This window comes from Neolamprologus brichardi, chromosome 8, assembly GCF_056152115.1.
Source record: "Neolamprologus brichardi isolate AB-2024 chromosome 8, ASM5615211v1, whole genome shotgun sequence".
NCBI lineage: Eukaryota > Metazoa > Chordata > Actinopteri > Cichliformes > Cichlidae > Neolamprologus > Neolamprologus brichardi.
The window spans coordinates 27,039,677-27,106,200 of NC_142111.1; the positions used below are offsets into that span (position 1 = coordinate 27,039,677).

General features: G+C 48.6%; 8 protein-coding genes across 12 annotated transcripts in view; 4 read left to right on the forward strand and 4 right to left on the reverse strand.

The window, feature by feature from the left end:
* The first annotated feature begins 16,748 nt into the window (after window positions 1-16,748).
* acta2 (actin alpha 2, smooth muscle) lies at window positions 16,749-23,461 on the forward strand. The gene is made up of 9 exons (XM_006793281.3): window positions 16,749-16,835; window positions 18,802-18,981; window positions 19,127-19,255; window positions 19,346-19,456; window positions 21,358-21,442; window positions 21,775-21,936; window positions 22,020-22,211; window positions 22,479-22,660; window positions 22,734-23,461. The coding sequence occupies exons 2-9, from the start codon at window positions 18,853-18,855 to the stop codon at window positions 22,875-22,877; spliced, it is 1,134 nt and encodes a 377-aa protein (XP_006793344.1). The 5' UTR covers window positions 16,749-16,835; window positions 18,802-18,852; the 3' UTR covers window positions 22,878-23,461.
* A 723-nt stretch (window positions 23,462-24,184) lies between these two features.
* On the reverse strand, window positions 24,185-32,443 carry stambpl1 (STAM binding protein-like 1). 3 transcript variants are annotated; one of them, XM_087845010.1, is made up of 12 exons: window positions 32,118-32,443; window positions 30,642-30,783; window positions 29,101-29,318; window positions 28,945-29,023; window positions 27,251-27,346; window positions 26,843-27,061; window positions 26,247-26,397; window positions 26,023-26,147; window positions 25,800-25,937; window positions 25,274-25,386; window positions 25,085-25,179; window positions 24,185-24,989 (listed from the first exon to the last, which is right to left on the reverse strand). In XM_087845010.1, exons 2-12 carry the CDS (start codon window positions 30,669-30,671, stop codon window positions 24,952-24,954), a joined length of 1,302 nt encoding a protein of 433 aa, XP_087701136.1. In that variant the 5' UTR covers window positions 30,672-30,783; window positions 32,118-32,443; the 3' UTR covers window positions 24,185-24,951. The 3 variants fall into 3 exon arrangements, with proteins under 3 accessions (XP_087701136.1, XP_087701135.1, XP_087701134.1); XM_087845009.1 differs by having other exon boundaries at window positions 25,085-25,184; window positions 32,215-32,441; XM_087845008.1 differs by having other exon boundaries at window positions 25,085-25,184; window positions 32,118-32,441.
* An 804-nt stretch (window positions 32,444-33,247) lies between these two features.
* ankrd22 (ankyrin repeat domain 22) lies at window positions 33,248-35,249 on the forward strand. The gene is made up of 6 exons (XM_006793282.3): window positions 33,248-33,308; window positions 33,982-34,173; window positions 34,246-34,353; window positions 34,440-34,517; window positions 34,599-34,697; window positions 34,770-35,249. Exons 1-6 carry the CDS (start codon window positions 33,288-33,290, stop codon window positions 34,845-34,847), a joined length of 576 nt encoding a protein of 191 aa, XP_006793345.2. The 5' UTR covers window positions 33,248-33,287; the 3' UTR covers window positions 34,848-35,249.
* A 169-nt stretch (window positions 35,250-35,418) lies between these two features.
* lipf (lipase F, gastric type) lies at window positions 35,419-42,853 on the reverse strand. The gene is made up of 11 exons (XM_006793283.3): window positions 42,731-42,853; window positions 42,094-42,222; window positions 39,893-40,004; window positions 39,417-39,615; window positions 39,234-39,343; window positions 39,024-39,160; window positions 38,771-38,917; window positions 38,614-38,685; window positions 36,465-36,533; window positions 36,258-36,368; window positions 35,419-36,132 (listed from the first exon to the last, which is right to left on the reverse strand). The coding sequence occupies exons 1-11, from the start codon at window positions 42,818-42,820 to the stop codon at window positions 36,010-36,012; spliced, it is 1,299 nt and encodes a 432-aa protein (XP_006793346.2). The 5' UTR covers window positions 42,821-42,853; the 3' UTR covers window positions 35,419-36,009.
* A 404-nt stretch (window positions 42,854-43,257) lies between these two features.
* Window positions 43,258-47,244, forward strand: rnls (renalase, FAD-dependent amine oxidase). 2 transcript variants are annotated; one of them, XM_006793284.3, is made up of 7 exons: window positions 43,258-43,471; window positions 44,690-44,795; window positions 44,881-45,023; window positions 45,126-45,284; window positions 46,558-46,731; window positions 46,810-46,985; window positions 47,063-47,244. In XM_006793284.3, exons 1-7 carry the CDS (start codon window positions 43,354-43,356, stop codon window positions 47,216-47,218), a joined length of 1,032 nt encoding a protein of 343 aa, XP_006793347.3. In that variant the 5' UTR covers window positions 43,258-43,353; the 3' UTR covers window positions 47,219-47,244. The 2 variants fall into 2 exon arrangements, with proteins under 2 accessions (XP_006793347.3, XP_087701137.1); XM_087845011.1 differs by having other exon boundaries at window positions 43,313-44,428.
* Window positions 47,245-48,447: 1,203 nt separating this feature from the next.
* On the reverse strand, window positions 48,448-59,568 carry ptenb (phosphatase and tensin homolog B). The gene is made up of 9 exons (XM_087845012.1): window positions 58,895-59,568; window positions 57,538-57,622; window positions 56,656-56,700; window positions 56,248-56,291; window positions 55,915-56,153; window positions 55,412-55,553; window positions 55,169-55,335; window positions 54,641-54,883; window positions 48,448-53,815 (listed from the first exon to the last, which is right to left on the reverse strand). Exons 1-9 carry the CDS (start codon window positions 58,977-58,979, stop codon window positions 53,630-53,632), a joined length of 1,236 nt encoding a protein of 411 aa, XP_087701138.1. The 5' UTR covers window positions 58,980-59,568; the 3' UTR covers window positions 48,448-53,629.
* A 1,757-nt stretch (window positions 59,569-61,325) lies between these two features.
* Window positions 61,326-65,977, forward strand: atad1b (ATPase family AAA domain containing 1b). 2 transcript variants are annotated; one of them, XM_006793285.3, is made up of 10 exons: window positions 61,326-61,432; window positions 62,610-62,801; window positions 62,883-62,981; window positions 63,102-63,222; window positions 63,345-63,545; window positions 63,720-63,826; window positions 63,953-64,042; window positions 64,119-64,169; window positions 64,573-64,703; window positions 64,786-65,977. In XM_006793285.3, the coding sequence occupies exons 2-10, from the start codon at window positions 62,628-62,630 to the stop codon at window positions 64,904-64,906; spliced, it is 1,095 nt and encodes a 364-aa protein (XP_006793348.2). In that variant the 5' UTR covers window positions 61,326-61,432; window positions 62,610-62,627; the 3' UTR covers window positions 64,907-65,977. The 2 variants fall into 2 exon arrangements, with proteins under 2 accessions (XP_006793348.2, XP_087701139.1); XM_087845013.1 differs by lacking the exon at window positions 61,326-61,432 and having other exon boundaries at window positions 62,586-62,801.
* A 464-nt stretch (window positions 65,978-66,441) lies between these two features.
* Window positions 66,442-66,524, reverse strand: part of minpp1b (multiple inositol-polyphosphate phosphatase 1b) — a 3,928-nt gene continuing 3,845 nt past the window's right edge. Inside the window, exon 7 of the mRNA XM_087845014.1 lies at window positions 66,442-66,524. This exon is cut by the window's right edge and continues 1,079 nt beyond it. The gene's annotated coding sequence lies outside the window, so the exon portion shown is untranslated.

A 66,524-nucleotide genomic window follows, 5' to 3' on the forward strand; every position in this document is an offset into this window, starting at 1 on the left:
AAATAAAAATGTAAAAAATAAATAAAGATCAAACAAACTATGACAATCAGGTGGACCAGTATGGCAAAGCCGCAATGATGCACTTGGGAAGAAAATCTGCTGGGCGATTGCTCCAGTCCGGACAGATGGCAGTTCCTGTGATCATTTTCAGCTTCAGTGTGAAATATCTGAAGAATCGTTGAGGGTTCTGGGACCAGCCCCGGAGCAGGAACCAGTTCACATGCTGGCAAAAGGACGCACTGTCACTACCCGATCCGTACCGGCAACCCGATCGGTTCTACGCATGCACAAATCTTACGTCATTTCCTCTCTTTGCCAACATTGCGACAGTTAATGTATTTGAGTGACACAGTTAGCGCCCAGTTAGCTCCTAGCATTTCTCAACAGCTCTGCCTCCTTTTCGACTACCGGGACATTTAAACAATGGATAATCCGTATACAAACAGAGAGCGTTCCCCGAACAACAGCGCTGTAAAATAAGAAGAATGGCGCCTAATCACAGAGTTAATAATACAGACTTTGTAATATGTCACGTGAAGATTCAGCAGCCAGATTAAGTGTTTACTGACAACTGACAGTGATAGCGGACATCATCATCACTATTCCAGTCAATCCTCTCCACACAGACAAGCATAAACACACTCGACTATCACTAAATCAAATTTAACACACGTTTGTAATGACGCTAATTCAGTTTACAATAGGGTTCATTCACTCGGTCAGCAGGGGGCAGTATCCTCGTACACTGGGGAGTAAACTGCCATTAAACGAAACAGAAGAAGAAGAAAACACCTGCACATGCGCGGTACGGATCGGGGAGTCCTGATCCGTAACTATCTTTTTTTTTTCATTTTTGTCTACATTATATTAAATGTTTCATTATTGGAAACACTTTCAGAGATGCTTATTATTCTTAACATCTTAACTGATACTCTGACCTGTAACTATCGTAAAACGCTTCGAGCGGAAGTAGTGGCCTTTTGCACATGCGTGGTACCGATCGGGTTTCCGGTACGGATCGGGTAGTGACACGCACAATGAAGCCATTGACAGTTCAGAGTGCGCCTCCTTAAAACCTCCCCTGTGGAACCACAAAGCACGGATCCACACAGTTCCACCTTTGTTCCATCCCAGAGCTCTGGGATCTCGCTGCTCATTCTTTCAGGCGATTACGGCTGAGCTGCTCCGTCCAGAGTGCTGGAGTCCCGCCATGAAGGCCTCGCCTATAACATGACCTTTAAATGGTTTGTACTGACGGCTCACACTGTGGCTCAGTGACACGACCGTCGAGCTCCACAAACAAGAAGCTCCGAGCCTGCAGTTCCTCTACCATCCAGCAGAGGTGCTCACTTCTCCGTCGTAACAACTGTGAGCGCTTAAACTCTGTTGGAGTCTCTGACTGACAGGTGTGTGCATTCTACGTTGGGTGAGTGCTGAGTGTTTGTATATGTGTGCATGAGGGTGGGAATGCATGTCTGTGTCTGTGTGTGCCTGTTTGTCTGTGTCTATATGTCAGGTCGGGTCTTAGACTCCACCTCTCTGGGAACTCCCAGGCCCTCCAAGTGTGGAGGCCTATCTCCCCTCACCACACTCCCTGCCGGTGACTGATGCCCTCAGGGGTCGGTGCATTGTTGGTTCTTGGTGTCCGGGGCTGGGCGCTCAGGTCATGTGCCAGCTCACTCCTGGTGGCTACTTGGCGGGGCCTGGCGCCTGCTGCTCAGTCAGGCCTCTTCCGGGGCGCGGAGGGCCCTCGGGCCTCCGGCCTCTGTGCCTGCGGCTCGGTTCACTCTGGCACAGCTGGCTGCCGGCGGAGCCGACGAGCACGCCGGTGCAGCCCCCTCTGGTTTCTGCCCGGTGGCTACTGGGTGACCCCTCGCCTGGGTATCCTCAGCCCTTCCCATGAAGGTGGCACGGATGCCCCTCCGGTGGTCCTCCTTGGGCTCTTGCACTCTGGGGCCTCTGGATGTCTGGGGCCTGGATCTCCTCCATGCCTGCTTCATGCCCTGAGGGACGGAGCTATGGCTCTCTACATCCTCTTGCAGACCATTACATGGGGAAACCATTTGAATACAAGCGCGCCGATCCACACAGGTGTGCACACAGGTGTTCACTGTTTGTAGACTTAAATCACACCTTTCTTGGCTGCTACTTCAAAGCACATTGTGCGCTGTCTGTCCTGCGTGCTGCACAACAACATTCAATATTTAGTATTTACTGCTGTTTACACTTAGCTAGATTAATGCGATGGTGTTGTGTATAGTATGTTGCTTTGTTTTGTTTTGGTTTTTTTGCTTGTTTTCTATTCTTTTTCTCTCAACAGGTGATCCCGGAGATATTTTTTTTTTTTTTCCCCCCTTTCTCACTGTCCCTCTCCCCTTCTGTTTTTCTTTTCCTTCCTCTTTCTTTCTCCCTTTCCTATCCCTCACTCATGTCTGTCCCGTCTGTAACAACTGAAAATAAAATAAAATAAATAATAAAAACAAAGGTCGATCAAATGGACCAATACGGCAATGCCATGATGATCCATTTGGCAAAATAAATCCATTGGGTCTCCTTGTTGGTCTTCAGACAACAATTCTGACGACTAAAGAACCAAATGGGACAGGCAAAAAAAAAAAAAAAAAAAAAAAAAAAAAAAGGTGTGTGCATTTACCTGCACGCACACAGTGACAGGTGATGACGCCACATTAAACTGCAGCCAGCTGTCAGAGGACTCAGGTCACACCTGCACGCTGTTCACCCACAGGACGGGAAACCACGGCTCTGAGAGATGATGCTTTTATTCAAACAGCCACAGCTGGCTGCAGCTGCTTTCCTCGGCCAGGTAAACCCTGACAGCCCAGCAGGTTAAAGCCTTCAGTCCAGCTTCCTGTTTGTGAGTATGCTCAGAGTGACGCTGGTGTCTCAGATTCAGTGCTGCCTCTTACTTCCTGTGGAAATCCACAGGAGAAACACCAATTTTCTTCTCTGACCAGAACTGAGCGACTTCTTGGAAACCACCCATGGAAAGTCCACTTGTCCGTTACGACAGCGTGCCAGGCCATGAGGTCATCTTTCTTTCAAAACACAGTACAATGTGAGGCGTTTCGTCCACGCCCAGCCTTATCCCAGCGCCGGGACTAGAAGGAACTAGCTTCAGTGTTTCACGCAGCAAGCGTGGGAGTTCCTCAGGAAGCTCAGATAATCATCATAACCATAACATGTCCTTCCTCCAACAGCTCCTGCAGCAGCTCGTCCACTTCCTGTGTGGGAACTCCAAAACAAGCTTCTTTGCCGACACATGAGGCTAAATCCAGCCCAGCCCATCTTCATCATCGATCTTCATCCTGACTTCCTCTGTTATGATGTGATGACAATGATGATGATGAGGAGGAGGATCATGAGGATGAGGTTGATGAGGATGATGTGAAGATGATGATGATGGTGGTGATGAGGATGAGGATGATGATGGTGGTGGTGGTAGTGATGAGGATGAAGATGATGATGATGGTGGTGGTGGTGATGAGGATGATGATGGTGATAATGAGGATGAAGATGATGATGGTGGTGGTGTGATGAGGATGAGAATGATGAGGATGATGATGGTGGTGATGATGAGGATGATGATGGTGGTGATGAGGATGAAGATGATGATGATGGTGGTGGTAGTGATGAGGATGAAGATGATGATGATGGTGGTGGTAGTGATGAGGATGAAGATGATGATGATGGTGGTGATGAGGATGAGGATGATGATGGTGGTGGTGGTAGTGATGAGGATGAAGATGATGATGATGGTGGTGGTAGTGATGAGGATGAAGATGATGATGATGGTGGTGGTAGTGATGAGGATGAAGATGATGATGATGGTGGTGGTGGTGATGAGGATGATGATGGTGATAATGAGGATGAAGATGATGGTGGTGGTGGTGTGATGAGGATGAGAATGATGAGGATGATGATGGTGGTGATGATGAGGATGATGATGGTGGTGATGAGGATGAAGATGATGATGATGGTGGTGGTAGTGATGAGGATGAAGATGATGATGATGGTGGTGGTAGTGATGAGGATGAAGATGATGATGATGGTGGTAGTGATGAGGATGAAGATGATGATGATGGTGGTGGTGGTGATGAGGATGATGATGGTGATAATGAGGATGAAGATGATGGTGGTGGTGGTGTGATGAGGATGAGAATGATGAGGATGATGATGGTGGTGATGATGAGGATGATGATGGTGGTGATGAGGATGAAGATGATGATGATGGTGGTGGTGGTGTGATGAGGATAAGAATGATGAGGATGATGATGGTGGTGATGATGAGGATGATGATGGTGGTGGTGGTAGTGATGAGGATGAAGATGATGATGATGGTAGTGATGAGGATGATGTGAAGATAAAGATGATGATGATGATGATGATGATAAGGATGATGATGATGGTGGTGATGAGGATGAGGATGATGACGATGATGATGAAGATAAAGATGATGATGATGATGATGAAGATGATAAGGATGATGATGATGGTGGTGATGAGGATGAGGATGATGATGATGGTGGTGATGAGGATGAGAATGATGAGGATGATGTGAAGATAAAGATGATGAGGATGATGATGAAGATGATAAGGTTGATGATGGTGGTGGTGATGAGGATGATGATGTGAAGATAAAGATGATGAGGATGATGATGATGGTGGTGATGAGGATGAAGATGATGGTGGTGATGATGATGAGGATGATGTGAAGATAAAGATGATGAGGATGATGATGATGGTGGTGATGAGGATGAGGATGATGACGATGATGATGAAGATAAAGATGATGATGATGATGATGATAAGGATGATGATGATGGTGGTGATGAGGATGAGGATGATGAGGATGATGATGAAGATAAAGATGATGATGATGATGATGAAGATGATAAGGTTGATGATGGTGGTGGTGATGAGGATGATGATGTGAAGATAAAGATGATGAGGATGAAGATGATGGTGGTGATGATGAGGATGATGATGTGAAGATAAAGATGATGAGGATGATGATGATGGTGGTGATGAGGATGAGGATGATGACGATGATGATGAAGATAAAGATGATGATGATGATGATAAGGATGATGATGATGGTGGTGATGAGGATGATGAGGATGATGATGAAGATAAAGATGATGATGATGATGATGAAGATGATAAGGTTGATGATGGTGGTGGTGATGAGGATGATGATGTGAAGATAAAGATGATGAGGATGATGATGATGGTGGTGATGAGGATGAAGATGATGGTGGTGATGATGATGAGGATGATGTGAAGATAAAGATGATGAGGATGATGATGAAGATAAAGATGATGATGATGATGATAAGATGATAAGGTTGATGATGGTGGTGGTGATGAGGATGATGATGTGAAGATAAAGATGATGAGGATGATGATGATGGTGGTGATGAGGATGATGATGGTGGTGATGAGGATGATGATGATGATGGTGGTGATGAGGATGATGATGATGGTGGTGATGAGGATGATGATGGTGGTGATGAGGATGATGATGATGATGGTGGTGATGAGGATGATGATGATGATGGTGGTGATGAGGATGATGTATAAGTTGTTCAGTAAACTGAGCTCACATTTAAAATCTGAAGTTGTGTCACAGCACTCTCACAGCCAGCTGTTCCAGCTGTTTTCTATTCAGTTTCTATTGTTGGGCATCTGATGAAGGCGCCATCTCCAAACACTCAAGGTTTTCCAAGATTGCAGCTCTGTAGGGAATGTCTCGTTTGTGTGTGTGTGTGTGTGTGTGTGTGTGTGTGTGTGATTATGTAACTTCCTGTGTTGTGAAACTAGAGCAGATTTGCGGGAAATTCCTTCAGGATGTTTGATCACCGGTCACATGACCATCACATGACTCAATTAATAACTGAGTAACTCATTTCAGATAAGGCAGGAAATGAGTTACTGTTCTTTCGTATTTCCACATCTAAATGCCCCGCCCACCTCCACTGCACAATGACACTCCTCTGGCTGCCTCTGCTGGCTGAGTGCAGGCGGTGCAGTGAGGCATTAATGGTAATATTTATCAATTTACCAGTCAGCTGTTAGAGAGCGAGCCATGACAGTGGAAACTAAACGTGTTCACGGTACCTCAGGGGCATTAAAGCTGTGTGATGCTGGAGAACATTAGCGACGGAACGTGATGAAGAGCGGCGAAGACAGTGGACAGGTACAGCAATATCAGGTGATCTGTCCACAGATTCACTTCCTCAGCCTGGATTTCATTTCCTGCTCTATGCTCACACCTGCAGGCTTGGCTCTGTGACAGAGAGGGGGGCACTGGCTGTCCAGGGGGCAGGGCTAAGAGGACAAGTCAGAAAACTGCAATTCTCACCTGCCAGGTAAACTCACAAGGCTTTGGAGATCATTTTGAGTCCGATCAGATGTTTTTATGCTGTGGTCAGAGCTGTGTTAAGAAGGTTACTTTTAAACTGTGTTTCACTACAGATTACAGATTACATGGCCCAAAATGTATTTTGTAACGTATTCCGTTATGTTACTTAATGGGAGTAATGTATTCTGAATACTTTGGATTACTTGATATATTGTCATAGTTTTTACAACTACATGAATGTACTATTGCTGTGTTATTTATTTTGTATACAGATGTAAGCGTGTATGTGAAAATATGTGCGTGTATGTTTGCAGGTGTATGTATAACTTATATCTTTCTTGTGTAAATGTAAATTTGTCTGTTATTGTGTAAATACTTACACTATTGTGTACTTCACACACATGGAGAGATGCCAAACTGCCTTTCATTGTTCTTGTAACAGAGACAATAAAAAGCTTTTCTTTTCTATTCTATTCTATTCTACATTGTTAGCTTTAGCTGAGGTTAGTTGTCAGACCGCAGACTGTTAGAGTTGATGCAACTAGATGTTTAAATCTTAATATAAAATGAGTAACAACAGGGTGGAGATTAGGTAAGGCTGCACTTTTTACAGTGAGCTGGTATAGAAAACTATTTCTGTATCAGCAATAAGTTTTCTTTCTGTCTGCTTTCAGAACAGCACATTATATTAAAAAACAATAAAAAAGTTTCTATTCCTATCTACTAATGTTATTTTTATTATTACATTCATACAAATGTTGTATTTGTTTGTTTTTCTGTGTGATTTTGTTGAGTTTCATTCAGAGTTCAGGATGAAGGCGTTCTCCTTTCCTGAAGGAACACATGCAACCACAGGGTGGCGCTGCTCTTCCAAACAGCTCAAGTTACACCTTGGTTTCAAATCTCTTCCAGTTTATTAGGTATGCTAGTTTTCACTGCACAGCAAGGAGCTATTTGCTGCTGTCTCAGCTGCACTGCACTCATGGCCTATTAAAGTAGCTGCTCTTGTGCTTACGAGCCATCGTCCTTTGACGTTGTTAGCCAACCTGTATCAGATACAAGCTACAGACCATCCAGCAGGAGCAACAGTCCCTCCACAGTTACTCCAGAAGCTGCAGACTAGTTTGATTTGTCAAATCCTTCCTGTGTAAGAAATGCATGCTGGTGTACATGCATCAGGCGAAGGGTCCAGAGTAAGCATTATATTCTCTGCACCTATTTTCTGCAGAGTCATTGCATGAAGGCAGACATGAGGAGAGGTGAGGTGGAGCAGCTGATTGTAGCAGGCTGACAAAAGTAAACTGCTCACCCTGCAGTCGAGTTATTCACCCCACTGCTCACGGCTCACTGCCTTTTCGAATTCAAATGTAAAAAACTTTATTGACTGCAAATATGTGTGGACAGAATCTGGGTCTGCTACACTGAAGAAGAGCCACACATAGTATGGCAGATGTAACTTAATGAATTTCCTAAAAATTGGTGTGCTTTGTGAATAGTTGGAGACACCTACTGGTCAAATACCGCACCTGCATTGTTAGGGTTCCAAATCGCTACACAGTGCATGCCTCAGCAAAGGGAAATAATCCCTAGATGCATGTAGGTGCACGTGAGCGATGCTGTTGTCAATTCTAAATGTCTCTTAGTGAAAACATTCTCATAGTGGTAATTGTCAATATGTAGTATTATTGTAAGCAGTACTAGCATGTACCCTAAAATCTACAGGCATTTTGGTGCATCAAACCGGTCGTTAAGTCTGACGTCACTAGTCTGGGCCTAAACTCCGCTGCAGGTCCATATATCAAACGATCACTGTGGCATTACTGAGAGTTGAAAAACTGTCTAAAGTCTTTCATCTTTAATAAAATGATCAGCGTTCTGCTCTACCAGGTGTAACAATTGAGTTTAACATCCAGGCATCCATGAAAACGGAATTTATGACATTTAACGGAGTTAGAAGTTAGCAGGAAGTTAGCTCGCTAGCTTCTATCTAAATACAATATAGCATGTCCTGACTGCGGGGTTTTGGAAACAAATTCAAACGTACAGCTCTGTTATCACTTCCAACATAAATGAAGACACAAAACTAAACAGCAGTGACGTTTGTAGGGTTACTGAAGTTTGGCTAGCTGGTAGCTAATGATGTGCTACGTGACCGCTAGCGACACAGCTATGTTAGCATAACTTCAATAATTACTTCCTCCAAACCATCAACGTGTCTTTTAGACCCCATTCCTACAAAACTGCTCAAAGAAGTCCTGCCATTGATTAATTCTTCGATCTTATATATGATCAACCTATCTCTAATAATCGGCTATGTACCACAGGCCTTCAAGGTGGCTGCAGTTAAACCTTTACTCAAAAAGCCATCTCTAGACCCAGCAGTCTTAGCTAATTATAGGCCAATCTCCAACCTTCCTTTCATATCAAAAATCCTTGAAAGAGTAGTTGTCAAACAGCTAACAGATCATCTGCAGAGGAATGGTTTATTTGAAGAGTTTCAGTCAGGTTTCAGAGTTCATCACAGCACAGAAACAGCTTTAGTGAAGGTTACAAATGATCTTCTTATGGCCTCTGACAGTGGACTCATCTCTGTGCTTGTCCTTCTTGACCTTAGTGCAGCGTTCGATACTGTTGACCATAATATCCTGTTAGAGCGATTAGAACATGCTGTAGGTATTACAGGTATTGCACTGCAGTGGTTTGTATCATATCTATCTAATAGACTCCAATTTGTGCATGTAAATGGAGAGTCCTCTTCACACACTGAGGTTAATTATGGAGTTCCACAGGGTTCAGTGCTAGGATCAATTCTGTTTACATTATACATGCTTCCCCTAGGCAGCATCATTAGAAGACATAGCATACATTTTCACTGCTATGCAGATGACACCCAGCTCTATCTGTCCATGAAGCCAGATAACACACACCAATTAGTTAAACTGCAGGAATGTCTTAAAGACATAAAGACCTGGATGGCCACTAACTTTCTGCTTCTTAACTCAGATAAAACTGAGGTCATTGTACTCGGCGCTGAAAAGCTTAGAAATATGGTATCTAACCAGATTCTTACTCTGGATGGCATTACCTTGGCCTCCAGTAACACTGTGAGGAACCTTGGAGTCATTTTTGACCAGGACATGTCCTTCAACGCACATATTAAACAAATATGTAAGACTGCGTTCTTCCATTTGCGCAACATCTCTAAAATTAGAAATATCCTGTCTCAGAGTGACGCTGAAAAACTAGTTCATGCATTTATTACTTCCAGGCTGGACGACTGCAATTCATTATTATCAGGATGTCCAAAAAACTCACTGAAAAGCCTTCAGTTAATCCAAAATGCTGCAGCAAGAGTACTGACAGGGACTAGAAAGAGAGAGCAGATTTCTCCTGTTTTGGCTTCCCTTCATTGGCTTCCTGTTAAATCCAGAATTGAATTCAAAATCCTGCTCCTCACATACAAGGTCTTAAATAATCAGGCCCCATCTTATCTTAATGACCTTGTAGTACCATATCACCCTATTAGAGCACTTCGCTCTCGCTCTGCAGGCCTACTTGTTGTTCCTAGAGTATTTAAAAGTAGAATGGGAGGGAGAGCCTTCAGTTTTCAGGCCCCTCTTCTGTGGAACCAGCTTCCAGTTTGGATTCGGGAGACAGACACTATCTCTACTTTCAAGATTAGGCTTAAAACTTTCCTTTTTGCTAAAGCATATAGTTAGGGCTGGACCAGGTGACCCTGAATCCTCCCTTAGTTATGCTGCAATAGATGTAGGCTGCCGGGGGATTCCCATGATGCATTGAGTTTTTCCTTTCCAGTCACCTTTCTCACTCACTATGTGTTAATAGACCTCTCTGTATTGAATCATATCTGTTATTAATCTCTGTCTCTCTTCCACAGCATGTCTTTTATCCTGTCTTCCTTCTCTCACCCCAACCGGTCGCAGCAGATGGCCCCGCCCCTCCCTGAGCCTGGTTCTGCCGGAGGTTTCTTCCTGTTAAAAGGGAGTTTTTCCTTCCCACTGTCGCCAAAGTGCTTGCTCATAGGGGGTCATATGATTGTTGGGCTTTTCTCTGTATCTATGAAGCGCCTTGAGGCGACATTTGTTGTGATTTGGCGCTATATAAATAAAATTGAATTGAATTGAATTGAATAATATAAACAAGCTAACTTTTTTCCACTCGATAAAAGTTAACGTGAGTGTTCTCGGTGGTCAGGAACAAATGTAATCGCATGGCAGGATGCTGTAAAAGGACCAAACTTCAGCAGGAGAACAACTGAGATAATCCATCCACAATACGAGGTTAGTCATTCATATACTGCTGCATGGGCTGGGCTGTAGTTACATCCTAAGGTTTTAAAAACTGAGCTTAAATAAATGATTAGCGGTAATAAAAGCCGAGGGAGGTCAACAGTGATCACTGACTGTTTTAGGAGCTTTTTGAGATTAAATAGAAGAAAATACAAAACATTAAACATGTTAACAACACAAAAGCATATTAAACGCAGACTACTTTAGGCCCGGAAGTAGGATTCATCATGTCATCACTTAACGACCGGATAGTAACTTTATTCACGAGTAGCCTTTTTGGTTAGGATGCTACGCTAATACTAGTTAGCTAGTCAGGTGCTTTCACACCTAGCTCTATTTCTCTGTGAGATTGTAACTGTTCTAATCCTTGTTAACAGAACTGAATGTTGCAGTTGTATGACACACTGTTGATGACGACTGTGTGCTATTACCTTTGTATCAGTTGGAAGCTGTTAAGTACAAGTTTTACTTGATGTTCTTGCATAAAAAGAATGATAAAAAAAAATGTTTGTTTTCTAAGATAAAAGCTCATGTTTTTACATTTTATTGTTGTTGGTGGTTAAGAAAAAGGTAGAAATAATAGCGCTCATCTCTCAGTTACCAAAAGGAGGAAAAATAATAAATAAATAACACTGCCACTATATGATCACACACTTGGTTTCAACTGGAACTTTTAAAGAAAGACTTTGACAACATTGTGTTGTAGAAATGTATATTAGTCTTTTGTTAAGTTCAACGTTTGCTAAAGGAAAAAAAGGAAAATAATCCCAAGCTGGTAAACAACATGTTGCAGTTGCATGTGTGCAGAAGAGACACTGATACAGATGTGTAGAAAACAGCAGCTCTCAGTCAGGCTGCCATAAACACATAGGAGGCAAACACACACACACACACACACACACACACACACACACACATTCCTGAGCTGGTTGTGTGTTGATGTTAGCCGACCAATAAGAAGCAGCTTCAGTCCCTGTGAGGAGTCCAGCAGTTTTCCCATTTTCGGTCAAAGTCCAGGCAGGGTGTGTGTTTGTGTGTGTCTGTTAGTGTGTGTGTGTGTCTGTTAGTGTGTGTGTGTGTGTGTCTGTTAGTGTGTGTGTGTGTGTGTCTGTTGGTGTGTGTGTGTGTGTGTCTGTTAGTGTGTGTGTGTGTGTGTGTTTGTGTGTGTCTGTTAGTGTGTGTGTGTGTTAGTGTGTGTGTGTGTGTGTCTGTTAGTGTGTGTGTGTGTGTGTCTGTTAGTGTGTGTGTGTGTGTCTGTTAGTGTGTGTGTGTGTGTGTGTTTGTGTGTGTCTGTTAGTGTGTGTGTGTGTCTGTTAGTGTGTGTGTGTGTGTCTGTTAGTGCGTGTGTGTGTCTGTGCGTGTTAGTGTGCTAGTGTGTGTGTGTGTGTGTGTGTCTATTAGTGTGTGTGTGTTTGTGTGTGTCTGTTAGTGTGTGTGTGTGTCTGTTAGTGTGTGTGTGTGTGTCTGTTAGTGCGTGTGTGTGTATGTGCGTGTTAGTGTGTGTGTGTGTGTGTGTGTGTGTATGTGCGTGTTAGTGTGTGTGTGTGTGTGTGTGTGTGTATGTGCGTGTTAGTGTGTGTGTGTGTGTGTGTGTGTGTATGTGCGTGTTAGTGTGTGTGTGTGTGTGTGTGTGTGTGTGTGTGTGTGTGTGTGTGTGTTGATCACTTGAGTCTGACACAATCAGAAATAATGATGATGATGATGATGATGATAAAGGAGCACTTAAGCTTCCACACTGAGGTCAAAGGTCGCCGCTGTGCTGAGATGGGATGAAGGTTGAAGGTCACGTTCACCTGCAGTCCCTCCGGCGTCCAGCAGAGGCTCCAGCAGTCGCTTGGTCCCGTGCACTTTTCTTTTATTGTGACGATGAGCTTCCTGTGGACCTCTGCAGGGTTCACCTCCACCATCAGCAGACCTTTTCACAATAAAAGCCTAATGCTCTAAATGTGCCACGAGCTCTGCTCCTGCACTGACAGTGAAGCTGTGCTGGCAGAAGCCACTTCCTGCATGAGCATCAACACGAACAGGTGTTTGTGTTCAACTTCACTTCCTGTCCTGCAGACGCAGACTTCAGGTTTAACGCCCGCACTCCACACAGGAAATAGCATTTTTTGGTCTCTCAGTACGAACCTGTGCTAACGTCTGACCTCACACAGGCGTGTCTGCTGATTCTATGGCAGTGGTTGTTTATGGGAAAGGCGTCCAGACTGATGAAGGTCTGAGCAGAGCGGCGTGAGGAGGAGGAGACAGCGCTCCATCTCCTTAAAAAGGCAAACACAGCAGGGCGGGGGGACCGGCCGCTGAAAACAGGAAGAAGAATGTTTGGACTGTTGTGTCCGGACATCAGGCAGCAAAGACCAACCCTTTTATGGTGTTATGGACAGAGGAATTCTGGGAAATGTAGGAGGTGAGAAACAGGAAGGAGTGAAACATGAAGATCTCACTGAGTCCTGAAACACGAAGCGAGACTCATTCGAGCCAGTTTCAGCTTCCTGTGGTCAGCAGCACTGGAAACAGTGACGATGGTTCCTGTGTGGCTTCATCAGCACTTCTGGTGCACTCGAGGCTCGCAGCATTCGTTCGTGCACAGCTCTCTGAGCTCTGCACTCCGATTGGACCGCTGCAGCAGCTCGATTCTTTCCTTTTTCAGACATTCTGGAGATTTGCTGCCGTGGTCACATCTTTGTCCTGCTCATGACCCGGTTTGGGATGGACGGCCTCGCGCTGATACACTTTGGCGCACTCGGTGCTTCGTTCTAACGCATCTTTGCTAACCGTGCCTCTCAAACCAGCCATGACCTGTGACCTTTAACCTGCTCACTGAGGCCTGTAGAGTCTGAGCTTGAGGAGATTGTGTCAATACACCTGAACGCTGCAGAAAGTCGCCGTACTCTCACAGCTGATGATCAATAATCAGAGGATTGATTATCAGCTGATTATCCGCACCTGGCTGCTGCGGATTCCTGAGGAAGCGGTGAGGGTGGAGTTAGGTCACTGATCGGTTGGAGTTTGGAGCAAAGAAGCTCTCCTATTGGCTGAGAGATTCGAGCGAGTCGAGGGTTCATCAGGAAATACATCACTGACACTGAACAGGTGACCTCCTGTGTGACTCCTGAGCAGGTCATCAGTCCTGGTAACGAGCCTCTTCTCCATGGAGACGGTTGCTGAGGCTGATGGGTATCGTAGTGTTTGGAGACGAGGCGCCGGGCAGAGGGAGGAATGTGTCCGGGTCTCTGCTTCTCCTTAAAAGGAAACTTTACTACGACCAAATCAAAACTTCCTACAACAGAGGCTCCGCCCTCCTTACGACTCCTCGGGAAGAGAAAGGCCAGGAGAAAAAAAGAGGAGAAATTCAACCTAAAACCACAGACACCAGGGGAGGTGTCTGTCTGTGGCTCCAAATAAGGAAGGTCAGTAAATAAAGGAGACTTGGCCCCAGCCCTCCTCCTCCTCCTCCTCCTCCTGTAAAGGGAGGAAGCACAGTGGGTGTGGCGGTGGCATCCCGCTGCTGTCCTTGTTTAGCTGTGCAGCGTTCATCCAACACATCCTTCACTGCTTCATGCATCACCACAGCATTTCCTCCTCTTTAGCTCCACTCGGAAACCACACCAAGCAGAGGTCAGAGGTCAGAGGTCACCTGCTAAATACTCCAGAAAGAGACTTAAAGCATGCACAGAGAGAGAGAGAGAGAGAGCTGCAAACAGAGGATCAAATACACAGACTGTATATAAACAAGGGCTGGCTTTGATTTTGCAGCGCAGCCTTCTGGGACGTGTTGGTGCGAGAGCCTCACAGCAGGAGGTCAGAGTTCGTCTGTCAGCTGCTGCTGAGCTGGAGGAGCAGCTGACAGTGACGTGAGGAGCTGATGGCGTCTGAGTCAGAGCTGATATTAAAGAGAAATCAGAGGGACTTCTCATATTTCCACACGCTGATTATCATCTGCATGCACAGTTTCACACTCTCACACTGCAGTGGGCGAAATTTATGGTTCAGCCAAAGCAGCTTTCATGCTGGACTCAGGGTGGGAGTGCGTGCTGCATTCAGGACGCGCTGTAGCGTAAACAGATGATGTCACCTCCTTGGCGTGCTGCTGAGGCGTGTACAGTCTGTGTATGAATGAACACGATACACAGCCATATCAGGAGCTGCGAGCGCCAGTGGAAGAGGCGGGGGGGGTTACATGGACAGTATGGCGGTGAGGAGAAAGTACCCGGAGATGAAGAGGTTCAGCTCTGCAAATCAGTATCCAGGGCCAACCGTGTCACTGTTTACAGTTTTAGAGTGACCTTTGACCCCCAGCACTCGGCTCTGTTTTGACGTCTGATGTACTTTTCCAGGTGACGCCTCTGAGGCCCTCCCTGAGCCGTCGTTCATCAGTCACACCCTCAGACTCGTTTGTGTTTGCGCTCAGCTGTTGGCAGCAGCACAGCTGAGGATGGAAACAGGCCAGGGGAGGGGTCAAAGTTCATCTGAGAGTCAGCTGGAGTCCGAGCACGCCGAGAGATCCTGAATCCTTCAGACAGGAACCCCGAGGACCACGACCACAGCACACAGACACACACATCACTCTATAAAAGTAGAAACTAATAGAAATACACTTCAGAGTGTGTGTGTGTGTGTGTGTCTGTGTGTGTGTCTGTGTGTGTGTGTGTGTGTGTGTGTGTGTGTGTGTGTGTGTGTCTGTGTGTGTGTGTGTGTGTGTGTCTGTGTGTGTGTCTGTGTGTGTCTGTGTGTGTGTCTGTGTGTGTCTGTGTGTGTGTGTGTCTGTGTGTGTGTGTGTGTGTGTCTGTGTGTGAGCAGCTGAAAGGAGGTCATTCTCTCTCTTTAAAGACCAGCTGCTGACAGTAAACACAGCTGCACTTCAGCACCTGCTGAACCAGGACCAGGACCAGGACCAGGACTGGGTCTCAACGGGGTCACATGTAGTTTGTTAACGTGGTGAAAACAGCAAAAAGAGTTTGAGCTGAAGTCTGTCGCAGCGCTAACATCAGAAACGCATGCCCACCGTGTCGAGTTTCCTTGGAGACGGAGGGTGAGGACAGGCAGGGTGTCGGGGAGGCTGAGGCGTGAGACTGTCAGCACGACCCTGCTCCATCCACTCAGAGGCCCAGGAACACCCTGCAGACATGTGGCTGAACAGCTGGAACAGCTGGAACAAACACGCAGTCACCAGTCCGCCACACCAAACATCAAGTAGCATCAATATGTCTGCGTCGCTCAGCTCAATATTAAAAGGAGAGAAGAAACACTGAGGACAAGGCGGGTTGCACAGCGGCTTGCAGGTGCCGAGGCCCACCTGAACGCAGGACTCGCAGTAACAGAGCTCACTGTGAGTACGGCGTGCTGCCAATCAGCTCCGGCGCATCACAATCCAGGTGACCGCTGCGCTCGGCCGTCGCTCAAACACAGGTCTTGCCTCTTCTCTGCAGGTGTGCATGCACCTGCGTGGCCTAGCATCCACCCTTCAGTCGGACAGGCCACGCCCCTGATAGTCCAAACTGAAGTCATGAAAAAGAAAATGCTTCAGCCTTATCTGGCAGAAATTATTTATTATTTAATTATTATATTTTTTTATTTTAATTTTGGTTTATATCCCAGCTGTTAACGTGGAGGGGGCGGGGCTTATGAGGCATACCGCCAGCAGCCTGCAGGGGGCGATGCACACGTTTCATTCACTCATCATTGTAACTGCCAGAGGAGTTGCTCATACTTCAACCCCAATCACAGTGAAAGTAGGACTTTCACTGAGTAATCTGATTACTCTGGCTGTGTAATCTGATTACTTTGGCTGTGTAATCTGATTACTCTGGCTGTGTAATCTGATTACTCTGGCTGTGTGATCTCCAGGAGCCCTCGGCGCTCCTCTCTCTCTGAGGAATGCAGTGAATGATGGGAGAAAGTCCGGGGCTCCACCAGCCGTGTGATTGGCTGCTTCCCTCCAGGCCTGCCCTATAAGGACTGAAGCAGGGGAGAGTGGGGGAGGCGCGGGGGGAGGGAGGAGACGGGAGGGGGCTCAGAGCCTTGTTTGGGATGGAGGGATGGATGGAGGAGGTGGAGGCTTGATAAACTCAGTCGCAGCTCCGCAGACTCTCACTTCTGTCCTGCCCCCGCCCCCACATCCCAGCAGGCCCTGCACCACCACGGTAAGACCTCCACCACCTCTTCTTGCTCACCTGGCTGTGTGTAAGTGTGATGAAGCTGCCGTTCCTCGTCTCTGCTCCTCTGCTCTGACACTTTAAAAATGTTGCAGCTCCTTCTCTGTCTTTACTTTGCCTCGTCTCTTTTATTTGCTCTACAGTTCCATGATTTCACCTCCTCCAGCACCTCCTCCAGCACCTCCTCGCTCCCCTCCTTTCCGCTCTTTCTCATGTAAAACTGTAAAAGCTGTGGAACCTTTTTCACCTCCTCTCCGTTCATTAAGCCTCTCCTCCACCTCCTCTGTGTCCTTCTCTGCTGTGCTCCTCGTGGTTGTAGTGAACAGTGGCACCTTTCACCTCCTCTCTCCTCCTCCTGTTGCTCCTCGCGTGTTTTTCCATGTTTCAGGTCGTTGAAACTTTGGTGTTTCTCGTGTGTGTAAAATTGGACTTTTTCTGACTGAAGTTTGGTTCAAACTGAAACGTTTTAATTGAACATTGATCAGATTAAATCCTCACTGAGCTCTGCAAAGCTTCAATCCACTGATCTCTGATCAGCTTTAAATGAATAAGAGAAACCTGTGGACCATTCCAGCCAGCAGGGGGCAGCGACTCCCCCACAGAGTGAAATCGGTGAAAACTAAAAATGAAACATTTGTCATGCTTCAGATGTCCCAGAGAAATTTGAAGAACATAAAGAAAAAAAATCAAATGTAGGCTGAAAAATAAATATTTAAAAACTGAAGTATTGATTAAATACAAAAAGAAAATCAAATATTAACTTGTACTTGAACACAGGTATGTCTGTGTTTTCCATATCATTTCTGATTTTAGTTTTTTGGCACAAACAGGCCTCCGTAGCCTCGTGTGAGGACGAGTGATGTCTTTACTTTTGCCTCTCAGCCGTGTGTTTAAAGTCTGAACACACACGGCCTCGTGTGTTTACAGCACAGAGACGTGAAAACACAGTTTTATGATTTTAGCTAAAACTTGAAAAAGCACAACTTTTCTACAAATTGAAGAAAGGGAAAGACGTGAAACACACATGTAGTTGTAGCTGTATAACCTGTCAGGCCGGTGCAGCAGCGCCCCCTGCTGCTCACAGCCAGTTTGAAATCTGCAGAAAAAATGTTTCATGGTTTAAAAGGTAAATTTGAAAGGCTCGTGTTTCATGCAGCGTGCAGCTGTGCTCGCCTCTACATTAAACATCTGGATGACAGTTAGATGAAATCAGCTGATGCTGCAGGTTTGGTTCTGAGTTTATACCACAGATGACGAGCGGCAGGCAGGACTGAGGGCAAACTGAGCCCATGAGCTCTGCTGGAGGGAAAATCAGAAATATTCGATTCCCAGATTCATGACTAAATATGGACAGATGTGAGGTGAGGAGGCGAGGAGACGATGAGGGACACATGGGGAGGGGAGGCAGAGAGAGCACAGAGAGGGAGAGAGGGCGAGCGAGCATACCAAACACAGGCAGGACTCTGCTTCATGTCCTAATTAGGAAGTTTTCCCAGAGTGCCTCATGTTTGGGGGGGTGCTGCAGCTGGATGATGTGAGGTCCTCGGGCAGGTTTCCCTCTGTGCGGACGATCCATTTTAACCTCACTGCTTCAACAGGAGCGTCTTCTTACCTGCTGAAGGTCATGTCGGCTCACTGCGCCATCTTGTGGTGGAGCGCGGTACTGCAGGGCCCTTCAGCCCGGCTCGGTGTGACCTTCAACACGATGTGTCGATGTTGCCTTTGCCCGCTCACTTCCTGCTGAAGCTTTAAACTGTCTCCAAAAGCACAAATGAACAAAAACGGCGAGTGGTTGGATCTCCGTCAGAGCCGTGAGCCCTCACAGGCCGCCACGGCGCCGAGGCTCAAACAGAATAATGTTGGGATGTGACACATGTGGATGGTTTGAGTGGCGAGCGCTCACACACGCCTGCCGATGATAAGTAATTGAACCTGCGTCTTCTTCTGCCTGCAGTGTGACTCGGTGTCGTAGTGTCGTTGCTCGTCTACAGCGCCCCCTGCAGTCATGTGTGATGACGAGGAGAGCACCGCTCTGGTCTGCGATAACGGATCCGGTCTCTGCAAAGCCGGATTTGCCGGAGACGACGCTCCCAGAGCCGTCTTTCCCTCCATCGTGGGCCGGCCCCGGCACCAGGTACAAACACACACACACACACACAGGGACATCCAGTTACAAATGTCGGGATTATGACAGTAATATATTATTGAAGAATCAGGGACAGTGAGGTGAGTGGGCACAGGTGAGTACCAGTAAACTGAGCGCGCTCTGTGTGGTGCAGGGAGTGATGGTGGGCATGGGGCAGAAGGACAGCTACGTGGGAGACGAGGCTCAGAGTAAGAGAGGAATCCTGACCCTGAAGTACCCCATCGAACACGGCATCATCACTAACTGGGACGACATGGAGAAGGTGTGTCTCACACACACACACACACACATGGACGCGCGCAAACACACACACACACCTGTGTGACTGCTGCTCTGCTCTCTGATTGGTCAGATCTGGCACCACTCGTTCTACAACGAGCTGCGAGTGGCTCCAGAGGAACATCCCACCCTGCTGACTGAGGCGCCACTCAACCCCAAAGCTAACAGGGAGAAGATGACACAGGTACTACACTCTACTACATGTACCACAGTAATGCAGTACTATACTATAGTGCTCTACATGTACTGATATATATATATAGATATATATTAGGGGTGCAACGATACACAAAATTCATGGTTCGATATTTTTTCGATACAAAAAAAATGTTCATGCCTTTTTAATTTGTCATTTATTAAAATTATAAATATATTTTTTAACTCAAAAGTACAGTTTTTAAATTTAATGTTGCTGAAACAAAGTAATAAAAAATAAATCTATGATGGAGAAATCACTCATCTTTGGAAAAGAGAGTTTATTACAGAGAAATGTCTCTTTCCAAAATAAAAGCTCTACTATACGCTTCTTCTGGGCTATATTCTCAGCAGCATATTAAACATATCAGGTCCCCATAAGGAGAATCATGTGCTAACGGCTGTCTAAATGACTCGGCTAAAGTTTGTAGCATGCCTGCTTGTTGTTGTTGTCTGCTTCCACTTGTCTTTGCACGAGGATGATGTCGGAGTAAATGTGCAGTCATATTCGTTGTGTTCCCACTAGTGCTGTCAGCCTTAATCTGAAATGACGTTAACGCCACAACACGGCAAATCTCCGTTAACGAGCTACCGCGGATCGCCCCGTGCGTGGGGCTGGACGGCCAACACGTTAACGAGCTAACTGCGCTAACACACTAGTTCCCACTCATGTAATTGAGCATTGCTGGCACATCCAACATACTGTTTTACTTTAGTCCATGACACGCTTACCTTCAGGGTCATACGTCACATGAAGACCAAAATAGTCCCAAACGCCAGATCTGAATGAGGGTGGGGGAGGTTCAATTTGCCATGTTGCAACGAGAGCCTAACTTCTGTCTCGCTAGCTTGCGCTGCGCTCAGTGAATCTGTGTTCGACTACTCCGCCTAGGCTGCACTGTCGAGCACAGATCCACTGAGCGCTCAACACAGACAGCACCGTCAGAAGGAAAGTTGATAAAATAAATTAAAAATTTTGTATTGTTCGATACATATGCGAACCGAACCGAAAGCACTGTATCGAACGGTTCAATATCGATACGAGTATCGTTGCACCCCTAATAAATATATACATATACATAATGTATTGCAGTATGAAAGTACACTACAGTACAACAAACAACAAGATGAAGCAGGTATCCCACAGACTGTAGATAAAAAATGGACATCATGACATCACCCATTAATCAGATTTTTCAGATTTTAGATCTTAGGTTTATGATTATGGGTACTGCCGTAGTGGGCTTTTGCTTCAGGAAGTGAACATATTTGGTCAGCGGGTGGAATGCTGAAAGTTATAAGCTAATGCTAGTTTTCTTGGCTATCAGTCTGTATCCACACACTGTACAGGTTTATCACACAGACGCAGATACCTGCTAATCAGTAACATACACTCAGCAAACCTTGATCTAAGCCTTGGATTATCTGTTAGTTCAGTGACCTTACAGCAGCCATGTTACTGGTCACATTACATCATTTAAAATGCTCCAAAAAGCTCCACCAGCACAACACTGGGTCCAGAGGCCCAGTTCATGGACTCCAATTAGCTGAGGCAAAGCCTAGCAGGCAGCTAGCAGCTACAGCCACCTGTGTCACTATCCACCTGTCAGCCAAAGTAACCACGCCCCTAATAATGCAAACTTAATATGATTTAAACAGGTGAGTTCTAAAAACAGATGTTAAGAAGGGCAAATTATCTACAGAGACCAAACAGTTTGTGCATCAGGCTTTAAAAATGTTTATTTTTGGTGTAAAGTCTGTGGGGGCTGACGCACTGCTGCCTCTGCTGGATGCTAAAGGAACTGCAGGTTTTGGATTCTTCTGTCTGTTCCTGGAGGAACACAGATTGATGGTTAAGACTAAATATTTCCACGATTTTTTTGTTTTCAGATCATGTTCGAGACCTTCAACGTTCCTGCCATGTATGTGGCCATCCAGGCCGTCCTATCACTGTACGCCTCAGGACGTACCACAGGTTGGACCACACCTCCTACTTTCTCCTTAATCACAACCTCATCTTATTTTTGGTGCTGTACTCCTGGTCAAAAGCACCTCCAAGCTTCCTCACAGTGTTACTGGAGGCCAACTTAATGCCATCCAGAGTAAGAATCTGCTTAGAGACCATATTTCTAAGATTTTCAGGGCCGAGTACAACAACCTCCGTTTGATCTGAATCTGCATAGCAGCGAGAATGGCTGCGCTGTTTCTAATTATATTTGTTGTCACGGTGACGGATTGAAAACTGTGGGTTTAAAGGTTAAGGTTAAAGGTTATTAATCAAAGTTGTCCTGTTTCTCTACCCTCAAGGTATCGTCCTGGACTCAGGTGATGGCGTCACCCACAATGTGCCGATCTACGAGGGCTACGCCCTACCTCATGCCATCATGAGGTTGGACCTGGCGGGCCGCGACCTCACCGACTACCTCATGAAGATCCTGACCGAGCGAGGCTACAGCTTTGTCACCACCGGTAGGTCACGCCCACTTCCAGGTAATGTCAGAGTCACCTGTGATGATGTTTCTGACCCGGTCTGTCTGTCTGTGTGCCTGCAGCGGAGAGAGAGATCGTGCGGGACATCAAGGAAAAGCTGTGCTACGTGGCTCTGGACTTTGAGAATGAGATGGGGACAGCCGCCACCTCGTCCTCGCTGGAGAAGAGCTACGAGCTTCCTGACGGGCAGGTCATCACCATCGGCAATGAGAGGTTCCGCTGCCCTGAGACGCTATTCCAGCCCTCCTTCATTGGTCGGTCCCCCCTGCCTGTCTGTCCCTGTACCTGGTTAGAGTAGAACTCTGCTACTTAATAAAACACTGTTGAGTTTGCTCTCCTGAATACTTGATCTGATGTGTCCGAACATCTTCAGACCCAAAAAACAAAGACAATCAGCAGATTCTCCAATGCTGACGAGAAAAGCTCAGATTCGACTGATCGCTCCGTCAACGGGTCTTTTGTAACACCGATGGCTGTTTGAACCTCTCTAACCCAGCATCTGGTCCTCGGTCCTCCTGCAGGTATGGAGTCAGCCGGTATCCACGAGACCACCTACAACAGCATCATGAAGTGTGACATCGACATCCGTAAAGACCTGTACGCCAACAACGTGCTGTCTGGGGGAACCACCATGTACCCGGGAATCGCAGACCGCATGCAGAAGGAGATCACCGCTCTGGCCCCCAGCACCATGAAGATCAAGGTGAGGCTTGACCTCACTGAGGCTCACTCACATTCAGCAGAAAGTTAGTTAACTTTTGACCCCTCTCTCTCAGATCATCGCTCCCCCGGAGAGGAAGTACTCGGTGTGGATCGGCGGGTCCATCCTGGCCTCGCTCTCCACCTTCCAGCAGATGTGGATCAGCAAGCAGGAGTACGACGAGGCCGGACCCTCCATTGTCCACCGCAAGTGCTTCTAAAGGCTGCGCCCGGGCCTTCAAGCCCCGCCCCCTCTCCTTTAGCACAACGTTATTTTAGCCTGCACCGAGCACCCGCTAACAGACCCCAGATCAGCCACCAAAATCAGGCCCGCAGGGACGACAGGAAGTCAGAGAGCGCTCGACAGCGTTAACCTCAGAGGACAGAAAGTGATGTCATGTTTGTTTTTGAAGAACTTCCAGAAAGTCAAACATCCTCCCTCTCTGCTCACCTTCAAACTGTGAATGTCCCGCTTGCCCTCTGCAACCCCACCACCCCACATTCCACCTGTGGCCCCGCCCCCTCTGAGCTCCACGTTGGTGCTGTTTCCTGTCAGAAAGTGCGTTTTTATTTTTGATGAATAAAGCTTGAATGTTGCCCGCTGGTGTCGTCTTCTATCGATCACATTCACGCGGCGCTCTGATGATGTCACACGGTGTATGATGATGTCACTGCTGTTGACCTGTGGGTAGGTGTGACCTCGTGGTGCTATCTGTTTTAGTAACATTTGACAAGGTGGTGATGTGAACGTGGAAGTGACGGTTGAATGAACCCAGGAAGACAATAAAGCGCTCTCATACCTGAACGGCGTCGCTCTTTTATTTCACCTGAGCTGAACCTTGTCGTCATAGCAACCAAAGCTGATTAAGAGTGAAGCAGATAAACAGTAAAACTGAAAATAAGTGAACATTACTGAACTCAGCAGGGGGAACAAGTCCTGGGGATGTACTGCCACCTGGTGGTCCGTGCTGGAACTGCAGCTGCTGACAGTAAAGATTTAAACATTTCAATAAAGCTTTATTAAATAAGATAAATCAAGTGGACCAGTGTGGCAAAGCCGTAATGATCTGTTTGGCTGCTGCAGCGCTAAGAACAGCGTTTTTAAACAAGAGCAACCGACGCTGCTCACAAACACCCTCGCCACTTCCTTTCCCCGTGTCTTCAGATTGGAGGGCCTCCTTGTCACGCCTGAAATCCATTGTGGGCTCTTGTGTCTTTGAGTATTAGTGTCAGGTTGCTGCCATCACACCCCTCAGTCAAACACCAAATGCTCGAATACTTTGTAGCAGGAGGGCTCCAACCATCGCCACCGTTTAGTTTCTGTCCCACAGAGCCGCAGTTAGCGTGCAGAAATCCTCCAAACATAAAGTGAAGCGTCAGCCTGCAGATGGTACTGCGTCTTTCTTTTTCCTCTGAAAGCAAGTTTGTGTGAGAAGTTAAAGATCTGAGCAGTCTGTGGGTTTGAGTGGGTGGAGCGATCAGTTTCAGACACTTAATCAAAAAACAGACGCATACGGGTGCTGGAGCAGCAGAGGGTGTTTTATTACCAAAAAGTTAAAAACAGCAGTCAGGTCACAGTTTGTCAAAACGTCATCAGCAAAAAACAGTCACACAACAGCTCGACAAGAAAACATCTGCTGGTGCACACACTGAGAAGTCCTCCAGCTGCGGGCGCTTTGAACGCACCACGAGAGAAACATCAGAAAATAATTTCATCTGCAAGAGGTTTAAAAGGGCCCGCTTTACACGACACACACCGCCTTCACCTGAGCCTGCAGCGCCCCCTGCTGTCTGCCACCCCTTACATGGCACCCCACTCGAGGTCAAAGGTCAGAGTAGCTTATGGCGTGAACGGTCTTGCCTAAAATGACAGAGTGTTAAGAGTCTCCTCACAGTTTCACATCTGCAGCAGCGAAGAGACTTTCCCCTTTGATCTGAGACCAAACCTCTCAACACTGAACCGCCACAGCCAATCAGAGTGTCAGGGAAGCTGCCTAACAGGAAGTAAGGTCACAGCCAAGCTTGGTGGATATCAGCTGACTACCGGGGGCGCCTTAGCGCTGCGATCAGCGGCCCAGCAGGACGGGTGCGGCCTGACAGGCAGGACTCGGGGCAAAGATGCAGGGCTCAGCAGCAAAAAAACAAAACAAAAAACACCAAAAATTAAAAGTGTTAAAAGTTTCCTGTAAATTCGACATCACAACGTGTCGGCGAACACCGGCGGTGCGTTCACAGTTTCCTCTTCAGAATAAAAACCTGCCAGTGCTTCCTGTCTAAACCCTGAAGTCCAGCAGGTTAAGCCGCAAGTCCCTGAACACGACGTGTCTGCACACCTGAGGGGACAAAAGAGGAGGGGTTACAGGTGATTCAGAGTCGGGGCTGAACACAGCACGCGGTATCCTGACGATGACCTCGGCGAGGGTCTCACCGTGAAGAGCGGCGGCTCCTTGGAGTGAGGATGGAAACCTTTCAGCTTGCAGGCAGAAACTTCGGACATCCCCAGGTCGGTCAGCCTGAACACACCTGTGCTGGGGGGGGAGACGGGCGGAGCGACGTTAGCGGGCTGAAAGGCCTCGTGGGAAATCGGCATACACGCGTGCTCCAGTGACAGACTTACTCGTTGTGTTTTGGCGCGCAGACGATGGCGACAGCTTCCGGCAGCATCAGCTGATATGAGCAGTGAGTGTGGAGGTCGACGCTGGACAGGAAGGCCGTCTGAGTGGGATGAGTCTGAACACAGAGGTCAGAGGTCACACACTGAACCACAACCCTGACTGAAGTGACGCGTGCAGAGTGAGACCTCTCCCTCGCTCGGCTCATCTGTTGCTCGACTGCAGGCACCGTTTCCATGGTGATATATGATCATGTAAATGAAGGAGAAACACTGGTTTTGTCAGGCGCGTGTGCTCGCTTACAGCACTTGTGGGGACTTGATACTAAACCACTCACCAAAAGAGGCCCCGAGTGAGGCGTTTGTGAGGACATTAACCAGACAGCTAACGTTACAGTTTATTTTAGTGTCACACTGTTTCTGTTCTCACAAACTGCTGTTGCTACGAAGAAGGTTAACTGCATCTCTACAAGAGCCAATCATGGAGCTCCAGGACCTCCTCCAAGCCCCTCCCCCCAGCTTGCATGCTTACGTGGATCCAGCCCAGCGTCAGCAGGTGATGCTCATCCTGGAAGCTGAACAGCTCCTCCACGTTCTCCATGTCGCAGAAATCCGGGCCGGCGGTCTGTTTGGGGACTACGACGTGAGTCAGCGTGAACTCGTTGTGCGTCTGAGAATGAGAGAGAGGCGGGGCTTGGCTGGTGGTATATGACTGAAAATGGGCGAGGGCGTGACAGGACGTGCGTTTCGCTCACCAGCTGTCCGCAGAGGACGCCGCAGGTCTCGATTCCTCTGGCCGTGTTTGACCGGGCCAGCGACAGGAAACTCTGAGTCAGGCCTTTGGGAATCAGGACTCGCCTCAGGCCCTCCACCCTCTCACCTATACACAAACACACCTGGTTTAAGAGGGCGTAACGTCTCCGTGGAGGTCAGATTGAACCTGCGTACACGCAGGTATACGGAGTGACTGTGTACTGACTCTGTACTCCAGCCAGCGTGGCGGCGGGTTGGCTCACAGGGGCAGGCGGTCTGTTTCTGTTAGGGTCTGCCCCCTGGGATCGTATGCTGTTTTTGATTGGCTGCTGGGACAGACGGGAGCCGTCCGTCACCTCAGGCACTTTAGTCTGAACCTGCAACACAAACATGAAAGACGCAGTCAAACTACACAGTACTCAGTAGGCTGGGCCAGTACACCAGTACTTCACAAGCCAATCTGTTAGTAGGCAGGCTAACGTTAGCTCAGGGTGTAAAGCTGGTCGACCTTAGCTTCCCTGCTAACACCAGCTAGCTGGTTAGCTTTAGCTAGTTCTCTAACGTCAAAATGAGGCACGAGTGTTAGTTTGTGTTGAGCCGGTCATTTACTGGACTCTTTGCAAGCTAATGTTGGCTAATGTTAGCTAATGTTGGCTAGTGTTAGCTAATGTTGGCTAATGTTAGCTAGTGTTGTCCGTACATGAACGCTGTCCTGCTGCCAAAGGCACTGCAGTATGAAACAAAACATCGACGCAGCTTCCGGGTCGAGAAGACTAAGCCAGCGAGAAATTCCTTAAACCTGTACTATGAAGAATACGCTACCTTTTGCTCCGCCTCCACTCCTCTCTTATTGGCCAGCTCCTGGCGTCTCAGCTGGTCCTCGAAGTAGCGAAACTGTTCCGATTCAATCTGCATGCGTCGCAGAGCGGCGACGCGCTGCCTCTCCTCCTCCAGCAGCAGGAACCTTCTCCTGTCCTCGTCCAATAGGGACAGCTGCTGCAGCTGCTGGCCACACCCGTGCACCACGACCGCCGCCTGGCTCTGAGGAAACAAAGATGAGCTTGTACAGGTGGCTGCGGCGAGTTTACCTAAAATAAACGACGTGTCACACGCTAACCTTCACCTGAAAGACAGGTGGGATGGACTCACCGCGCAGAGGCTGTTCCCCTGGATCGTTCCCACACCGAGCGCTCCTCTGATCAATAATCAATACTGTGAAAACTCACTCACCTGGGCTCTGAGGTATTCGCTGTGTTCCCTGCTGTATTTCTCCTCCAGGCGCTTCTTCAGCTCGTCTTTACGGGGAAACGCCACCTCCTGAAGTTTCTGCACAGACAGAACAGGTCACAGCAAAGACACCAGAACCAGGTGTGGTTCTGCAGCAGGAACAGCTGGAACAGGAACGGCAGCTGGAGCACCAAAAACAGCATAACTTTACAGAGGTCACTCTGGGTCCACCTGGACTCAGGAGGAGGATTCATGATGTAGGGCTGGCGTGATGGAGGGGGAGGGGCCAGATGGAGGCAGTCCTTCACAGCCACAACAACAAGACAAAGATTTGAAGTCTGGTTTAAGGACTGGACACGTTTCCAGCGATGTTTAACTACGTCCGCCTGTGCTCCACCTGCACTCATCGTGTCGCCTACTTAGAAACATCACATTTAAGAATAAACCAAGGAAACGCTGACACACGCGCTCAAAACAAACACAGGAAGGAACAAATACGACGAGACGGGCGGAAACGGTCGCCCTCGCCCGCCATCTCACAGACCGATGCCCAAAGATTCAACTTTTAAAGTTCAGTGAAATCCAGCTGTTACGTTTCTGCTCTTTAAGCTCCAGCTGTGGCAACTGCACGAGTTCCAGATGTTTCCTGATGTTTCTGCTGCACGATCAGTTTTCTAGAATCTTCCAGGGATGAAAACTTTCGTGTTTCTACCACGACAAAAACGGTCGAGACTTTTCTGACGCAGCCGTGAAAGCGTCAGCATCAGGACAGATGTTTCCACACGACGGCGGCGAGCCTGCTCGCAGCGACCAGCGTGGCACTTTTAAGCCAGCTGATTAACGAACAAGTATCTGTTTCAGCTCCAACCTGCCAGACACTCTCACCTGAACACTAACGCCCCGCCCACCAGCTTCAGCCAACAGGATCTCAGTCCAAACATCCCCGAGCACAAATCGAGCAGGAGATCTGGAAACTTCATCCTGCTAACAAACCACAGACTCGACGTATGAGCCAGATCTGTGTCACAGCGTTTAATCCTGGTTCAACTCTGAGCCTGACTTTTTTAAACTACACCACATCCCAAGATTAAAAAGATACACAGCCCATGGTTAGTCCGGCCTGAAGCCTCAGCTGAAGCCTCTTCATGGGCAGAATCGATGCACCAAAGGTTGTTAAGTACCAAGAAGAAACAGGCCCATAGATCTGGAGATTTGCTAGCGTGGAAAACAACTCAGACAAGAGCGACAGACTGAAGGCTGCTCTGAGAAAGACGAGCATCAGAGCGCTAACAGAAGCTAACTGTGTTGTCCACAAACTGCTAACGACAAGCAGCCTGGAGAAAATCTACCAACGTCTGAGGACAAACCACCACATCTCAAATGATGAGTTACAACCATCGAGCCAGATTTTAAACCAGCATGGCAGCAGGAGCTAGCTGGAGCCATCAGAGGCCAAAGGAAGCTAACAGCTGCTAGCTGGAGCGACCTACAACACTTACAGGAAGAGGTGAGGGGAAAGCTGCAGCACAGCGAGCAACAACCTGAGCAACAGGAAGCTGGGACTGATAACACACAGGCTGATTGGGTGATTGTCTGCAGCTGGTGGGGAAAAAAACAAAGACAGGAAGTAGAAGTGGCTCAAGAGCAGGCAGGTGAGCGTCTTCAAAATAAAACAGGAAGTTCATAACGATTGTTACCTTCATGATGAAGTGTTTCTCGGGGATGGCGGTGCACTGCTGGTAGTCTCTGTGGGCGGGCAACTTCTCTACAAATAGACTGAAAGACAGCGGCCGTCACATCACATGCTGTGCGAAACACCAAGCAGCCCCGCCCCCAACGCCACTGAGCCTCACGTGATGAACTTGGTGTAGAGGACGTAGGCGTTCTCCAGGCTGCCCTCCTCCAGGTAAACCGCCGCCATGCGCTCCATCTCCACACCCGAGCGGAAGTAGCGTCTGGGCGCGATGTCCTCGTTGATCTCCACGCAGCATCCCATCTTCCCCAGCGCTCGGACGCGTTCCGCCGCCGTCAGCGACACGTCTGTGTAGTCGGGCTCTGCCGCCAGCTTCTTCTGTGGATGAAGGTGTTCGTCAGAGAAGAGCAAAGATGGCAGCAGCCTCTAAAAACATCAACATGAGTGTTGTGATTTCAGTTTTGAACTGTCATCGATGCTCAAAGCGACCCTTCAGAGACCCGTGTCCCTCAGAGACCCGTGTCCCACAGAGACACGTGTCCCACAGAGACCCGTGTCCCTCAGAGACACGTGTCCCTCAGAGACCCGTGTCCCTCAGAGACCAGTGTCCCTCAGAGACCAGTGTCCCTCAGAGACCCGTGTCCCACAGAGACCCGTGTCCCTCAGAGACCCGTGTCCCTCAGAGACCCGTGTCCCACAGAGACCAGTGTCCCTCAGAGACCAGTGTCCCTCAGAGACACGTGTCCCTCAGAGACCCGTGTCCCACAGAGACCCGTGTCCCTCAGAGACCCGTGTCCCTCAGAGACCAGTGTCCCTCAGAGACACGTGTCCCTCAGAGACCCGTGTCCCACAGAGACCCGTGTCCCACAGAGACCAGTGTCCCTCAGAGACCCGTGTCCCTCAGAGGCTTTCGGCTCGAACACTAAGTAAAATAAAATATCTCAGTGAAAGATTTTTTTCTGTTTAATAGCAGGTGACGAGCTTAAGGACACGAAACTCATTAAAGGAGCCGACATTAAAAACTCTGAATGGCGTCACAGCTGAGCTGAAGTGTTTTTCAGGCAGGAAACTGAGATTTCCCGTCCCCGCTGGGAGCCTGAATGCAGCGTTTGTTGCTCAGCTCATTAAGATGACGGCGCCAGTCGGAGCGCCGAGGATAAGAAGACCTCTGTGCACCGAGCGGACGCAGAAACAACCCCACTCTGTCTCACCTTTGATCTGATGTTTTATATAAAACTTTGTTCCTACTGATCAGGAAGCGTTTTGTCTTTTACTTCTAATTTTAATCTAATCTGATTCATTAGGATATTTATTTGATACATTTGAATTTAATGATATAATCATTGTTTAACCCTAGCCTGCCTTTATTAGAACTTTCTGTGATGTCTGATTTTATATGTAATTTAATTTTATTACAACTCTTTTTTTTCTTTCACTTTTTTTTCACACTCGTTTCATTTTATTTCATTTTTAGTTAAATAATTAAATGACAAAAATAAACTAAGAGACGTGATTTTCAGCTTCCAGGTAAAATGATGCAGTTGTTGTAGACCTGAGCGCGTGCTGGCAGTCGTGTCACTGTTGTGTTGTAAAGCTGTTATGATGCGTGTTTTTCTGTCCCCACATTGTGAGTAACAAGAACACGTGTGGGTCCCCACAGCATCAGTAAAACACACGCACACACACACACTCAGTACTTACCAACGTGTTTAAGCTGAAGCCTTGTTCCATTGTGTGTGTGTGTGTGTGTGTGTGTGTGTGTGTGTGTGTGTGTCTCAGCGTGTGCGTGTCACTGGTCGGCCCACGGCCGGCTCGTCCATCTGCCACCTCCCATGATGCTTCACTGCGGGGGAGACAGAAAAACAAGATGAGCAGCTTTGAAACGGCACATATGGGTGGAATGTTCCTTTAAAGCTGTTTTATTTCCCATCAGCCCCTCATCATCATCATCATCATCATCATCATCATCATCATCATGCCTGCCTGTCCTTCAGCTTGGTCCACAGTTACCATGGCAACCAGCGACTAACCATGAGGTGACTCAGCCGCTCTTAAACCGATGAAGACAAGGCGAGCTCCCACTCCTCACAAGCTTCTGTGTCCAAACAAACAGCTCTGATCACGCCACCGTCACCGTGGCAACAGTTGCACCTGGCTGGAAGTGCTTCGAAAGAACAAACTCGCCCCGATTTTCATTTACAACCATCCGCAGGTGAGACTCCACCCCCACCATCCTACCATTACGCTCAGCAGAAGCTCAAAGTCCTCCTCATTGGTCTGACGGCTGTCCTGGATCAGTTCTGGAGGCTCACCTGCAGCAGGTAAACACCTGGAGGAGGAGGCCCTGATCCAGAGGATCCTCGTGGGCAGGTATAGAGAGCCTGTCGCAGGTTACGAGGGACTCAGCTCCACCTGGGCCAGGTAAACTCGTCTCTGTGTCTGAGGATCAAACTGAACTGCTCCTGACTCCGCTCACATCAGCTGATACACGTCAGACCTGTCGGTGTCGTTTCCGTGAGCCAATCAGAGCTCAGTGCTTGTAACGCAGGTGTGACGAGTTGAACCAGCTCGGCCTCGTTCAGATCGTTCATATGCTGACGAGCCAGCGGCGACACATCGACACCTGCAGACGACCTGAGGTAACCTGACAGCAACGACGATGATGATGATGATGCCATGCAGGTGTTTAAAGGTGAACACCTGCATGAAGTCCCCTGGAACATGTGATTTAAGGTGGACATGTCTGTGAGCGCCTTAGATCTGGATGTAAACCTAAACACAGGTTTGCTTTCAGGCTGCTGTGATGTCACAGCTGGACACACCTCAATTAGCAGATCAATTAATTGATTTGTTTTTTCAAAATAAAAGCTTGTTTTAAAAAAGCTCAGTGACTGAAATTAAAAATGAAACTTTTATTTCTTTGTTTTGGGTTCCTTGAGTCTCTATTTTCAAAATAAAAGTTGACAGTCTTTCTCTGCTACGTCACAGACTTTCAAACTAAAGTTTGAAGGCTTCAACATGTCATTACAGGATTTATCGATAAACCAAAGGCTGATCAGCAGATTCACTGATTAGTGATTGGTTTAAAAATGAGCTGCTGAGGAACCAATAAACAGCCCTGTTTTAACTTTAGCATGAAAACATCTGGAAACAGCTGCTTTCAGCCCCCACACTCACCTGATGATGACGTCTACAGGTCCTGATCAGCTCGATAAAGAAAATGATTGATTTACCGGCTCAGACCCGGTACTACTGGACCCGGAGGATGATTTACCGGCTCGGTGTCGGCGTTCAGCCCGCAGTCCGGCTGCATCCCGCGGTCACACATGGAGCCCGGCGGCGGAGGATGAACCGGATCCAGGGCGGTGCGGACCGGTCCGGTCCAGCTGCGGGACAGATGTGAGAAACGGATGAAAGCTCCGGAGGATGCCGCCGCTCCACACCGACTACCCGCGGAGATGGTAGCCGCAGAGATCGTCTCTGAGATCGAGATGACTCACTCGCACTTTACGGTGTCACCGCGGCGGGTGTGACCTCTGTGCACATGCGCAGAAAGCCCCCACAGAGAGCAGGAGAACAGCGGGAGGTCTCACTCAGACAGAGACCCGGCAAACATAATCAAATGATGTCATCAATAATCAATGACACGAACAGATTGTTTGTGACAGACGTCCGTCACAGAACATCCGGGGCCTCAGATCCGAAACACCTTCAGCACAGCAGGTGAGACTCTTTCAGAATAAAGGACACCGTTTCAAATCTTTCTGAGCAGAGCTGCTTTGACATGTTGCCTTTATCACAGCGGGTCTCACCGGAAGTGGAGCGGTGCAGAGCGAGGGTCCGAGAGCACCTGTGATCAGGTGTGTGCGGATGTTTATCGCCCTCTTCTGGACTCTGATAATCACTGCAGATGTTTTCAAGTTTGATTTCATATAAAAACATTCAACCCGCCTCGAGATGCTCTGAGTTTACCTGCTCCTCCTCCGGCTCCTCCTCCTGCTCCTCCTCCGGCTCCTCCTCCGGCTCCCCGGGCTCTTTCTGATGTCTCAACATTAGCAGGTAAGGTACACAAAGTTCTTTTTGCGGCCTACAAAATAAAAGCACCGGGTCTGGCAATGAAGCAAAAGTTCTTCTGGTGGGAAGAAAAGACCACATGAGATCACGTGCGCGCCCTCCGAGTGTCACGTGGAAACAGGAAGCCGTCCGGACTCACCTACGTGTTCTGGTGTGTTTATTAATATACGGAATGAAGTGAAACAGCAAAGAGACTCTTATTCTGAAAATGGATCCGGATGTGTTATTGCTGAAGTGTCGGACCGTGACGTGCTCAGGTGTGTTCGTGCCGTCATGGGGATGGTTTACTCGGAGGTAAGAGCGCGCTTTGTTTCCTTCTTTTCTCTGCTAAACAAACACGTTTAATCCTCGTTTTAACTCTTTACTCCGAAAGGCTCAGGCGCGCTCTTCCGGTTCGGGCTGATTTCTCGTGCACACACCTGAGTTTCAGGTAAAGCTTCACTTGAAACAAACAGACAGGTAGACGTTTAATGACCTGGCGTCACTCCGACAACAAATATGACAGACACGAAAATGACTGCAGTAATGTTACATACCTGTGTGGTGTGTGACTTTTGCTGCCATGATGCCAGGTCTCTCCTGGAAATGACATTTTTAATCTCAATGAGATTTTTTACCTGGATAAATAAAGGACTAAAAAAAAAGAAGTACTGCAACACACTGCGAGAAAATGACTGCAAATATTACAGAAAACTACCAAAAACAGGAAAATGAGAAGAAATCAAGATCAAGATAGTAAATGTTACACAATAGTTTTATTGAAATAACAACAATAATAATAATAATGAGAAACTGGTGGGATCTAATTTTTTACATGTTGAGAATCAGCCAATCAGAAGAAAGCGGTCTTAAAAGGGGAGGAGCTTGAGTGAGTGAGATAAGAGTGGAAAACTGGACAGACCGGGTTGTTCCTGATCAGCTGATAACACGAAGCTTAACTCATGTAACTCCTCCTCTTCCTCCTCAGCCGGCCTGCCAGGCGGCGTACGAGGGCGACGTCCATAAGTTGTACTTCCTCCTGAAAAAAGACCCCGCCCACCTGAATGTTCAGGAGGTGCACACCGGGGACACACCCCTCATTGCTGCCTGCCGCCACGGTCACCTGAATGCGGTCACATACCTGCTGGACAACAAGGCCAACAGCCAGCTGACCAATAAGGTGCCTTTCCCTGATGATGTCATCATGTTGGTTAGCGAGCTGTGTTACTGACCTGTGTGTGTCACACATCAGAAACAGAGGACGTGTCTCCACTACGCCTCCAAGAGGACCTTCTCACTGCTGGATTATCTGATGATCACCATCCTGATGCCCGTCCTGCTGCTCGGATACTTCATCATGGTACGGCCAATCAGCAGTCTCTCTCAGCGTGACATCATCCAGGTAAAGCACAGTCTGATCTGCTCACCGGTGTTTCTGTGTTGCAGCTGCAGAAACAGAGGAAGAACGTGGCTCTGATGGAGGCCGTGCTGAGCACTGACGTCAGCGTCGACGCTGTCGACTACGTGCGTGAACAGGAGCTTAACGCACTTTAATTTGAAAATCTCAGGCCACTTCCTGACAGTAAAAAGGTGTTTTGTGTGCAGAAGGGGAACACCGCTCTTCATTACGTCTGTGAGAGAAAAAGTCATCGCCTGGTTCCTCTGCTGCTGCAACGAAACGCCAACCCCAACATCAAGAATAACGTGCGTACAGACGCGCAGCACGCCGTGGCGAGACGCTTTCCGTGACCTGATAACACGTGTCTGCTTTTACAGAACGGAGAAACCCCGCTGGACATCGCCACCAGACTCAAGTTCCAAAAGATGATCAACATGCTGAGGAAGACCGAATGAAGTTCTCATCCATGCGGACAGCAGGGGGCGCCAGCACCCGATTCCTCCGCCTTCTATGCTGACGATACTAGCATCTCAGAGAGACCTCCTAGCATGCAGCGCTGTCTCTGCTAACCACTCACCTGTCGGGCTACAAGCTAGTTTCCACTTCCAGGTTTTTGTAAGACATAAAATTAACTGAATGTTGTAATTTATCAACTAAAAAGAAAAAACAAACTTTAGAAATTCTCGCCCCATCTTTACGCTACATTTTGCTAATAGCTTTGCCTCATTTGTGCTAAGCTAGGCAACAGTATTTGAGAGCTCGTTGTTTATCTGTAGTTCTTCTACTGTCAGCAGAGGTGTGCTTTGGGACTGTTACACGAACAGGTGTAATAATAAAAGTGTTGACATGAAATGAAGCGAGTGATGAAACAAAGTAACATTTTTATTTCTGAATAAACTTGTAAACTACATTGTTACTCTCTCCAGCTGTTTTACTTTACCTTTCAGATGTTCATGGTAAAGGTCTCGACTACTAAAACTTTCAAATTAAGAGCTGTCAGACAAAAAAGGAGGAATGAAAACAAGCTGTGGTCGTAAAATGGTTTTATTTAGGAAACATCATCATCATGAGTAAAAATGGTTTCACAGCAAGTTAAAAATCGCACACAGGTGACTGAAACTGCAGATTCACTTCTTATTCTCACATCCACATTCTCACAGTTTGTCCTCAGGACGAGCGTCTCCACGCTAAAAACAGGAAGTAGTAAAAAGAAGCCGCACTGACCGACACACAGCTCTGCTCCTACAGATTCAACCCGACGTGCTGCTTCTGAGCCGAGCGCCCCGGGGCTCGCCGTGCGACCCGTTCACACGCTGATCGTTAGATTGTGACACGAATAGTTACCTGAAGCGTGACAGCGCTGCTCTCTCATTGGTTCCCGGCAGAACACCTGCCAGGTGTGAAGTGAGTTAAACTGCCATGAAAACGCTTCAGAGTGACTGCTCATTGAAACATGCAGCAGCGAGCTTCGATTGCCTTTAAAGCTCCAGGTGGTGTGACGGGTCCAGGCGGGGAGGGCGGGACAGAAACATCCTGCTGCAGGAAGAAGTGTCAAAACTCAGTCTCCATAAAACCATAAACCACGCTGCGGCGGGCGGCGTCCGCTGCTCTCGCCCTCTATCGGTACTCCTGCAGCAGCTTCAGCACAGCAGGAAACATCTGCTCCGGAGCGTCCAGCCCCCAGATGAAATCCAGATGTTCCCAGTGCTCAATGTGCTGATGGTACACCAGGTTAGGGACCTGCAGACATGCACAGCTGTTATCCGGGCTGGCCCCGCCTCCTGTTTAATGATCAGATTCAAGGACACGCCCCCGCCGTACTCCATCATCGCCTAATGTGAATAAAGCTCGTAGGTAATGCTCACCTGAGTGAGGAGGACTGCCACATCTTTTGGGTCCGCCAGCGTATCCTGTCCCCCTGAAAACAGAGCGGTGGGAACCTTCATGTCCTGGACACGGTACTCGGGGGGAGTGGACTGCAGAGGGGACACAGGGAGGACACGGAGACCGTAAGCGAGGGACCAGGTGACATTTCAGAGTCTGTAGGAGTCCCTGCTGTGCTGTGGCCTCACCTGGTTGTAGTGTTTCGTGTTCCCTGCTGCTCCGAAGTCAAACGCCATCAGTCTTCCTGTGTGGACGGCCTGAATACAGGAAACTTTATTAACACCTGCCCCATGTACAGGCACACCAGAGCAGAATGAAAGCTACAAAAATGAGTACCAATAATCCATCTATCCATTCACTTCCACTTATCAGGGTCGCAGGGCGCTGGAGCCTATCCCAGCTGTCATAGGGCGAGAGGCGGGGTCCACCCTGGACAGGTCGCCAGTCTGTCGCAGGGCCAACACACAGACAACCAATTGCTCTCACGTTCACACCTATGGGCAATTTGGATTGATCAATTAACCTATCCCCACTAACTGCATGTCTTTGGACTGTGGGAGGAAGCCGGAGTACCCGGGGAGAACGCGCAAACACGGGGAGAACGCGCAAACTCCACACAGAAAGACCTGATGGTGGAATTGAACTCAGGACCTTCTTGCTGTGCAGCAACAGTGGTAACCACCGTGCTGCAGAAGTACCAATAATAGTGTACTAAATATAAAACAGGGTCATGTGACCCAGGTTCAGCCAATCAATAATAATCCGTGTGAGCATTTCTCAAAGAACAAAACTAAATATTCAAATGAGCTCGTTTACTGAACCAAAAACATTAAACACAAACCAACAGGTGACATGTGGACGCACGCACTGTGGACACACACACTCTGTGGACACACACTGTGGACACACACTGTGGACACACACTGTGGACACACACACTCTGTGGACACACACTGTGGACACACACACTCTGTGGACACACACACTCTGTGGACACACACACTCTGTGGACACACACACTGGACACACACACTCTGTGGACGCACTGTGGACGCACACACTGTGGACGCACTGTGGACACACACACTCTGTGGACACACACACTCTGTGGACACACACACTCTGTGGACACTCTGTGGACGCACACTCTGTGGACACACTGTGGACGCACACACACTCTGTGGACACACTGTGGACGCACACACACTCTGTGGACACACTGTGGACGCACACACACTCTGTGGACACACTGTGGACACACACACTCTGTGGACACTCTGTGGACGCACACTCTGTGGACACACTGTGGACGCACACTCTGTGGACACACTGTGGACGCACACTCTGTGGACACACGCACACTCTGTGGACGCACACTCTGTGGACGCACACTCTGTGGACGCACTGTGGACACACACACTCTGTGGACACGCACACTCTGTGGACACGCACACTCTGTGGACACGCACACTCTGTGGACACACTGTGGACGCACACTCTGTGGACGCACACTCTGTGGACGCACACTCTGTGGACGCACACTCTGTGGACGCACACTCTGTGGACGCACACACTCTGTGGACACACTGTGGACGCACACTCTGTGGACGCACTGTGGACGCACACTCTGTGGACGCACTGTGGACGCACACTCTGTGGACGCACTGTGGACGCACACACACTCTGTGGACGCACACACACTCTGTGGACGCACACACACTCTGTGGACGCACACACACTCTGTGGACGCGCACACTCTGTGGACGCGCACACTCTGTGGACGCGCACACTCTGTGGACGCGCACACTCTGTGGACGCGCACACTCTGTGGACGCGCACACACTCTGTGGACGCACACACTCTGTGGACGCACACTCTGTGGACGCACTCTCTGTGGACGCACTGTGGACGCACACTCTGTGGACACACTGTGGACGCACACACACTCTGTGGACGCACACACACTCTGTGGACACACACACTGTGGACACACACACACACACACACACACACACACTGTGGACACACACACTCTGTGGACACACACACACACACACACACACTGTGGACACACTGTGGACACACTGTGGACGCACACACACACTGTGGACACACACACTCTGTGGACACACACACTGTGGACACACACACACACACACACACACACACTGTGGACACACACACTCTGTGGACACACACACACACACACACACACACTGTGGACACACTGTGGACGCACACACACACTGTGGACACACACACTCTGTGGGCTGTATTTGCAGAGCAACATCAAGGTCCCCACATGTGCTCACAGGCAGGTATGAGTGTGTGTGTTACCTGGGCCCAGTGGATCATGTTCTGGACGGAGGTCCCAGCGGGGCAGTGCGTGGTGTAGACCGGAGTCCGAGTCTGAAACACAAACAGCTCTCTGTAATTATCTGATTAACGCCAGGCGCCCGTTCGGTCACCACCTGCTTCCCAGCGAGACACGAACCATGTTCAGGTTTTTCTCGTCGAAGCCGCAGAGGACGAAGAAGATGTTCCCGCACAGTTCGTTGAGAAGCTGCTTCGCACACACGTGTTCGGCCAACCATTTAATCATCGCGCTCTGGGGCAGGAAGTCCCGCCTCCCAAACAGGTCCTGTGGGGCCAACAAGAACAACAAAACAAACTTATTGACTCTGTAAACGTGACGGCGAGCAGACCGAGAGCACGACCAGCTGTTTGGTCACGTGACTGGTTCGTACCCAGATGACGGCGTCGGGCAGGAAGGACAGTTTGGTCAAGGGGCTGCCCGTGAAGGCGACAGTGGCCACAGGAGCCAATGCGAAGAACAGCTTGATCTTGCTGGCGAGCTTTGGCAGCGTGGAGAACGCCATGAATGCTGGAAACGGAGAGAAGATTAATTCCATGTACGGAAGCCTGTTGGGACAGAAATCAGTTCAAAGTAAAAGCACCTATGGTGGTTCCCTGAGAGTGTCCGATGTAGAAGATCTGCTCCTGGCCCGTCACCTTCAGGATGTGGTCGACCACAGCTGGGAGATCCTTCAGAGCCAGCTCATCGTGGCTGCAGACAAACACCAGAGCTCTGTTAATGCTCTCTGACACCTGCGCAGGTGAAAGGATAGCGGGGCGGGTACCTGAACCTCCAGAACTCGTCCTCGTTCGGGCTCAGCGTGCGGTGTTTCCTGGACCACGTGTTTCCGCGGCTGTTTCCTATCCACACGTCGTAGCCGGCGTCCGCCAGCACGTAGCCCAGGCTGGAGGTCGGCGGGTTGGTGATCCAGTTACTGCCTGCAGCCAGGAGACCGTGCTGGAGGAAGACCGCCGGCCTCACACCTGCAGGACACAAACCGTCAAATCAAACCTGCCGGGAACAGACGGCAGGTTTCTACAGAGCCACATCTGGATTCAGAGCCACATCTGGATTCAGAGCCAGCGTGACGTTAAAGGGAGGAGAGGAAGGTCAAGTGAATGTAGGTGAAAGATCATGTGAATCACTTCAGGACAAAGTTCATCAGGACTGCTGTAAAAAGGAAGTGAAGCTCGATGACACGGCAAAACTTCCTGTTTGCACCAAAACCAAATGTGCTCACAGAGAGGGAAGCTGCCTGACCTTTGGAGGGTTTCAGTCCTCGCGGGATCCTGTTCACGGCCAGGATGTACCCGTCCTCCGTCAGCACCTGGTGCTCCTCTGCTGGGTAACCCCACCTCCGGATGATCTCTGTCTGAACACACACACACACACACACACACACGTGGACGTTTCAAACAGTGAGGTCAGTGTGAGTGCAGGTAATCCCTGAGAGCCAATCAGAAGAAGGATGACTTAAAAGGGGAGGAGCTAAAACCGGATCATTTCAAACTCTGATCAAGTCTAAAAATAAAACTGCAGAGCAGAGAAAAAAAAATCGACATAAACACGACATATCACATGACCTGACGCTGTGCCTGCAAGACCATGATGTGGGAATCAAAGACCCGCACCCCGGGTCCAAGCGCATTCTCTGAAAAACTTCCCCTCCCTGTGTGGGGAGGCGGGGCTTAGTAACGTGGGCCGAGATCAGCTGTCTCCTTGGATACCAGCCGTCAGCCTGTCTCTCAGAGCGTTAACACAGGTGCACTGCAGGACGCTGCTTCTTTTAAACGTGATGACGCTGCAGTGTATCAGCTGAATGTGAACTTAGAGTCAGAAACAGCTGAGAGAACCCTGTGAAATTTCAAAATAAAAGACCCTGTGCAATCTCAATGCCCGTGACTGCAAAGTTTACTTTGTCTAAAATGCAAGAGCTGCAGTCACGTGACTGACCAATCAATGCACAGTCGCAGTGATTATCAGTGACTGGTTGGTTACGTTCCACTTACTGTGAAACTTTAGTTAAACTTCCTTCGAGCTGAAAGCCCTGCAGACCAGCGTGGCGGTTTGCAGGTGCAAAGTTACAGGTTACCTGATGAAGGCGTGTTTCTGTTGCAGCACAGAGACCAGCTCATTCACCTTTAACCAATCAAAGGTCAGGGAGTCTTCGTCAGGTCTTCCACGCTGCTCTCAGCTCCATCAGCTGCATCGCTCTGATTCTTTCCTCAGAGGTGTGTCTGACAGCTCAGGTGAAGGCTTCAGGACAAACAGCTCCCCTGTATGACAACGTGATGACGCCAGGTCCCGAGTGTCCGAGCTACACAGAAATGCGGCGAGCGTTTATCAAAGTCAGCATTACAAACGGACTCTGACATGAATCTGAGACGGCGCTCACGCCGAGTCATTTCTGTCAGGACATCACGAGGAGATTTTCATATCCATATCGCTATGGTAACCTAGGGTCACGGGTCAACAGTTACAGCTGATGTCTTCAAACAGCCTGATGAGTCAAACGGTCAGAGTTCAGCGACTGCAGTGAACAAACAGTCTGAGCTCATCGCTCAGAGTCCATCAACCGAGGCCACTGTGCGAAGAGTCAGGGCTCTTATTGTGAAAGGACAGAGAGATGACAGTGACATCCTGGAAACACCCGCAGACCCTTTCCTCACTTCCTGCCATGAAGCTCCCGTTCCTGTTGTTGGCGTTCATATTAAACATGTTTGTAACGACGAGGTCAGAGTGAGGTCAGAGTGAGGTCAGAGGTCAGAGTGCACGCTGCTCTAACAATTACACTGTTTCAATGAAGTTTCTGAGACAAACACAGCGAGCAGGAGCAGAGAACCCGAACACATCGCAGCATGGCGCCTGAAATGCTTCCGGCCAGCACGGACGTCACAGACAGGAAGTAAAGTTTTAACATGGGAGTCTATGAGACTGACTACTGGAGCCTCGGTGCACGCTGCAGGAACTGCAGGTTTGGAGCTTCCTGTGTCAGAGGTTCACTCAAAAGACGTGTCCAAATTCATGGCTGCATTCTCCTGAGGACCCGGCCTTCGCGGTCTACGTGGGCCGGGTCCTCAGAAGGTCGGGTATGCCGGAAGTGAGCAGCTGTGAAATTGGACGGTCGAGCCTTCAGATCAGCGTCACCGCTGTCTCGGTGGAGTTTAATAAACTCGGCCGTCTGCTCCTTGCTATCTAAAATATAACAGGACACTGGAGGAAACTCTCGACTGTCTCACACTTCTGTTTAATCAGTTTTCTGTTTGACGTTTATTCAGCTGTGTGAAAACTATGACTTTATTCTCAGCCAAACCGATTTACACAGCGCGTCGCTGTGATGTAATCAGCCTACAGACGCAGCCTCAGGAGGACGCGGCCTCCCTCAGGAGGACGCGGCCTCAGGAGGATCCAGCCCATGAATTTGGACACGACCAAATGTTCCAAAGGTGATGGAAACTCACAATGTTCATGTCCACTTCAGGGTCCAGCTCCTGCTGCAGGTCATCGGAGCGCCACTCTCTGCAGACGGCTGGCCCGCTGTGGACGAGAGCCGAGAGAAACAACACACACACCAACACACACAGCATGGTCTGACACACACACACACACACACACACACACACACACGCACAGTGTCAGGATGGTGCGTTCGTGGTTCACTGAAAAGAAAGAATTTTTCCTTCTTCTTTGGTTCAAATAAAACTGATTCGTGTTTGATTTGAAAAGGAAGAAGAAGAAGACGCTGCTGTGAGGATCACGTGGTCAGTTCAATCTGATGACTGTGCTGATCTGTGATAATCAATAATCACAGAAGCACGTGATCAGAGAGTCTGAGCTGCTGCCTGCATAAACGGCATTTTCTGACTGGCCCGCTGGCTCAGAATGACGTCATATGGACTGCTTCTTATACAGCGCTTTTCTACTAGATCGTGATACAGGTGCAGAATGGAGCAGCTGCAGCCAAATTCATGACGTAATGTTAGCGATCAGTTTGGTATTTGCAGCAGTTTAAACTCACTTTCTGGTCCCCATAAACCGCTCGGTCCTGACGGTTGTTCTGATAATCAGGTAACGACGCTAAGAAGCGGTTACACTTACCTGTCCTCGCGCCGACCTCTCTCTGAGGTGTCCGATCATCAGCGGACTGCGCCTTCTGCTTTTCCCTTTTATCTGCCCCCGTGACGTCATGAGAGAGGCTCTCTGTGATTTGCTGGCCAGAAACAGGACTCAGGTGTTAACCGTTTGTGCTCCGACGATCAGACCGGAAATAGTAACCTGTGTTGTTTGAAGCTGGGCTGTTTAAAATTCCATATATTAATTCATTTATATTTTACTCTACATTACTTCCACATTTTAAATCACAATAATGATAATGTTGTTTTCAGTCATATTAAAATACATTTTCTTCAGCGTTAAAGAGTTTTAATATCTGGTAACTATGTATTACATGTATTATTGTAATTAAACCATGAACAGTGTTATGGACTGTAAGGATTTTGTTTCACGTGAACCTTTAATACACTTTTTGTCGTATTTTATATCACGTAGATGCAGAAACGCTTTAAACGTTTTCTGTGATTATTTTGAAATTCTATCCGGATGTGCAGCAGTTGTTTCCGTTTGACCCCGGGAAAGTTTTTGTTCGTCCTTCTGTGTGCCGGTTTCGTAACTGTTCGGACCCGGTCTCTGCAGGTTTAGCCTGGCTCGGTTCCCGCGCTAACATGTCCCGGGTTCTGATCGTGGGAGCGGGCCTGACGGGCAGCTTGTGCGCATGTCTGCTGAGGAGAGAGCTGCAGAGCACGGTTCGGATTGTGGTGTGGGACAAAGCGAGGGGCGCAGGTGAGACAGACAGAAGTCCGTTCATAAAACTGCACAGTTTCCGTTTCCGGTGCCGTGATGGGACCACGGACACGCCGCAGAACATCAGTGACGCGTTTGTGTACCAGAGGAGCCTCCTCTGTAACTCGGCTCGGCTGTGATCAGTGTTCATACGTCACTTTGTGCAAATAACGTTATAGCACGAGTTTATCACCTGCTGAGAGCGAATGACGTCAGTGTATATAGCAGAATCAGAAAGGGTTTCATTGCCAAATGTTGAGCAGGTTTACAGCATTAGCTACTTAGTGCAAACATGCTGTCATATAACGCTTAAATAGACACAAAAATAAGAATTAAAAGTGCTAAGTAGATAGATATATACATGAGTGCAGGTGGTGATCAGTGCAAACATGGCATGATGCAGTGAACACAGCGTAGGTCATGTGTTAGTGGGAACAGTCATACAGTTACTGTTCATGAGTCTAACAGCAGAGGGGAAGAAACTGTTCTTATGGCGAGAGGTGCTGGTGAGCAGGTAGCTGTCATTCCCACAGACACCCTCACCTGTAACAGAAACAGGAGCTTCCACCAGCATCTGTTTACACTCACCTGACATTTCATTAGGTACACTGGTGTCAGGTCAGCCCCCCTGTGTTTCTTCCTGTGCATCATCTTCATCATCCCGAGGCTCCGTTTGAACAGATGACGAGATTCCAGCTGCCAGATTAAAAAGAGGGCTGTCCCCCATAATCAGGTTTTGTGTGATTGTGTTGAACATCATAAAACCACCTGTGACTGACTTTGGTTTGGAGACGTTTCCTGATGCTCAGCTTCAGTCATGAACTGTCTGCCATCATATTCACCTACAGACGGGGTTCATGTCATAATAAGCACACTGGCTGATGAGCTTCACTTTAAAAAACACTAAATTTCCACTGCTTTACAAACTAAACACTTTCTCCAGCTCCAGAGTCACAGGTGAGTAAAGCTGCCTGCAGCACAAAGCTGTGACGGGACAATGTTTTTTTTTCTCCTTCTGTGTATTTTTGTTCGTTATATATTCATCTTTGATATTGCAGATAGTTACACCTACACTTTTTTATGTTCAATAAAAGCTTTGCGTGCACTGAGCTGCTACCACGTGATTGGCTGATTAGTCATTTGTGTTAACGAGCAGTTAATAAAGTGTCTGGTTGTGTCGAGAGTAAAACGTGTGGAACAGTGTGAGTCTGTGTGCAGGCGGCAGGATGTCCACCAGCCGCGCTCCCGACGCCTCGTCTCAATCGGCTGATCTGGGAGCGCAGTACATCTCAGCCACGCCCGCCTACGCTCGCACCCACCACAGGTAACACACACCTGTCGCCTTAAAGGGCCAGTATGCCTCTGTAGCTGGGGCTTCAGGCGGGCTGACCGTGCGTGTGCGTGTGCAGGTTTTACTCGGAGCTCCTCTCTGCGGGCCTCCTGCAGCCCCTCGACTGTCCCATCGAAGGTCTGAAGGACCACGAGGGCACCGAGAACTACGTGACGCCACTGGGCACGAGCAGCATCGTCAAGCACTTCCTGTCACAGTCAGGTAAACGTCCACCTGTTGGTCAACTGTCCAATCAGATTCACCTGAAACGCACAGGCTGACTCTGATTCAGTTGAATTAAACTTTATTGAGTCTGTGTGTCAGGAGCCGATTTGTTCCTTGAGCATCACGTGACCGGCCTGTATCGCCGTGGTGCATCGTGGGAGGTCGAGAGGAAGGCAGGAGCCAGCGAGACGTTTGACGCCGTCGTCCTGACGATGCCGGTCCCTCAGATCCTGCAGCTGCAGGGAGACCTGGGACAATGTAAGACGGCCAGAACACACGAGGAAACACACACACACTCGGTGTCTGTATTATGAGGTAAAAAATGACGTCTTGTGAAACACGGGACTCAGACGTCATCGACACGAATGTGAGATCTGAGGTGTGGCGTCTCAGTCAGTAACACCGTTCCGCCACACGGGGGCAGCAACAGCTGCAGGGAGAAGATCCAGCTGTTAGACACGACCCAAGTTCATCGCTGTGATCAATAACTCTCTGATCACAGAGGTCGACCTGAGCAGACGCGACGATCCGTCCAGTCCAGCCACTGACCTCAGAGCAGCGCAAACACTGGACTCTTATTTTGAAGAGGTGCTGACTGCTTCCTGCTCCCACATTTTACACACACACACACACACACACACACACACACACACACACACGCTCAGCACACTCTGATGTTAAGTAACTTTCCAGAGCTCTGATTGGCTGATAGATTCTTCACAACACTCCCCCGCTCTGTGTGTGTGCGTGTGTGTGTGTCTGTGTGTGCGTGTGTCTGTGTGTGTGTGTGTGTCTGTGTGTGCGTGTGTCTGTGTGTGTCTGTGTGTGCGTGTGTCTGTGTGTGTGTGTGTCTGTGTGTGTGTCTGTGTGTGCGTGTGTCTGTGTGTGTGTGTGTGTCTGTGTGTGCGTGTGTCTGTGTGTGTGTGTGTCTGTGTGTGTGTCTGTGCGTGTGTGTGTCTGTGTGTGTGTGTGCGTGTGTGTGTGTGCGTGTGTCTGTGTGTGTGTCTGTGTGTGTGTGTCTGTGTGTGCGTGTGTCTGTGTGTGTGCGTGTGTCTGTGTGCGTGTGTGTGTCCGTGTGTGCTTGTGTGTGTGTGTGTCTGTGTGTGTGTCTGTGGGTGTGTCTGTGTGTGTGTGGGGTCCTCGGTAGTGACTACTGTCCTCACAAAGACAGAAATACAAGTATGTGTGTGTGCGCACTTGCTGCAGACCAGCAGCAGCTCCACGTGTGTCTTTCTAGATGATGATGTCACCTTCAGCTTCTCTGATTGGCTGAGAGCAGACAGCGCCCATTTCCTCTGAGCTGACACACACACACATACATCTAATAATAACCTGTGTGTGTGTGTGTGTGTGTGAGGCAGCAGCCTGTTTCTGTCGCTGAGCTCTAAGCCGAGAATGAAACAGCAGCAGACATGTTTGTCTGGAGTGACGCACACACACAAACACACACACACACACACAGGTGAGTTCTTCTGTGGTGATTCGGGGGTGGGGCTTCCTGCTGATTGGCCCATGTCTCCCTGTCTGTCAGTGCTGTCTGTCCAGCAGAGGCAGCAGCTGGAGGGCGTCGTCTACTCGTCCCGCTTCGCCCTCGCGCTCTTCTTCTCCCCCGGCGCCGTCGTGAAAGTTCCCTGGGGCGCGAAGTACGTCACGGACAGCAGCTGCATCCGCTACGTCGCCGTGGACTCCAAGAAGCGCGGCGCAGGTGCGTCCGTCATCTGTCTGCTCCCCTGTATGTTCCTCTCACCTGTATCTCGCTCACTGCTTTTGTCCACCTGCTCAGACGCTCCAGGCCGCGGCCCCTCCCTCGTCGTACACACCGGCGTCCCGTTTGGCCTGGAACACCTGGAGCGAGACAAGGAGGATGTCCAGCCAGTCATCTTGCGGGAGCTGCACAGGCTGCTTCCTGGCCTGCCTCAACCAATCAGCATCAAGTGTCAGAAGTGGCGGTACTCACAGGTGAGTCATCTGTTGTAACCTGAACTCCTCCCCCAATGCGGCGTTTGACTCACAGCCCCTCCCCCTTTCTCTTGCAGGTGCAGACCTCAGTGCCTGACTGTCCGGGTCACATGACCATCCTGGACGAGCCGCTGCTTGTCTGCGGCGGCGACGCCTTCACCCACTCCAACTTTGATGGCTGCGTGGAGTCCGCACTGAGCATGCTCAGAGTGCTGAAGGCCAAATTTTCCTGATCAATCATTAAACTAATCAATCACAATGTTTCTTTTGTCGATCAATGAACTGCAGATTTGTGAGCTTGTGCTGCGTTCACTGGCGTTAGTAAAAAGTTTGTTAAAACCAGTTTCAGCTTCACATTATTTGTTCTTACATTAAACTCGTTAATCACTGACCTCCACTGGAAATAACAGGAGCCCCCGGGTGGAGCCTTGGAGAACTCCCAGTTACCCCTGTCCTGTAACTGGGACTGGGACCAGTTTATCAGTGGCAGGTGTTTGAAAGCAGCACTGAGATACGCTCATGGAAACGCTGTTGATATTTAGTCTCCTGTTGGGTCAGAACAAGTCGAGGAGGGCGGCTGTGTTTGGTCCTACCTCCGGTTTGTGCAGGTCTTTGAACGCCTCACACCTTCTGTGTGGTGTGGAGGTGACTGACAGCTGAGCGTCAGTGACCTCGAAGCTGTTTTATGAGCTGAGCTGTTTGGGTCAAAACAAAGCGAGTGAGCGTGGGTGGAGCTGAGCGTGGGTGGAAGCTTGCACCCTCCGTGGAATGAGGGGTGAAGCGTTTGATGTGAAATCTGCCACACCTTAAGGCGTCAGGTGACCGGCCGGTTGTCTGAGGTGGAGGCGTGGTGGGTGCAGTCCAGCTGGTGGAGCTGCTGCCTGAGCGTCTCCGCTGCTCTGCGCCTCCTTTGATCTTTTTATAGCAGCAGATGAGACAGAATCAGTGATGGCTCGCTGCCCACGAGGCACACTGAGCGCGTGTGACCTCATTTCTCCTCCCCGCTCGCTGCTGCGCTGCACGGTGGGGGAAGCGAGCCATTATCATTTCTGCCAAGTCACCGGTCGATCGTGCACATGCGCGCACACGCAGCATTGAGCTGAGGCGCTCCTGTGTGCACGAGTCTGTGCAGCAGCGGAGCATAAACGAGTTTGTCAGAGAAGACGACGATGGTCGTTCACGGCTGGCACAGCGGGTCGTCTAAGGTGGGAGTTGGTGGTTCGATTCCCGTCTGCAGTGTCCTCCATCACAGTGTGAAACGTGGGCGTCTCTAAGAATGACGTGTGTTGAAACACTGTATCAGAATCAGCCCATTAATTATTTACTGGACAAGAAGTGAATTCTTAGGGCAGCTGTGGCTACAAAGTAGCTGCATCACCAGTGTGTGAGTGTGTGTGTGGATGGGTGGATGTGGTATAAAGTGCTTTGGGGACCAAGTAAAGCGCTTTACAAATACAGGCCATTTAAAACATGAGTTCACCAAGAGTTTATTCAACAAAATGCCCCAAAGCCATTTTCTTCCCTTAAAGCAGCGCACGGAGCACTTGATAACAGAGCAAATGGACCTTAAGAGAAACTCTTTTTCATACTGGCAGACACCTGAAGCATTATGGGAGTCGTAGTTCTAAAACCAAGCCAACAAAAATCAAACAATGAGCAGCTGTTTATAAATAGTTTATTCACCTTTACAGTGTTTTTATTTCTTTATAAAACAAGGAGAGGAGGAATAAAAGAGGTGGGGTCAGATTAACATGTTGCCATGGTGATATAGTTTGTAGTCAGGTGACACTTTTTGTTTGTTGATTGGAAAATAAAATGAACACCTGTGTGCAGCTGACATGTGACACGAGGCTCGGAGTCGGGTACGAAACCACATCTGATCGAGACCACAAACCCCGCCCCAGAAAGGGGCCGTCCTTAAACAGCAAAGCAGAAGGAAAGCTATTGTTAGCATTGTGCTAGCGACCTCGTTTAAGCTAATGCTAATGACTGTTGTTGTCGCCGTGAAAACAAGCCGAGCAGCTGCGTAGCGTCCCGCGTTCCTTTTAGTTTTCACTGGTCGAATGCGCCAAGACACGTCGCCAGCTTTAACGGATTTAAGGTGCTCGTGTTTATTTTGTTACCGAGATACCCAACAGCAGGAGGCGGGGCTTAGTGATGACACCACACATCTGTGAAATATAGATTTAAAGGCAAAGAGCGAGCTGCCCGTTAGTGACAGCAAATAATTCTGGATGTGTTGAAACAGCCATCGAGTGTTAACAGGACGCCAGGAAGACACGGCCCACATTTATTTATTTATTAAACCTCAGTTAAAACGTATTTCACCACAGCCCGTGGACTGACCAGTCAAAGCTCGGCCCAATAAAGCCTGGCCAGCATCTCCTGTTGGGAACAAACGTCTCCCTGAAATCACGCTCGCTGTCTTCTGGAAGCCTGCTGAGGGGCAGCACCCGGGGCTCTGCAGGTTAACGTTTGAACAGGAGAGGAGATACTCTACGCCAATGATGTGTTGTTTTATGTTCAGGACTCAGATCTGGGGAACAGCTGACATCAGCTCAGTAATGAGACAAAAGCAGAACAGATGGCTAAACAGCCTGATCTGGACGAGTTTCTGTTGCTCTTTCTCTGACTGGACCAACAGACATGGTTTGGGTACACAACTCCGAGGAAACGTCTGAAACTACTGAAGGTCATATGACGAATCCATCTGATTTACTTGAATGAAAGGAGGCTGAAACACTGACACTGGTTTGTGAATCCGTGAGGATCACACGAGCAGACTCTGTCACATGTTTTGATGGGTCCCAGTTCCCTTGTGGGATCAATAGAGCATCTATCTACAGACTGTTGCACAGAGAAACGGTGACGCCTTAACCTTACGGCGAAAAACAAACAGTGTGAGCACAGACTGTGATTACAAACGGACCCAAACTCAACAATTAGAAACACAAAGGCGTCCGAGCTTCATCTTGGCAGGTTTGGTGAAGAGACGCAAACAGCAGAGCTGAAGCGCTGTGTGGTCGGGGACAGAAACAGGACGTCTGAAGGAGCAGGAAGTACCGGCGCTTGTCACGATGACCGCTTTTCCACTGGTGCCAGAACCAGCGCACAGATCTGAGAATCGTTAGCAGATGTTGGGCTAATATCTGCGCGAAAAGCACCCCACCCAGAGTCTGCCAATCACTGGATGAATTTCTCGCGGTAGGCCCTCCCGTAGCGTTTGACGTCACGGGTCCTAGCTTCAGGAGCAGCAGGCGCTCTGGTGGGGCCGCTGTTTCAGCACCACATCAGTGGGAAAGAGGCAGGCGCGGTGCATTAGAAGGCAAAGTTCGAGGTTCCTTCGCACAGAGTTGCCGCAGAATCCCTGATGATGTCAGAATCAGGGAGGAGTTTGACCCCAGCTCTGTTAACAGGTGACCACTTTCTATGAAACTCCAGGCGAGGTGAAGAGCTGAACGGAGGTTTGTATACAACCAACAATGAAAAGACACTGAGCACCTTGAACAGTCAGAGACGTGGACAGCACCTGCCTGGCCTCAAACACCTGAACCTGCTCAGCAGTGGAGAACATCACCAACATGAAACACTACAGCACTCAGTCGTCCACATTCGGACCCATCGCTGGATCTCTGCAAGCTTCCCTTTGGAAAATCATTTGGAGAACCACAAAGAGTCAAAACGCAGCTTCTACCCATCGTTCTGGACTCGACCACGACCTGCCACCTCATCGAGCGACCGCGCTTCAGTAAAACTGGGTTTTAAGAACAGATCCACCTGAATGGACTCTGGTACAGGTCTACACCCTGGTCACTGCTGAACGGGTCAGTGACAGGACGCGAGGCCAGGTCTGATAGCACCTAACGGGACTCGAGACAGGAAATGCTGCTGTAAAAATCCCAGTGGCTGTACGGCCACGCTGACAACGCAGCTGCTGGGCAGTAGAGATCAGGAGTGGACGAACACGCTGCTGGTAGAGAGCACCACAGATGGACGACCAGTCCTGGGCTCGCTCAACAAGCTGCATGCACCGGCTGTCAGTAGCACCAGGCCACGGCGTTAGACGTGCTCACACAGGACGCCGTTTGTTTGGCTAAATGTCAATCGAACCTAAAAACCCTCGGCACTGCTGAGGAGGCGTTAGATCGGTCGTAAGAGAGAGCACAAAGGAGCAGTTGGCAGTTGCTTCAGCATCATCATCGAGACCTCTGCAAACATGTTCAACCTTGGATGGCGAGAACGGACGAGCTCCCACAGATCTGAGGGTCAAACACATCTTCAGATCTTCTCCTTTTGGGGTCAAGCTCAAGGTTCAGCATCTTATTTATCCTGATTGCAACTGAACATGATTGATATCATTACTGACGCCTCTGCCTTCATTACAGGTCACCAGCTCTTTGACTTTAAACACATCTGGAGTTTTTTACTGAAGGCATCGGCACTACAACTCTGGAGTTTGTGTTTTAGATCCTCACGGTGCATCCTGTGTGACCAGACCTGCCAAGACCAACAGGTTCAACAACAGAGACCCAGATACCACACCTACGATGAATCAGTCATAGCGGGGTCCACGATAGCGTTTAGCACCAAATGCGAGGACGGAAATCAAGCGTCAGGACTAAAACGTCTACCTGTGCCCGACCAGGACGCAGATGACCCTGTAGATGCTCCGGACCATCGGACACTTTTATACGGTGTTTATGGTCACTGCATTAGGCCTTACTATACTGTACATGTAATATCTTTATGCAGAACGGTGGATGTGCAAGAAGAAGCTTAATGGTCAAAACAGTCGTCCAAGAGCCCGCTTTCACTTTACAAGTGTTGCGTGGCAAAGCCAAACCTCCAGTAGCTGAAATATCTCCAACACTCATTCTGTCAATTTGAAACAAGTCTCAAACCTGCTGCGATGCCACGTGACTCTCCAGCCATCGTCCCTGGTGTTAAAGGTACAATTTGCAAGAATATAAGTGCTTAAACATCTCCAAGAAGTAGTAGTGAGTAAAAACGATTAATAGTCTATGGACAGAGTAATAATTCTAGAGCGTTCTGAAAGATCAGAAACCAGAGACACACAGAGGCTGACCATCGTGATGGAGCCGCTCGGTCAGCACAGCGTTTCGCCTTTTTTTGGGCGGCGATCCCAAAATCCTCATGACCCCGACGAAGTCCCAGTGTCCATTCAAAAGATGCTCCGAATGGACCTGGCAGATCTTTAGCTTAAAGTAGTTTTACTAAAATAAATCCATGACATTGTAACGATGGCACTCCCATGCTGCGGACTCCGGCTGCAGGAAGCCAAAGCTCGCAAACGGCAGCTTTACGAGGACTACAGCGCAACACGAGCCGAATCAGAGCTCCTGCACAGACGGAGCTCGCCTGGAAATATTTACAAGGCCGTCGAGATTCACTCGAGTGTCCTTCATAAAGTGCACGCCAGACACCGACAGCCAGCGCTCTGGAGTCAAAGATTTCTGCCTCAGTCTGTGCTGGGGGGCTAGCCTATATAGGTGTGTAGCTTAAAAGCAGATCGCTGCAGGAATGGTTATACTGTGCAGTAGCTCATTTGTCGTTTAGCTTAATGATTGATATATTTCAGAGTACAACAAAAACAAGGAAGTGTAGGAGCTGATTGAAAGACTGAACAGAGTCCTTCTGTGCAAAGCTGAGGACAGAGAAGCGGTGAAGCACGTGTTCACGCTCGGGTCGCACTCAGAGCGTCCTTCAGCAGATGATTGACGGAGCTGCAGAGGATTGTGAATAATAACGTTTCTCATCTTGACATTCAACAGCAGGTTGTCGCTTCTCTTTGTGCTTTGTCCCAAACTGGGTCCAGATCAGCGACGGGACCGAACAAGGCTCGGGGAGAACGTTCAGCCCAACCCAGTTTAGACTGGATTAAACAGGCTGCTGCAAACTGGAGCAGGAGTTTCCAGTTGAAGGTGTTGGAAGTATTCGGGAGGATAAATAAATGCGGTCACGGTGACCCGGGGGTTCGACCTTTTTAAATCAGCATCTCTTTTTACAAGAACAGATTCGCCTCACCGAAGGCTGATATTTCGCCAGGTTCATGACCGTCTGCCATCGTCACGTGGTTTCACATTTTGAGTCAGTAAATTAGTCTCAGGTTCAGGTGAAGCACAGGAACTGGCCTTCAAAGCTCCACGTGGGTCCACGCGCGACCTGGATTTGAGTTCTCAGCACAGAGAGAAGCGTCAACACTGAGAAAGCCTGAAGAGCAGAGATGAAGAGTCCAGCCCGCTCAGCACGACACTGAAAGCTGGGAGGGGCTTCGTCCCAGACGCCGCGGCGTGCTCACTAAAGAAGTCTACTCGTCTTTCCGTTTGTCTAGATTCAAGTTTTACTCCTTTAAACTGTGATTTCCTGCGTCACACTGTCCACTCGCCTGGCCCCGCCCACATGCTTACAAATCCATGTCATGTGATTGTCCAGCTGTGTAGAAGTTTGGGGGGGGGGAAAGTTTTCTGATCAGAGCTCTTTGAGTCCCGCTGATCAGCCGCGGTCCGCCGGCGCTGCTCCCCGTCAGCTAACCGCCGCTCGTCTTCGTCCGGGGTCACGTATACACACATACATACTGGAGATATATACACGTATATGTTTGCGTATTAGAGAGTGCGTGTGTGTCAGACTTTTGTGATCTGATTGTGGTCTTCGTCTTCAAACCCCTCGTTCTCAGGGTCCGAGTCCGTCGTGTCCGAGTAGCGGTAGTGATCCGGTTCGTTGTCGCTGGCGTCTGGCGTCATCGAGGACGTGCTGCTCGTGTCACAGTTGGCTCCTTCTTCTACCGTCTTGGTGAAGAACAGTTTCACCTGAAGCAGAAGAAGAAGCAGAGCGTCAGTCTGGAGGTCGCCTGCCTGCTGCTAACCAACCTCGCTGCTCACGCTTTTAAACTACAGATGGCGGGCAGCTGCGCTCTGCCGCTCATCGCTCTCTGTGCTTCTAACGAGTTTACAGGCCAGCAGAAATCTTCTTCCTGGTCGTTACAGGCTGGGTTTGTGCGGCTCGTCAACTTAACGAGTCTTTTTCTTAAAGAACAAAACAATCAGGATTAGTGATGCACCGATACTGATACTGGTATCGGTATCGATGCCGATACTGTAAAATGTGTGTGTACTCATACTCGTAAAACTTAACCAATACCAACTTATTTCATTAATCAGAGGGTGGCTTGTCATTTCTGTTGTAGTTTTTTAGATTGGCCACTAGGGGGGCAATTATTATTTTATCTATTATTTATTTTATAATTTTTTATATTTTATTATTTATTTAATAATAATTATTTTGTTTGTTTGTTTGTTTACAATATGGACACTCTGCAATAATTTAAAAGTTTAATTTATTCTCAAACCTAATTTGTATTTATTTTATTCCAAACAGTGTTTATTTTTCACTTGAGGTCATTTTTAATAAGATTTTATTTTTTATCGGCAGGGAATAAAATAAAACCTGTCTTCCAATTAATTCTATTTGTGTGTGTGTGGTAGAAGTATCGGTTTTTGTACTCTGTATCAGCAAGTACTCAGATCCAAGTATCGGTATCGTATCGGTTTGAAAAAATTGGTATCGTTGCATCCCTAATCAGGATATTTGCTCAGCACCATCACCGTCAGCGGCGTCGCCGCTCAGCAGCTTACCTTGAAGTTCGGGGAGAAGTTCCTGTTGGCCTTGTCCTTGTTGGCCTTGTCCAGGTCGTTCTTGGTCAGCGTGAGGACCAGGTAGTCTCTGTCGTTGGTTTCGCTTCCCGGCGTCATCGGGGTCTGCGGCGTCCTGTCAAACAGCTCTCTGGGTGTCCCCGCGCTGCCGTTCTCCATCCTCTCCGGGACTTCCTCCGGACCCGGGATGAAGAAGGTGTTGATCCAGAAATGGAACATCTTCTCCTACAATGAGAAAAAGCAGTGAGGACACCAGGCCGGCGTGCACTCTGCCATCGTGGACACGTGTCCTCTGGTCCCCGGAGAAAAACCTGCTCCTAAAACTGATGCTGAACATCTACAGGAAAGACTAGTTTGAGTTTGGCACTGAATAAACCAGGCTGACCTTTGACCTTTGACTGTGAGGAAATATTCAGTCCTGCTCAGACACGGGGTCTGCACAAGACAAATGACACCAGGCCACATGTGAACCCGACTCAGGACAACAGTAAGACTCCGTCACCTCCTCACCTTCTTCAGCACCTTGTTCTGCTTGTGGAAGAACTCCACCTTGATGTCTCCACAGACAGGAAGTGGCTGCGGGAACTCAAACAGCATCAGTTTGTCTTCCCTGCGGGTGTGGGCGGGGTTAGAGGTGTGGATCTTCACCTTGAGCTGGTACACGACAAACTGGGGGTCTGCGGGGGGAGCACAGGGACACCCGTTAATTCAACCGAAGTCGAAGCGACGGCGGACTTACTGCTCGAGACTCACTGCAGGTGCCTCCGGTGAACATGGGGATGGTTTCAAACAGCATCTTGTGGAAGAGCAGAGCCACCGGTTTGTACTGCAGCTGGTTCTTCAGCAGGAAGTTGTAGTAGACAACGTAGCGCCGCTGGCTCGGGATGGTCACACCCTGAACAGCAACAGATCAATCGTGAGGTCAGGTTATATCAGAGTCTTTCAGCATCCTCATCAGCCGCCTCTGCAGACAGAATTCATCCATTCTGTCACGCTCATCCTCGTCAGGGTTGCAGGGGCACCCCGGGAACTCCTGGACAGGCCGCCAGGCTGTGGCAGGGCTGACAGAGACAATCACTCACACCTGTGGACAGTTTAGAGTCACAGGTAACCTAACCCCACTAGCTGCATGTGTTTGGCCTGTGGGAGTACCCGCTCAGGGTTTACCGCCCAGTTACAACCAGATTCATCACAACAGCGGCTCAGGGCGCCGCGTATCACGAGGTAAAGGCTCCACATTAACACAGAAAGGCTACCTTCTTGTCGTGGGTGCGGACCTCCCCGTAGAAGTCGAGGGCCTCCTGAGCTTCCTGGAACTTGCCCCGGTGCAGCAGGTAGGCGCAGATCATCACGCCGGTGCGGCCCTTTCCCGCCTTGCAGTGGATGGCGGCGACGTGCTGCTCGTCCTCGCTCAGCCACTTGTCCAGGTCCTCGCAGAACGGCTTTATCAGCTCCAGCTGGGGCGGGTTGTGGTCCTCGAACGGGAACTGAGCGACTGGGAGAGGAGGAGCAGAGCGGCGGCTCGTTACCCAACACCAGACAAACACGCTGCCTCTCAAAGGTCAGAGGTCACAAGAGGACAGGCTCACCTTGGCAGTTGAACTTTGATGAGTCGTAATGTCGCTCCGCACATCTGTGGACAGACACACAGATGTTAGGACTGGCCGCCTCGCCGGCAGCTGTCGGCGCCTCTGAAGGAACGTTTAGCTCACTGACGTAAGGAGCTGCGGTGAGAGGCGGAGTCCACCTGACAGACGCTCACCTGAGTACGTTAAATGAACCCCTCATCCACTTCTCTGTGTCACAGTATTATCCTGTTTGTTAAACCTGCGCTGCTGTCAGTACACCTGGACCCGCTGAGCTGAGTCGGCACACCTGTGGGCGGGGCTCCTGAGGGCCCCGGTCCTAACAGTCTGGTCTAAACTCAGCTTTATGACCTAAACAGGAAGTTTGCATTCAAAGACATCATCACAGAGGAAAGCAGACGGAGTACTCACAGGTTGTAGATCTTATAGTGATTCTTGTGCTTCGAGTCTAAAAACCTGAGAGGAGAGGCGGGGCAAACGTTAGAGACGCTTTACTCACACGGCAGCTCCACGATGACATGTGGAGTGTTATTACAGCGTCATCACACTACAGTGTTATTACAGCGTCATCACACTACAGTGTTATTACAGCGTCATCACACTACAGTGTTATTACAGCGTCATCACACTACAGTGTTATTACAGCGTCATCACACTACAGTGTTATTACAGCGTCATCACACTACAGTGTTATTACAGAGTTTGCTGTGAGGCTGAGGTGAAAGTCTTTCATCCAGAAATCCTACGCTGAGCAAACCAGCTTTAAAAACCAACAAGTGGTCTCTGCAGCGCCCCCTGCTGGTGTCTGAACACAACGCGCTTTAACGAGGCTGACGTCACATTTCGAGTGTCTGTAATCAATAAAATAATCTATTATTGCTCAGCTGATTGAAGCTCGCTCACTTGTACATTTCACATTTTTGTGGCCCGCCTTAAAGCAAACTTCTGATTCGCCAGGTTCAGGAAGCCTACTGAGGAGCTACAGCTCTGCACTCACTGCATATCAGTTTTCAGCGGAGCATCAATGAGTCTGTGTTCTTTCTGAGCGAGGATCAAAGAAAATCTCTAGTTTCAAACTTTTGGTGGTTTTCGTTTGTGTGTCCATCCAATTTTTAAGATTTCCACCTTCGCTAGCAGCAGCGATCATTAATCCGTTAACAGGAAGTGACCCAATAACCTTAAAAACTGGGTTGTGCATTTTTTCAGTACGGGATCAGATTTGACAGCGATGTTTACAGGAGGCGCTGCTGAGCACTAAAAACATGGGTCAGACAAGGTCAAAGGTCATCTTACCGAACCACGTCGTCGATGTTGTTCCTGTAAACGCCCTCCAGCCGCTCGGCGGGGAAACCCATCGCGATGATGTTTGGATAAATGTCTGATGGAGCGCCGCTCAGGACCAAACATCTGAACACAGCTGGACCCCAGAAACTAGCACTCAAACATCCAATCACAGAGCTTCATACCATCACATGATTAGTCAGATCTCTCTCCTGGACTCCTCCCCCTTTAAGACAACCCTTGGGTTGGGTTTGGCTGCCCCTCATAAACAGAAGGTCTAACAGCAGGTGGCCGGCGCATACGACCGAAAACACAACAGTTCAATTCAATTCAATTCAATTCAATTTTATTTATATAGCGCCAAATCACAACAAAAGTCGCCTCAAGGCGCTTCATAGATACAGAGAAAAACCCAACAATCATATGACCCCCTATGAGCAGCACTTTGGAGACAAAGTTTCCTCTTTAACAATGAATAAACCATCACATCATCGGAAACGAGTCGAATTTCCCTAATCGATCAGTTTACCCCAGAAGGTGGTAACAGGTCAGGCATCAGAGTCAGCTGACAGGAAGTTTGCCAAAGCGACGAATCAACTGTCAGAAACCTGAAGAGGTCAATGACATAAAAACAGCTAAGAGAATAAAATGTAACGTCAGGCGTCTGTAAAGGCACACAGCACCCCTACTCTGATCAATAATCAAACTGATCGGGACTTCACTGTGCTGATCATCCTCAGTCCCTCCACCATAAGTGGCTATTTGCTTTCTGATCAATCAGTCCTGTTCAATCAGCTGCATGTGGATTGATGCCTTCAGCCCTGCAGGAAGTCCTCTGAATCAAACTTTATTAACACAGGAGAGAAGCGAACACCACTAAATATGACCAAACAGAATAATCAATCATCAGTACTGATCGATAGGTTTCATTAATTCAGTGCTGGGTTTGTTATTTTACCAATAACACACAGGTTGGTCGATAATCGATATTCTGACCTACAGCAGATGCATCAGAGCAGCCTGGAGACGCTCCAACAGACCTCACGCCGAACTGCATTGAAAAATCTGCTAAATTAAGACTAATTAGCAGACGTGTCAGTGTGAGGGGACAGCACGAAGACGGCCGCTGCAGAAGAAAACCAGCGGAACATCTGGACCATGAAGACCGACCGAGAACAGCCCTCAGGCACGAGCCAGCAGACACGAGCCCGCCTCTAAATGTGCGATTTTTTCGAGTCCGGCTGCTCATCAGCAACACGCCCCACACCGAGCCGCCTCCTTAAATCACAGCTTTTCTGAACAGGCTTCTGCACGGCGCTATTACACACACACACACACACACGCACACACACACAGGTAAAAAGGATACAGGTCAGGTCCAGGTCGAAGCCGTCCTCCTGGTACCGCCTTTTGTTCCTGCTCACAATCCCCCGGATTCTGATTAAGGCAGCCATCGCTGCGCCCCGGCCTCCGGTGAGGTCTGTCAGCGGGTCAGAGATCACCGGGAGACGGTCTGTTTTACTGCGGAGCCTCAGCTGTCTGGTTACCCTGGTAATCCTGGGCAGCTAGCTCGCAGCTAGCCGGCCTCCAGTCCCGCGATTTCCAGATTTAAAGAATAACCCGCAGAAAAATAAAGCCCAAATAAAATCCAGTAGAAACCTCGACCCGAAGCAGCACGAATCGGTCCCTTTATCCGGCCTGCTCGCTGCCTCCCCGAGCCCCGCTCTGGATGGATGCTAGCCGACCTGCTAGTAGAGATGCATCCGGGCTGTCGCTGCTCTTTTATGGATCAGAACAGGGGAGCTCCGAGGCCTCCTCCCCGCTCCCGCAGCGGGCCCGGGTTTCCAGGTCCCCTGCCTGCAGACAAAGACCATCTGCGGGAGGACGGCCGGTGCGGAGCCGGTCGTCCGGACGTATCCAGCAGAGCTGTTCCCGGCCTATGAGCGCAGGAGAGCCGCCGTGGCTGAATGCAGGTGAGTGGAGAGAAACCCTCTCCGCCTCGGTGCCTTTGAGCAGAGCGACTAGACGACAGTTACGCATGCGTCAAGTCTGTAGCAGGACAGCAGGAGAGACGTCCACATCCGCCTGCCTTCAAAATAAATGACCTACCTCAAATGACTTTTTTTTTCTTAAGCGTTTCCGCAAATGAATTTAAACACTATCATACAAAAAATATATTTTACGTCCGCAGTACAACCTAAAGACTTTAAGGACTTATGTGTTCCATTTATTCAAGTTATTTAAGTATTTTTTAATGAATCCATCCCAGTGGTGGGTAAATAGTTAAAACACTTTTGAATCTTTCAAGAAAAATATTTAATATTTAAAACAGCAGCAGAACAGCAGATTTACATCCACTCATCATCAGAGGGACAGAGATGCTGCCAAATATACCTATGGTGATAATAATCATAATAATAATATAAATTCCTGAAACATACTCATACATATTTAACGTTGTTAGTATTATTGCTACTGTACAATATATATCAACAGCTATTTCAGTTTGTTTTATGTTATCAATACATACATTTTTTTAATTCTATCCTTAATTAGATTACTGTTTTTTCTTTAATTTTCATTTTATGTAGTCTGAATTAATTATTTCATTTATACGTATATAATTTAGTCATGTTTACTTTATGTATGTATTAAAAAAAGAAAATTGATAAAAGACGTCATTAAATGACGTGTGCGGGTTACATAATTCACTGTACATCGCGAACTTTGCTTTTATTTTGTAAAGCTGCTCACTTTATTTCGGTGGGTCACCTTTCCTGACTTGACGATGCTAACTTGTTAGCGGCTAGCTGCGCTGCAATGGTTGGTTGCCATGTTGTGACGCCGTCATCCTCCCATTCAGAAAAACTCTATGAATACGTAATGACCAGGAAACCTGGCAACCACCGGAAGTTACATAATGCAGCATGCCGTCCCAGCAGAGGATGGAGTCCGTTTCAGCAGTTTTTAAGGAGCTGAAACGACGTGAACATGCTGCTGAAACGGAAAAGTTGCGTTTTTCCACAGAAGCGTCTCGTGGAGGCGGCAGAGCTTCAGCGGAGCCACAGCGACCCCTGGTGGACAGACGTCGGCGCGGAGATGCGTTCTCACATTTACATTTTTTCTGTAAACTCTTGTCTATGTTTGTTGTTTGCGAATGAATCACGTTTGCGTAACTTTTATTAATCAAAATGTGAAAAATTCATATTCATTGTTTACAATACAATTATTACAATCAAAACAGCTCACAACAAACACAGATGTTTACATCAGCGCTGTAATTTGCACTAATCAACCGAACAACTACTACTGTTATAACTTGCACATTACTTTTCTCAGTTTATATATACTAACTTACATGTTACATGTCTACTTGTCAATGAATAGGTACAATACACAATCTGTACTTTTCTAATTATTCTAAATATTCTTAACTATTTAAGCATCTTTCGGTATCCTGCTCATTTTGCACACTCCAGCCTTGGTTTGCCACTTATCTGTACTCTAACTTTAATAAATGTACAGTACTCTGTTTTGGTAACTATTTCCTATTTTCCTATTTCACTGCACGGCAACCTGCACGTGTCGAATAAAGCCTTGATTGATTGATTGATTGATTGATAACTCTTGTCCATGATGGAAATATGTAAAAAGTTTGTGTTTCTGTTCTATATCCTGTTCTGTTTGTATATGTGTTTTCTTGCTGCTTTTACAACCAAATTTCCCCCTGTGGGACAATGAACGGATTATTCTATTTTATTCTATTCTAGGTGACGACGTGTTTCGATTTTGCCTGCAGGGGGCGCAGCAGAGTCGTGAGTTAAATAAAACGTAGAAGACGACGACAATCCACATCCGGCTGTCACTGCCGTGCCGCAAAGGAAGAACCAAAGGAATATCTGGACAGGTGAGCGCGATTCTACCTGACAGAGGAGCCGGGTGGAACTGGCTCCTCTGCTACAGGTGCCGGTGCTGGCGGTGCTCTTCGACGGAGACTCGCGTGTCTTTATCCGCCCGGAACCGCTCCGTGAGGCCCTGCAGCTTCGAAGGTCAAGCTAATGCTAAAGCTAAAGCTAGTCCTTTCGGTTTTACCGTGTGAGCACCGCGGGGTCCAGACTGTGTCCGGTTTTAAAAGATAAGTTAGAGGTTCCGGACCGTCAGGTGTTTGTTTTCCAGAGCAGCAGGTCTCTGAGCTCAGGTGTAGACGATTATAACTCATGTATGACCTGAGGTCAGCTTTCAGCCTCGCGCTGAGAGAAGGATGTGTGCAACCTCAGCTAACCCGCATCACCTGTACGTCAGCGATGCTGTTAGTTATAGTTATTTTCTATTTTATATAAAGTGCACTACAGAATAGCTGCTGTCATGCGCAGTTATGCCTCCGTTTGCAACCACGTGATTGAAACCATACGAAGGATAAAAGAGCTTTGTTGTCCCACAGGGACGTTTATCCTGGACAAACAGCAACACGAGCAAAAATACATACACAACATTCATGTGCGCCGCCATCTTTAAACTGTTTTGCAGCTGCTTGCTCTGTAACTTCTGCGGCAAAACCAGACATCAACCTCATCAACCGTTGTAGCTGTCAGAAACCAAGACGTGACCTGATGTAACAATGTTCACATCTCATCATTGATTAAGAGAATCGTATTTCTGAGCCCACCACACTCTGTTTGAAAAATGGCTGATTTCCAGGACCTTTAATCAGGGTCGATCACCAGGCTGAACATCCAGCAGTTTTCAGTTGAACTACTCACAGAGTCAGCGGGAGATGATCCAGTACAGTGACGGTCCCTGCACCGAAACCTCAGCCCTGAGCATTTATTCCACCTGAGTGATGGGGGGCCACATCCACCAGACTCCATTTCAAATTTGGGCTGTTTAGCATTTCTGTAACATTCTTTCTTCAAACATCACATCATGACTGAAGGTCAGCAGCTGTTTGGACCAAACCCCCTTTAAAAACCTGCCACTTTAAGCTCCTCCTGCTCCCCGTTAGTTCAGGTCTTTGTGTTCACGTCTGAAGGAGAACCTGAGCTCAGGTGTCACACCTGCTCATGACTTCTTCGTTTGTGTGGCAGGAGCTGCTGAGCGTGACGATGGTGCTGAGGGAGGTCCCGGCCGAGAACATCGCCCGTCCTCTGGGCAGGAACGAGGTCATCGGCCTCCTTTTCCGCCTCACCATATTCGGCGCTGTCACCTACTTCACCATCAAGTGGATGGTGGACGCCATTGACCCCACTAGGAAGCAGAAGGTGGAGGCTCAGAAACAGGTGAGAGCAAGCGAGCAGCTGCATGTTTGATCTTCGCAGGTGGCTCGGTCTCTGATTGGTTCCTGGTTTGGTGTCTTTCAGGCCGAGAAGCTGATGCGTCAGATTGGCGTTAAAAACGTGAAGCTGTCGGAGTACGAGATGAGCATCGCCGCTCACCTGGTGGACCCGCTGAGCATGCAGGTAACGCCTCGTGTTGTTAAACTGAAGCTGTTAGAAACCGCCGACGGCGGCGCCATGAGGAAACGGGAAGCGTGTGGTGTCTTTACCTGCATATCACATACACCTTCTTCCTGCATGCAGATCACCTGGAGGGACATCGCAGGTCTGGACGAGGTCATCACCGAGTTAAAGGAGACGGTCATCCTACCTGTTCAGAAGAGACACCTGTTCCTGGGATCCAGGCTGCTGCAGCCCCCCAAAGGTCAGAGGTCATTCACCTGCGTCCTGTTTTAGAGTCGTCAATAAAGCTTTATACAGAAGGGAGCAAGGAAGGAAAGGAAATAAGGAAACGTGAAGGTAAACTGAACGTGGTCTTGGTAACAGGCGTGCTGCTGTACGGACCGCCGGGATGTGGGAAAACACTGATCGCTAAGGCAACGGCAAAAGAGGCGGGGTTTCGTTTCATCAACCTGCAGCCGAGCACACTGACGGACAAATGGTACGGAGAGTCCCAGAAACTCGCCGCCGCTGTGTTCTCATTGGCTGTCAAACTGCAGCCAGCGATCATCTTCATCGATGAGATAGGTGACGAACGCACGCACGCACGAACACACACACGCACACGAACGCACACACGCACGAACACACACACGCACACACACACGAACGCGCACACACACGCACACAAAGAGTGAAAGCTGAGCCGGAGAATAGAAAAAGTAGAAACGAGTAAAAACCTAGCCGCCCGCGTGTTTGCAGACTCGTTCCTGCGGAGCCGCTCCAGCTCGGATCATGAAGCCACCGCCATGATGAAGGCCCAGTTCATGAGTCTGTGGGACGGGCTGGACACGGACCACCACTGCCAGGTACGCACACCTGTCTGTCACATGACCTCAGCGGTGACGGGGTGTTTCCTCCTAGTAAAGATGTTTCCACATGTTTGTGTCACAATGACCTGAGGGGGGCGGGGCCACTGTGCGTGTCTGTGTCAGGTGGTCATTATGGGCGCCACCAATCGCCCCCAGGACCTGGACTCTGCCATCCTGCGGAGGATGCCCACCAGGTTCCACATCAACCAGCCTGTATGTGACTTTCAAAATAAAAGCCTCAGAAGTCTTAAAAGCAGGGGGCGTGCTGACGGTGTGTTTGTCCCCGCAGAGCGTGAGGCAGCGCGAGCAGATCCTCAGGCTGATCCTGGAGAACGAGAGGGTGAGCGCACGGGTCACGTGACCTTTTCATCATTCTGCAGCGCTTCACGACAGTCCTTCTTCTTTTACTCCTTTAATGGACGTCAGCACAGGAAATGAGAAAACAGGAAATGAACAAACACACAACACACGTTTGGCAAAGGGAAGACATGTAGGGGAAAGGAAGCAAGGAAATGATGGAAGGAAGGAGGATGGGGTTTTAGGAAAATGGACTGGAAATGGGGAAGGACACAAGAAAAGGATGGAATAAGGAAGGTAGGAACAAAGGAAAGGAGGAAAGGGAAAAACAGAAAGATTGAAGGAAGGTTGCAAGGAAGGAAACGAGGAAGGAAAAGAAGCCGATGGGAAGGAGGGCAGGTCGACGGACTCGAGCTCGCAGCGATCGATCTGTTTTCTCTTCACAGGTAGACTCATCGATTAGCCTCAGCGACATCGCCAAGGAAACAGAGGGTTTCTCAGGAAGTGACCTCAGAGAGATGTGTCGTGATGCGGCGCTGCTGTGTGTCCGCGACTTCGTCCACGCCGAGAACGACAGGTGGGCGTCCAGGTGTTTCTGTTGAGGTGATCAGTGACGCTTCGCTCAGGTGAGGTTTCAGTGTCGGGTTTCTCTCTCGCAGCCTTCCCGATGACATCATCCGCCCGATCCATCAGGACGACCTGCGGCGCGCCATTGTCAAGATGAGGAAGTCCAAGACCGCGGGTGGAGCCGGCGCCCTGCTGCACGCCGCTCTGGACTGAACACGCCTGGATCACACGATGACCTCAGCTCAGCCTGCAGCCACCGCCCCCTCACGCTGACGTGCCACTGCTTCCTGCTTGTCCTTCAGTCAGCTGATTGGCTGACGGTGGCGGGCTTTTCTTTTTTTTTTTCTTCTTTTTTTTTAGAATCCCGAAATCCAAAATAAAAGTTGTTTGTCAGAGCTCGCTGTCACGCGTCCGCGCCGCCGGCTCCCAAGCTTCCCCCTTTACAAAACGCTCTCATCCCGGCGCCTGAAGCTGCTGACATCACGGACACACGGGGCGGCCATCAGACCTCGTCGTGACAAAACGTCCGACGCCGAACGGCAGGAATAGCGTCTGACTATGGAGGGAGGGATGAGACGGCGGCGAGGCACGTTAAGTTTTTCAGGCATATGACAGCGTTCTGCGTCTCGCCGTTTGTTTGGCTGGTGAAATCGTGAGGAAAGATGGCGGTTGGGTCCAAACAAGCCGTTGCAGCGAGGCGTTTAAACTCGACGCCTGTCACACAGAGGGCCTCTAAAGGAGCTTTTATTGTGAAAATCCTCCCAAACAGAGTATAAGAAACCCACCAATAATCCGATGAACAATAAGTTTACAGGTAGAAGCACAAATGGCGAGCTTCAGCCGCTTAAACACGATTCAAGCTGCTTTGATGAAATGACGTCGTTATTGAAACTTTATTGACTCTGAAACACGACGCGGACGCTTTGATCCGTTTGCAGTGTAAATAAACAAACGTGGCGCTGACGGCGTTTCAGGGGCTTCTCTTCATCAAGTGTACTTTATTTGTAGTTTTTTTATTTGTAGTTTTTAAGCTGAGCTGGTTTCTGTTAATCCTCAGAGCTCGCAGTCGTAACAGAAACAGGAAGGCGTCAGATTTTCACATTAAAAGACTGATGAACTTTCTGGTAACACTGAATCATCGTTTCATCAGACGCAGGATTTTTTACTCAGTGTGTTGTTGCCTGTTTAAGTTATGATGTAATAAAGTGGCCAAAACAACAACGTGTGACTTTTTCATTCATGCAGTAAAAATGTTATGAAGACTATTTCTTTATTTTATGAAAAATAAGTTTGTCAAACATTAAAGTGTAGTTACGATGGAGGAGTGTTGGAATTTAACAGTTTCTTTAAACGTTAAATAATAAAGTTTTATTAAAAATAAATAAAGACCCACGGTTAGAAAAAAGGAAAACTTTATTGACGAGAACAGATCCGCTGGATTTTGTACGTTTGCAATAAAACCGTTAAAGCCCGTGGCGCCGTTACCAAGAGACGACGTTTGAACAGGTCGGACATCAGGACACGATTCTCACAGTTCAAAGCTCTCCTTTGTAATCTGAACAATTTGTTTTCATTAATATTTCACATAAAATTACACAAAGTGAATTTTTTGAGAAACATATTTGAAAATAAAGAATTTATTTTGAGTAATAAAGAAGTAAAACAGTTTCTTTGGTTCGAGCTGCTGTTTGAAAGTAACAGTGAACGCAGTTTGACTTTAAATAAGACACTTTGTTCTGTTTTGATGGTGAATTTTTTTATTAAAGCTTGAAATGAAAAACCTTTGGATGAAGATTCAGAAAATAAATAAAAAAAAAATAAAAAAAAAACT

What these genes read in the sequence shown, in the direction of transcription:
- acta2 (XM_006793281.3), top strand. Translation starts at nt 18,853, where the DNA reads ATGTGTGATGACGAGGAGAGCACCGCTCTGGTCTGCGATAACGGATCC. An exon ending in CGCCTCAGGACGTACCACAG is followed by an intron (nt 21,443 to 21,774) that starts GTTGGACCACAC and finishes TCTACCCTCAAG; the next exon opens with GTATCGTCCTGGACTCAGGT. An exon ending in CCAGCACCATGAAGATCAAG is followed by an intron (nt 22,661 to 22,733) that starts GTGAGGCTTGAC and finishes CCTCTCTCTCAG; the next exon opens with ATCATCGCTCCCCCGGAGAG.
- stambpl1 (XM_087845009.1), bottom strand. Translation starts at nt 30,671, where the DNA reads ATGGAACAAGGCTTCAGCTTAAACACGTTG. An exon ending in TGACGCTGGGCTGGATCCAC is followed by an intron (nt 25,387 to 25,799) that starts GTAAGCATGCAA and finishes CTCTGTGTTCAG; the next exon opens with ACTCATCCCACTCAGACGGC. An exon ending in TGCGCGCCAAAACACAACGA is followed by an intron (nt 25,185 to 25,273) that starts GTAAGTCTGTCA and finishes CTCCCCCCCCAG; the next exon opens with CACAGGTGTGTTCAGGCTGA.
- ankrd22 (XM_006793282.3), top strand. Translation starts at nt 33,288, where the DNA reads ATGGGGATGGTTTACTCGGAG. An exon ending in ACAGCCAGCTGACCAATAAG is followed by an intron (nt 34,174 to 34,245) that starts GTGCCTTTCCCT and finishes GTCACACATCAG; the next exon opens with AAACAGAGGACGTGTCTCCA. An exon ending in GCGTCGACGCTGTCGACTAC is followed by an intron (nt 34,518 to 34,598) that starts GTGCGTGAACAG and finishes TTTTGTGTGCAG; the next exon opens with AAGGGGAACACCGCTCTTCA.
- lipf (XM_006793283.3), bottom strand. Translation starts at nt 42,820, where the DNA reads ATGACGTCACGGGGGCAGATAAAAGGGAAAAGCAGAAGGCGCAGTCCG. An exon ending in AGGACTGAAACCCTCCAAAG is followed by an intron (nt 39,616 to 39,892) that starts GTCAGGCAGCTT and finishes TGTGTCCTGCAG; the next exon opens with GTGTGAGGCCGGCGGTCTTC. An exon ending in ACACGAAACACTACAACCAG is followed by an intron (nt 36,369 to 36,464) that starts GTGAGGCCACAG and finishes TCCCCTCTGCAG; the next exon opens with TCCACTCCCCCCGAGTACCG.
- rnls (XM_006793284.3), top strand. Translation starts at nt 43,354, where the DNA reads ATGTCCCGGGTTCTGATCGTGGGAGCGGGCCTGACGGGCAGCTTGTGC. An exon ending in GCACTTCCTGTCACAGTCAG is followed by an intron (nt 45,024 to 45,125) that starts GTAAACGTCCAC and finishes TCTGTGTGTCAG; the next exon opens with GAGCCGATTTGTTCCTTGAG. An exon ending in CTCCAAGAAGCGCGGCGCAG is followed by an intron (nt 46,732 to 46,809) that starts GTGCGTCCGTCA and finishes CCACCTGCTCAG; the next exon opens with ACGCTCCAGGCCGCGGCCCC.
- ptenb (XM_087845012.1), bottom strand. Translation starts at nt 58,979, where the DNA reads ATGGCTGCCTTAATCAGAATCCGGGGGATTGTGAGCAGGAACAAAAGG. An exon ending in GTTCACCGGAGGCACCTGCA is followed by an intron (nt 55,336 to 55,411) that starts GTGAGTCTCGAG and finishes CTCCCCCCGCAG; the next exon opens with ACCCCCAGTTTGTCGTGTAC. An exon ending in AGAACAAGGTGCTGAAGAAG is followed by an intron (nt 54,884 to 55,168) that starts GTGAGGAGGTGA and finishes TTCTCATTGTAG; the next exon opens with GAGAAGATGTTCCATTTCTG.
- atad1b (XM_087845013.1), top strand. Translation starts at nt 62,586, where the DNA reads ATGACTTCTTCGTTTGTGTGGCAGGAGCTGCTGAGCGTGACGATGGTG. An exon ending in AGGTGGAGGCTCAGAAACAG is followed by an intron (nt 62,802 to 62,882) that starts GTGAGAGCAAGC and finishes GGTGTCTTTCAG; the next exon opens with GCCGAGAAGCTGATGCGTCA. An exon ending in GCTGCTGCAGCCCCCCAAAG is followed by an intron (nt 63,223 to 63,344) that starts GTCAGAGGTCAT and finishes TCTTGGTAACAG; the next exon opens with GCGTGCTGCTGTACGGACCG.